The sequence below is a fragment of the Ooceraea biroi genome, chromosome 9, assembly GCF_003672135.1.
Source record: "Ooceraea biroi isolate clonal line C1 chromosome 9, Obir_v5.4, whole genome shotgun sequence".
In the NCBI taxonomy this organism is placed as follows: Eukaryota; Metazoa; Arthropoda; class Insecta; order Hymenoptera; family Formicidae; genus Ooceraea; species Ooceraea biroi.
Genome location: NC_039514.1, coordinates 7,121,452 through 7,192,771, shown reverse-complemented (window position 1 = coordinate 7,192,771; position 71,320 = coordinate 7,121,452). Strand labels below are relative to the sequence as shown.

At 48.2% G+C, this 71,320-nt stretch overlaps 4 protein-coding genes across 5 annotated transcripts; 2 read left to right on the top strand and 2 right to left on the bottom strand.

Moving 5' to 3' along the window:
- Window positions 1–12,307: 12,307 nt before the first annotated feature.
- On the bottom strand, window positions 12,308–20,812 carry LOC105279050 (pituitary homeobox homolog Ptx1). The gene is made up of 2 exons (XM_011338588.3): window positions 19,427–20,812; window positions 12,308–14,550 (listed from the first exon to the last, which is right to left on the bottom strand). Exons 1-2 carry the CDS (start codon window positions 20,328–20,330, stop codon window positions 13,658–13,660), a joined length of 1,797 nt encoding a protein of 598 aa, XP_011336890.1. The 5' UTR covers window positions 20,331–20,812; the 3' UTR covers window positions 12,308–13,657.
- A 27,729-nt stretch (window positions 20,813–48,541) lies between these two features.
- On the top strand, window positions 48,542–49,671 carry LOC105279052 (39S ribosomal protein L2, mitochondrial). The gene is made up of 2 exons (XM_011338590.3): window positions 48,542–48,797; window positions 48,885–49,671. Exons 1-2 carry the CDS (start codon window positions 48,569–48,571, stop codon window positions 49,562–49,564), a joined length of 909 nt encoding a protein of 302 aa, XP_011336892.1. The 5' UTR covers window positions 48,542–48,568; the 3' UTR covers window positions 49,565–49,671.
- Window positions 49,666–56,390, bottom strand: LOC105279051 (sideroflexin-1). Its single transcript, XM_011338589.3, has 4 exons — window positions 55,792–56,390; window positions 55,181–55,357; window positions 54,610–54,998; window positions 49,666–53,307 (listed from the first exon to the last, which is right to left on the bottom strand). Exons 1-4 carry the CDS (start codon window positions 55,977–55,979, stop codon window positions 53,063–53,065), a joined length of 999 nt encoding a protein of 332 aa, XP_011336891.1. The 5' UTR covers window positions 55,980–56,390; the 3' UTR covers window positions 49,666–53,062.
- Window positions 56,391–59,731: 3,341 nt separating this feature from the next.
- On the top strand, window positions 59,732–70,152 carry LOC105279053. 2 transcript variants are annotated; one of them, XM_011338592.3, is made up of 6 exons: window positions 59,732–61,084; window positions 64,023–64,315; window positions 64,753–65,666; window positions 66,067–66,331; window positions 66,955–67,218; window positions 68,063–70,152. In XM_011338592.3, the coding sequence occupies exons 3-6, from the start codon at window positions 65,421–65,423 to the stop codon at window positions 68,149–68,151; spliced, it is 864 nt and encodes a 287-aa protein (XP_011336894.1). In that variant the 5' UTR covers window positions 59,732–61,084; window positions 64,023–64,315; window positions 64,753–65,420; the 3' UTR covers window positions 68,152–70,152. The 2 variants fall into 2 exon arrangements, with proteins under 2 accessions (XP_011336894.1, XP_026828191.1); XM_026972390.1 differs by having other exon boundaries at window positions 59,732–63,003.
- The last annotated feature ends 1,168 nt before the right edge of the window (window positions 70,153–71,320 follow it).

Below are 71,320 nucleotides of genomic sequence, written 5' to 3'. Positions count from 1 at the left end.
CCCACTATATTCGGCATAAAATCCGGGAGGTGCGGCGCGAGGAAATCGACGTGAGGGTAGCCGTACGTGGTCGATACCTTGAAGAAACACCTGATGAAAATATCGTACGTCTGCGCAACTGTATGGAATTACAGTAGGAACGATAGATTTCAATGGTATCCGTATTTATGTTGGATTTACATCGAAATCGTTCGGATTAGTTTCAGTGCCGAATATCGCGTTACATAATTATCACGAAAATAGTTTTAGACAATTAGTGCGGGCAGAGGAATGCGCGTTAACACGGAATTCCACTAATTTTGCGCGAAGTGATCGAATATCGGCGCTTATCTGAATTTTTTAACTTTTTGTGTATTCCAGACCCGATTCGCCAAGATGTGTTTCATTCTAAAAAACGGAGATTGTAACGGAGTATCAACCTGACACAAAGCTTGATAAAAGAATATTTTAAATTTACTTTCGGTTGAAGCAAAATAATTAATGTCGAATATCGCAAAATGTCGTTCTCCACCATCTTGTACTATTAATAACAAAAAAGATCTAATTTCAACGAAATGACTTATCACTGCCATTTCGTGGTCATCCTGTCGCTCGCAATAACACCGGAGGGTGATAATGGTTAATTTCACGAACAAGAGCATTTTCTAGTTACCAGCGGCTATCGCATCATCCCCGTGGTGATGCTGCGCACACAACAACCCTATTCCAACGCGGGGTGTCTACTTGTCAGGCCGCGACAACGTATGTTCAAGAGGAATCGCTTGAAAAATGCTCTTTTCCTCGGAGGAGGTAGAGTCACGGTGTCGGATCGGCCGGACGGATCTACGCAGAGAGGCGCAGCGGTAGAGGGTGAGGAAGAGGAGGAGGAAGAGCAGAAAAGAGGACAACGAGGTGGAGGCGGAGGAACGCGGTCCGCAGTCACATTGGCAGCGACACTAGCAACCCAGAAGCCACCCCACAGATACCGCCGAGCTGTTGGACAAGCTGTAGCCTTCACAACCGAATTAGAATGAATCGACCCTCGCCCACCCGCCCTCGCTCGTCCGCTTCTCCCTCTCGTCAGTGTCCTCCTCCTCCTCCAACCTGCCTCCTTGTTTATATTCTTCTCGCGCCTCGTACTCCCTATTCCTCCCCCGTCGCGCCACCTTCCTCCGTTTCCCTCTTTTCTTCGACACCCTTCTCACACCCTTCTTCAGCTCCTTCTCTTCCTCGGAACGTTCCTCTCGATTTTTCCTAGTCGCTGAAACCCTTCGCACAAACCCCTCTGCGTTTTCTTCGAGAGACCGTGCCTCTACTCTCGCTTCTCTGCTTCAGCTCGTTCGGGCTCCGTCGTTTCACCGCCCTTCATTGAATCTCACCGGTGTTAACCCTCCCCCTTCCGCCAACCGTCGGCACGGCTGGCGCTTCAGCCCTGCTGTCCCCCTCGGCCGCTCTCCCGTCGTCCAGGTGCCCTGAATATCTTCCTTCTCAGCCGAGTTATATAAAGTTTTTACGATTTTCCGAGCTCTGCCTCTCGAGAGTCACCCCCTCTCGCGCTCCCGCTCGCTCCGTCTCCCTTTCCGTCCCTCGCGACCCGCGGCAGAGCGAGCGCGCGCGACTCGGGGGATAATCCCGTGTATCTTTCGGATAAGAGACCTATAAATTTGTTTGCCCTGTCACCCACCCCGTTGCCCCCAAACCCTCAACCCCCGCCGCCCCCTGCCAAGCGCGCATTAAGGCGGCAAGCTCCAATCTGTCGGTTTACCGCCGATATGGCTCCCGCGACGGATTCGCTCCAGGAAGACTCCTATTCCCGTTACCGCGCCTCGTGATGGCGAGGGTGGCACGGGGAGCGGAGTGGAGTGCGCCCGCGAGAGAAGGGGACAGGGATGAAAGACGAAGAGAGAAACCGCGCGACGTGGTTTCGTCTACGCTCCGTGGGTGTATCCCCCGGCTTACCGGGATTCTTATGAATTTCGCCGGGTCCCCGCGCCATCTTGTCGGGATCACCCTCGCCGCCACCGACGCCGCCGCGTCTTTTTATTGAACTTTGAAATAACGCCGGCGCCCGCGCGCGCACATCAGCATTTACATTGAGTTCCCAGGCAGGAAATAGTTGTCGCATTACCCGGCGTCGCTCGCTGACGGCCCGCTGACTGTATCTCCGTAATAATTCATAAATATTCTATATCGCCCGGCGACGAATGCTATTTCCTCTTTCGATGGCATCCCCATGTTTTGTTTGTTAACTTCATAATTTAGCAGGAACGGCGAGCGTGTTTCGTGACCATGAAACGCGTTCGCAATAATTTCTGTCTGAATGAAAGAAGATAAAAACATTTGCAAAAGTCATCATCATCGTTGTTAAGAGTAAAGTCATCTTAAAAACTTTGAAACGTGCGAAGACATAAAACGTTATATACAAAAATTGCAGACTGCAGTAAATTAAAGCAGGAAGAGCCGCAAGTTATTTTCACAATTCCATCGATAACTCGATAAAAAGGTAATAGCGTTTGCAGCACTGCAGAATTAAAATTTGCCGTCTTTGAAACAAAACGGGAATCACAGTCTGCTAATGTTCAATCGAGTAAACCGCGTATGCAGGCGCTGCGTACCATCGCGCTCTTTTTCCACATTGGCTGATACCAAAAGGAAGCGATGAAAAATCGTTTCCCTTTTCGCGTACGCGTATCAATTTGTCATCGATACGTCGGCTAATTGTACGCCCAGACATCGAAGCCTCAATGCACAGCCGCTTTACCGCGTTGCACTGTTAGCAGCAGCACGCTGCACCAATTCCAGCTCCGATTCATTAACGCGGATCTCCAGAGACTCGTGAGGAGGCCGCGCTAAACGATCTCATTAGGAGGCGCGGCGGATGCGTTTACCACCCCATTCGCGATTTTCCATGATGGTGAGCCCTTGTTACCCTGCAACTCCTGCACGGGACACCCCATTGCCCTTTTTCATCGGCGAAGGCAACGACGTCGCTTCTCAAGATCCGTCTCGCGCGACAGATGTAATTCCTCTTTGCATTAATAAACGCAAAGAGCGACGCTGGGTGGAATTATCCGATCGGGGATCGAAAATCTTCTCCATCATTCGCGAGGGTACGACGTCGCCGCGCCGGCAGGAGGAAATTAGAGACGCGAACTCGCAGATTTGAGCTCTCCGCGAAAAAAGGAAGCGTTTCTGCGCTGCCGGTAGGTTCCATTTTCGTTTGCGCTATTTGGAAATATTGAGGATAGATAGAAAACATTGTCCAATCAACAGTACGAAAACCTATTTCGCGTTTATAACAATAGTTCGTGCGAGTATGTAATGTTCCTTTGATTCTCCTGATGCGTGGCCTGCTTTTTATTTGCCGATGATGAAAAAGCGTTAAAAGGGAATATATTTCAGGATCCACGGGTGTATAACGTTCAATCATCCTATTCATAAATGGGATATTTTCAATTTTCCATCCCGCTTTTTGGCTACGTTCTATGTCAGAAGTTTCTAACGTAGAAATCGATGCATATTTATTTACAGATGTTCCATAAAATTGATAGACATGTTTTCCGATAGAACTTTATACGCATGTATCATCTGGAGTAGTTTTTCATTAAATGGATAATTTTTAACAAAAATTTCACGGTTACCCTTACGAAGTTTCATTCTTCTCAGCAGTGCACTAAATATTGTAAAAAAAAATATGTCGAGATGCGCAAAAGTTCGTACTGTTATTACATATAAAAGCAGATAATAAAGCAAGTGTCGCGTTTCGTAAATTTTTAATATCTACTTGAACAAATAAATTCTCTTTATCGCGTAAGCTCAGTAACTTGCCGACCAATGAAAAATACCGAGATTACCCTGAGGGTGGTGGTTTGCTCACGAGGGATGATACCCTCGGAGAGTGGAGGCAGCACCGGCCACAGCGTCGCTTTTTGACGAGCGAGAGACCACAGATGGTAACCGGAAGTTTGCCTTACCATCTTCAAATACAGCAGCTCTGGGCAACCGCACACTTGCGAGCAACGTTATCCCTCTCAGAAAATATTGTTTTCTTTAACGGTGCTACCAATTGTAAATAGATGCATTTTCTGCCATATTCATTATAAATACAATTCCTGTCGCTGCTGCTGCTGCTACTTACGATACCTGTTATGTCGAGATTGCGCCGCAGTCGAGTTATGTAATGATACAGAAAGCTGAATTTATCATGCGATAAGTAGTAGCATCCACAAGCTTATATTTTTAACATACCCCTGATGCGTTTATATCGATTTGACGTTGCCATTGCAAATAAACGCTATTTGAAATGATTGATCTGATATTAATAAAATATATTAACTTAATTGTGCGACACGCGAGATATGATGAAATGTTATAATTTATTTTAAAGTTGCTAATTTCAAAATTATTGATTGGCGCGTGCATTATTCGCTAAAAAGCAATTATTCCACCTGTATGTGTAACAATAAAAAAGGATATATCATTACAAAAACAAAGAATTTTCATCCGACGTTGAATTGAATTTTCATTCACAATGAAAATTATTCTCGGGCAAGGACGTACAATCGTTTTGCCAACGATTTTGTTAAGCTCATCTACATTTTTATTTAATCTCTTTCACGCTAATTCTGGTATTATTAAATAGAAATCGATACATTTAAAATAGAAATATTTCTGCTGGGGAATATATTAAGGAAAATACTTGTAAAAAACATAAAAGACTATTTATTATTTTACTTTACACATAGACGCGTTAACGTTTAAGAATTATCACTCGACATCGCAATTAGCGTTCATTGCGCTTGTTCGACGGTCCTCCCAGCGCAGAGTGTCCAGACATAATTTCCCAAGTTGAACAGACGCCGAGGAAGGAGGAGAAAGGATTCCAGACTCTCCAGACCGGATGAAGAATTCGGGGAAGTTTGCGTACACCCTCAACCGACGTGGCCACCCTCTCTCGTATCCGTCGCGGTCGCGTGCGCGGGATCCTCCTCTTGAAAGGGTTCCTCTTGGTGCAAAGCCGAGAATCCCCGATATAAATGTCAAGTTCGCCTTTCGGCTTTCCACCCCGTGGAACCCTCCTCCGTCCTCCTCTCGCCCCTTTCGTCATCGGGGATGAAATTGTCTCTTTCGCCATCCTTCGACGAGTCGCTTTCTCGCTCGCTGTTTCCTGCTCGCCGCCACCCTCATTCCTCTCTTGTCGCCCGTTTTCGAATCTCCTCTTGTCTGTTGGCCACCCCCTTTCATCCTCCCCCGAGTCGCCACGAAATTTCGACTGCTCTCGGTCTCTTTCGAGCGCACCTATATCCGTTTCCGTCGTTCTAACGTCGTCCACCCCCTTGATCTTTCTCTCGCCCGTGTCGTTGTCCATCCCCCTCGATCTTCCTCCCACCCTTCTCCCTCCAGTGCGAAGCAACAAACGAAGTACAAGAGGAGAAACAACGCCCCGACTCGGGCGTAATCGCGCCGATCTTCGCCCAGGAAGTGAGAAGGCAATTTGGGCGAACCGCACACCACCGGCCGGGGGAAGGTCCGGCGGATAACGAACGGCCCTGCGGGAGGTAATTAACGGTGTTTTCCATCCCCCGGAGTAATGTTCCTCGTTACGACGGTTCCCGCTCGTAGAGCACGCGGGACGGTCAGAAAGAGAAGAGAACTTTGCAGCCAGGAAGCCGGCTTTCTTCGACCGCGCGTTGGATAAATCCAGCAACGACGATCGAGAAGGAATATCATTGTGCAAATTGATGTTGCTTAATTACGCGTACCTTTATTTAATTAACAAAAAGCTCAAGTCTCTCTTTTCGTAATTTGAGAAAAATAAAATCTTCTCAACCGATAACGGAGCACTTAGCGAACGAGACATTTGATTGCAGCGTTAATTTCTAATCTTGCCGGAGAACGAAGGAAACAATTGAGCATTCGTGCGTATTAAGTACTTAACGAGATTCCGGAATAATTTACAAATAGCAATGGAGTGCGAGAACAACTTCGTTCGCGTAAAGCGCGCCTAATTTTTAACGTAATTTCGCTCGCGAGCGTATCTACGGTCGAGGGGACACGGTATTACCGCACTTTCACACTTTCCAGTGCTTTGATACGACTCTAAAGATATCGTTGGCAGCGCCATTATTATAGGAGCACCGCGCCCTTCGTTCTTTTGTCCGCGAGTGTACCTTATCTAAAGTATGCCTTAGTGGATAAAGGTTTATTCACGCGCAGGGCTCGGTTCCCAGCGCCCGATCGCGACGGGGAAGGCATTCGCGGATCTCGAGCGCGTTTTAAGAAGATCTTATTGTTGTCAGGGCGCTCTCGCGTCTCCAGGATCTCCCTGCTCGCGCCCAAGACTCCTGCTCGATCCAGACGACGACGACAACGATGAAGATCGCTGTAAGGGTGAGTCGGCGGAAGGGTGAGCGGTGGTTACACGCGCGAGCGTGCCGCTGCTCCCTCGCGCGTGTGTGTACGTGCATACACGCATATATACATATATATATACACACACACACGCGGCACGTCTATGTGTAGAACGCGGACGACTGCGGCGGAACGCGGCCAGAGAGTTGCCTCGCACCGGTAAATAATGCAGGCCGGGGTAATGGCGCTATCTCTGCGCATCTTTTATTAAACGTTCGCTTCGCCGCCCTTCCACCCTCCGCGGGTCCTCCCTCTGCCCCCGCGGACCCACCTTCACCCTTCGCGCAACTCCTCTCGACACCCGTCCCCGCTTCTACCCTCCGCGTGCCACCCACCTATCCCGCCCTGAGTCCGCTCCCTGCTACGGCCCGGGTTGCTGCCACCCTGACTGCTCTCTTCTTGGCGGACTCGGGGCGGTCGCGGGGGTTGGCCGACCGTGCGATCTGCGCCATACCTCATTGTTCCACGGGGCGAGCCTCGTCGACGAGACCGTCGACGTGTTCTTTTTGGAGACCATGAGTATTCCGGGTCGGTTACGCGCTCAGCCGGATACCATCCCGTTTTGAGGCGGTCGTCGGGGTGCGAGACCACCCTTGGCGCTCAATTAGTCGGCTCTATTAGGTCATTATCTACTAGGAAACACGTTGATAGAATCTTCAATCAAACTCGAGAATACATCAGCGGGCAAAGGACGCGAGATGTCACCAGCGCTGACCTGGACGAGCGAACTGGAGCATATTTCTTCAGCATTTACATATCGAGTGTGGTCTGCGTTGTCGAACGACGCCGGCTTTGTATGAAACGTGGAATTAGAAATAAGGATGTTACAGGATTGTTAGTTTCCACAAATGCGCCTCGTGGAATTAATAATTCCGGTTTGCGAGGAAAGCGAAGAGAGCAATGTATACATTCATGTATATCCTGTTCTTTTTTTTAAATAAAATGGTTTCACAGAGAAAGAACTTTATTATCTGTCACAACGAAATTTAAATTCCGTGATTCCTCATCCGCATTTCCCATCGAAGCACGTTTTTTCGCGCAGGTTGCGTGATTCGAACTCGCGCTTAATCGAGCGGCGCCGAGAGAGAGAAAGAAAAGAAGCGCATTCAACGTAAAGTTTAATAATTATTACATTGATAGAAATAGCATTTTGCATTTTAACCGTCGCGCTAGTCGTTGAAATTTAATCGCTCGTGGAGATGAGCGAACGTGTCTATCCGATTTGGAGCACAACTTACTCAAGCGTGCCAGCTCGGAGGGTTGCGCTACCGATTTTCGTGGCGGTGCTGATTTCAATTAGCATTATTATTAGGACCGCGTCGTCGACAAGGAACTCTGGCTGTTGTCGACGTCCTCATCGTCGTCCTCGTTCTTGTCGACCTCCTCGTCTATACAGCCATCGCAAGTTCGTCTGAACGCGCAGGTCTCCCTTCCGCGCGCGCACACACGTACGCGCGCAGGGGCCACCCCGAGCGACTGACGCTTTGCTAGGGGGTGTTTGAAAGCGGTGAAATCAATGCCTCTGTTTGCACTGTTGAGGTCGAACCGAATTCCGTTCCTGCCTGCACCTATACACTTACGCATCAGCGTCGCACGTGCTGACGAGTACGAGTGCAATTCTCTCTCTTTCTCTCTCCCTCTCGTCTAGCCTCGGCCGAATCGCCGAATAAAACGGACCAATATGTGTCCATGACGGCGTAGCCGAACGTACATAATCTTAATTATCTTAATCACTTGTCGGCTTTGTAGTTCGTTAAGCGCAGACCGATGCTCGAGTGATTCTCGATGGCGATTTTTGGTTTCCCTCGAGATTAGACTACGTTATTCTAGGTACATGCAGGTGGAGGAAAATTTGTGATGAGTGATGATTAAGTAATGTCTAGATAATTAGAGTCATTGTTAGAATCATCGTTCTCAGCCATAGATTGTTTTTGGTATCAATGCTTTTTAATAAAAATTTCGTCAAATTTGAGATTTTTCCAGAGTTTTTCCATTGTCAGTGTTAAATAGTCTGGAACGAATGTCGGGCTGAAATTCGAATGAAGAATTGGTCCAAATTTAGTTGTTTAGCTTCCATTTAGCTACAGCAACCATGACGAGCCGCCGATGTCGATCATGAAAGACTAACGACGCGCGAAAAAGCGAATTGTCGTGCCCCATAATCGTCGATCTAACCCATACGTATATACGTACGTTGTAACCGTAATGCCTAGGACAATCGAGACGTTCCGATGGCGACAGTAGAAAACAGAGTGACAGAGGCTGAACAAGGAAAGAGAGAAGCGCGGACGTGAAAGATAACGGCTCACGGCCGATCGATCGATCCGCCGAGGCTTTTGTTCGTCTCTACGGGGTTTGCTATCCGATTTAACTACGGATACTTGGTGGAAGGAGGCGTATCGAGGCGTTCCGGGTAAGAAGTGGCTTTTATCTCCCGGTTAAGCTAAAGTGCATGAACGCGCCGCGCGCCAAAGTGGTGAGGGAGGTCTTAAGCGTGCATAAGCAGATGTACGTGCATGTAAGGGTGTTAAATAAAAATTATGACTGAAGCCCCAAAAATTCGCATTAAGAATAAATCTATTCGAGCTGCTCGAGAAAAGCGTAACTGAAAGATGCAAATAGTCAAAACGTAAATTAAGAAGAGAAGGAGCATAACCAAGATATTTTAGAAAATTTTAGCAAGACGAACCGTTGAAATATAAAAAATGTTAAAAGCGGAAATGCAAATTGACGGGAGGATCCGATCACGATGACGTTGCTCGGTTTTAATTTACTGAAAATATCCCGGCGAGAGCATTTTTGTCGCCGCACGTAATCGCGAGTGTCGGCGATTCGGCCTCGGCAAAAAAGGAATCGGAATTAATCCCGGCGCGATGAGATACTCCTCGCTTTGACGAGGAGGCGCGACGAGGGGGAGACCGAGGGATGTATGGAGTAGTACCGCGGGGCTGTAATGCGCGATTAAACGCTCGTATAAATACGCGTTTATACGGGGCACGCAGTAGCGAGAGCCGGCGTGTTCGCATACACGGGGATACGACGGATCCACTGAACTATTACACGCTTAACTGGAACGAACTGACTGCAGTGGCGTGCCTTGCTGCTCTCGATGCGTGCTTCACGACCTCGAGCGGGTAATCCCCATACGAATCCGAGAACACGGCGCGTACAACTCTGTTTAACCCGTCAATGTTCGCGCTGCGAGATCAGAGTTGCTTCTGCAACGCGCGACGATTCTACGAATTGGCAAATTTTTATTTTGTTCGATTTAATGATAATTAAAGTACATACGCTGCAAAATTAATTAATAAAAAAACGATGAAATCTTATTCCGCATTTTTAATACCGATTTTTAATACCGAGATTAGAGTTAAGGGTTGCTATTTTCTCGATCAGAAAAGAAAAGTCTCCATGGGACACCATGAAAGTGTTTTGCGCTCTCGCAACAGCCCCTGTGTATCGCGATAATAAGAATTGAATGAGAATCTGTAGACTTTAACACGTGATATATTTGAGATAAATTATTAACGGCGCTGTGCGCGCGACGTGCAGCAAATCTTCAGACAAATTGCAGCAATAATTAAGAGATCCGCGAAGATCCGAAGACACAGAGAACGAAATGAGAACAAGAGAGAGAAGAGCTGGGTTAATTAATAGCTAGATTAGGACCGATTAAGATAATTTCCGCGACGACGTTTGAAGCGGAGGGAATAAATTCGCCAGACGCAGGCCGCTTTAGAAGCATAACGCTCGGCGACGTAATGAGCGCGGTGTTTATCATTAATTAAGTACTCCTTACGTTGGCTGCGACTGCAGAGCTAAGGGGGTTGGCGGGCGGTGGACGAAAGAAGCTCGCAGGAAAAGAGAGTCGTCTCTCTCGCAGCACGCCGGAAGCCTATAACGAAGTTACGCCACTGTCGATGCTCGAAACGCGGGGGGGCACGACGGTGTCGCGCGGGGTTGGTTATTTCACGGTCCACTCGTTCCACTCACACCCCTCCGAGGCGGCGGCAGCAGCAGCAGCCCCTTTCCCAAATCTACCCCTAAGAATTAATTCGAGAGAATCGTCCGGCGACCGACCGACCGACAGCCACTCCTACCTTTTCAAGCGCCCTCGGATCATCTTCTTCTCCCTCCTCGGATCCCTCCGCTCTTCATCCCCGTCGCTACTCCCGTTCGCGTCGATTTAACTTTCTCCTGACTTCTGCTTCGATAACACCGACCTTGCCGAGACCGACGGAAGAGTCAAGATAAGAAGAACGAACGAATGATAGACAGAACGGGTTCCTCCGAGTTACGCCAAATTGGTCCTTTGTTCCCCTGAATGAGCTCTATTTTCTTGAGAGGCGCGATCAACGTTCCTTGTGCTAGGATTCTTTATCGAATTTACGTCAGCAACTGCAATCTCATTTCACCCCGACTGCTATTTAATCGATCAGACGTTTAAGTAGAGCTTTTTATGCGAGCAATTGGCTCCGCGGAAGGTTCACGTCTCGAGCAGTTAGCAAACGAGCACTTACCTTCTCTCACGTGCGCGGCGGCAATAAACAAGCTCACCCCTTGCTTATTCATCCCTTGATCGCGTGGATCGGCTACAAAAACCCCACGGCGATTGGCGAGGCTGCGGGCACGGGAGTTGCTTTGTCCCGGGAATACGCAGGGACACTTTTACCTCCAATTCATAATTAAGACGCGCGGTCAGATCGGCGCCGACGACGCGCGGAAGCGCGCGCGTCGCGGGTAGCGTCTAATTTCGGCATCAAAGCAAGTCGCGAGCAATTTTCCGTCAATTGAACGTGGCTGCCTCTGCAAGTCGGGAACAAGGCGATACTATGCGCTCGGAATTACGCGTGGAAGAGCGTGGCGCGGCGTTTTGTGGAGGCTGCATCGTGCTCAAAGAGCGGCTGCAGGAACTACCCATCCGGCCGTCTAATGACTCAGTTCACTTAGCGCTTCTTCTTGCTCCTCCTGCTCCTCCTGCTCCTCCTCTGCCTGCTGCATCTCCTCTTCGTGGCACGACTCTCCCCCTTGTCCGCCGCAAAAACAACGGCCGCTTCTCCCCCGTGCCCGAAATCAGACGGGCCGCGTTATCGGGGACGACAGACGAGCGATCGTCGCTCGTTAAGGGTTGATAAAGAAAAAACGTAATCGGCGAGCTGCCGGGGGTGAAACGGGTGGTAAGGAAAAAGCAATTACGGCACTCGATTCTGAGATTCTGTGATACGGGAGCGCGCCGTCGGCTTTCAGCGTCGCCTTAATTGAACTTATGGCGCTCTTTACGTAAGAACGTCGCGTTCTTAACCAGCTGCAACAGTTGAGAGAAATAGAGAGAGAGAGAGAGAGAGAGAGCATTGAGGAGCTAAAAATTGTCGAGTGACGCATAGAATGACAGCTCGATTCTGATTCGACGTGCTGGTGAACGCGCCGGTGAACGCGGAGCGTGACGCCTCGAACGGGAATTGACAGGGGCAGGGGGTGAGTTCGATTTTCGATTTTGCAACTTGCCGCGGAAATGGGAAAAAATCCGAGCGTTCTCCTCTCTTCTTGTTCCCTCGTGCGTTCTCACGCAGAATTCAGCGAGAATTGGCGCTCTGTTGTGTTCGTCGCGCAATTGAACCCGCGCCGATATTTCAACGGCTGAATGACGCACCGTACCGCGTCGCGACGGTATTACAGCATTAGACGACGCGGACGAGAGATGAAATTTGTAATTTCACCCGCGGCAGCGGAATTAACATTCCGCGACAAACGCGGGACGCGCGAACAATACGGCGCATTGTTGCCGCGAAACGCGACATTTTACCGAGAGCGGCAAGCAAAATCGATCTTTATTCTTGTCGCGCCGTGCACGGCGGGGGATCGAGCTCTCGCATCTGTACACACACTGGTTGCAGGTTTTTTTTGGTGCTTTTTTCCCTTTTTTTACGAGCGTAACGTATGATTTTTATTTTACACAGGAACGATCACTATGTTCCGGACGTGCGATCATCGCTCTCGCGATCAGCACGCAACATTGCTCACTAAATTTCTCGCACAATCACAGAATCGCACGCATAAATATGCATACCCATCATACCCTCGCACACGCACACGCACACGTCATCTTACTGCTAAGAGCGTTTTCTGATAAAATCTACTTCTTCTCGAGACGAGCTTCCGGCGTCGCTTAACGTCGCGACGACAAACGGAATATGTTACAAAGGTGAGAAAACGACAAGGACTCGGGTATTCGTGCCATTTTACTTTACAACTCGGAGGAAAGTACCGCGAAGTTCCTTTTCTCTTTTATTAGGCAAAGCATGGCTCGCCGATTCCGGGCAATATTACTACAGTTTATGGCTCTGTTCAATCGTCGCGATGCGGAGCTCGCAAACGAGGAGCGATGAGTGCAAATTGGAGAAGCTCCGAAGTAATCAAAACTTTTTAATGGGACTCTCTGCCTTCTACTCTATTACCATCTCGCTTTCCTGTTAAACGTCCGGTTATCTATCAAGAGGGACGAGTGCGTTTTCTCGTTACAAAGGAACGTCCTTCTCCTCACCATTGTCCAAGAATCGACGCCGGGAGGGAAATACGTTGCGTGGAGTTCCAATGTTTGGCCAATGTCGGGCCGGAACGAGATACGCTCGTTTTTTGAACGTCACCCTACGTAAACCGATTATGCTATCGAGTCGTCCCATGTACGCAACGGGAAGGCAAAATATAACATCGCGACTCGATCCGACGAGAAACGAAAGCACTACACATTCGCCGTGCGATAGACGACGCTTAATTAAAGTTCAATATTTTTCCTCTAAATGTCGAACAGAAGTCGCAATCCCGACACACCAAAATCGCATAATACTTGCATGCAGAAAATACCACAAGTCCAAGAATGAAAGTTCAAATAACAATCGCACTGGCGAGTCTTGGACAAAGGACTAGGATGGACTCGTGCTATTTTCGAAAAATTCATTCCCGATCCGCTCGTCAGCGCGAACTAACTTCCCCTATCAATTCGAAAAAAATAACTGCAATCGCCGTGAAGAAACAACCAACCGAGAAACGAAGAGCGTCGTCGAGCTGCCAGCTTCGAACGAGTCGACATCCGACGAGTGCACGGAGTAGTCCAACGAACCTATGTGCGCCTCCTTTCGTCCGCTCGTTCCCTTCTTCCGGGTACTTTTCTCTACGGGGCGTGAAGCGTGCTCGCACGAGTACCCGTCGAGTTCCTTGCCGAGGACTACGAAGGCGAGGACGTTGACGCGAGCTGTCGTCGTCGAGTTCGCTACGCGTGCGGGTGCGTGTGCGGGAGCGGATGAGACGAGAGGGCCAGGCCGGTGGAGGAAGGCGTCGAGGTCGGCGGCGGTCCCGACGCAGTCGCAGCAGGAGTCGCCGACAGATGATGGCCGAAGAAGGTCGGTCCGGTCGGCGGGTAAGGTGGGGCTGCTGGATGGTAGTAGCCGGGCGGCGGCACCGGGGGTGGCGGGTGATGTACGTGGGCGTGTGGATGAGGGTGCGCGTGCGAGTGCGGCAGCGGGTGCTGGTGTGGGTGCGCGGCGAAGAGGAAAGCCGGTGCGTACGGCGACGGGTGCGGCGGCGCCGACGGCACCGTGGGACTGTTCACGTCCAGGCCCGGGTTCTGCTTCTTCCACTTGGTGCGCCGGTTCTGGAACCAGATCTTCACCTGGGTCTCGGTCAGCTGGAGCTCGAGCGCCAGGTTCAGGCGCTCGCACACCGACAGGTACCGGGTGGTCTTGAACTTGTTCTCCAGTCGGACCAGCTGCTCGTACGTGAAGGCCGTTCGCGCTCTTCTGGGTTTGCCACCGGCGTTGCTGTTACCCCCGCCACCACCGCTGCCGCCGCCACCGCCGCCGCTGGTACCGTTCTGCCCGTTCTGACCCTGACCCTGACAGTTTTGCACCTGGACGCTACTGGACGACGTGGACGACGACGACGAGGACTGCCGTTTCTTGCAGTTGGCCGTGGCCGTGGTGGTGCCGCCGCTCGTATTTTCCCGGCCGACACTGCCGGCGTCCTGATCCACCACCCGCATCTCAATCTCCTCGTCGTCGTCCTCCTCCTCGGCGTCTTCTTCCATCTCCTCAATGACGGTGTCCGGTGTACCTTCCTCATCTTCCTGGCCGCTGCCGCAGGCGAACTCGCCCCGCGAGTCGCCGTCTGGAAATAATAATCACTTGGGATCACTTTTGCGTCATGCGATGGAAGGTAACCGCGAAGGGCGAGGTGGTGATACGGTGGGATCGGTGTCGGGTGACGAGGATTGATTATACGAGGGGTAAAATTGCGCCGCGGATGTCGCGTTTCCCATCACACGAGGCGAGTCCGACGCCGTGTTGTACTTCCAGATTTACCGGATATTCGTTTCATTCACCGCGAAGTCGAGGATTTTCTAATTCTAATAACTTAATAGTTCACTCGTCCTCATTTCCTAAAATTCAATTTATGCCGAGAAAGGTAAGATCGACTCCAAATGCGCCCAAGACGTGTCCGAGAAAGTCATTCAATGCTGAAGTACATAAGATATCTTCTCCAGACTATTAATTAGCAAATCAAATAATCGTTACTACCAATTATCTCCCAACTACCCGAATAAACTTTGGTCTTGAGAGATCAAATTGAAATTCGTGCGCCCGACGGTCGCGCAAATTCGCGCGCCGTTCAGCGAGCTGCGCTTGATTCCTCCAAGGAGGTATCATCCCTCATGAAAGAGGTGCAGGCCGATCGTGCGACCGAGCCGAGTCACTGATCGAGCCTGCGAACGAAACAATCCGTGCGCGAATCACGGAGGAAGCGAGAGAACTGCGCGCACGGGGACAGAGAGAAAGAACGGCCAATCGTTCGCTCAATGAGAGAGGAGATTGGAGATTCAATCAGCACGCAGATGTCCCGGGGACAGATATTCCCTGGCTCTGGCCCGTGGGGGTTGGGGTGCCCCTGGGATGCCGCGGGTGGGGACGGCCTGCCGAATAAAACCGGAGGGATAGAGAGGAAGAGACAGACACGGAGAGGACGGAAAGCGACGGGGATGTTGTCGGCGTTGAAGGCAGCAAGAGACAGAGAAGGATAAAGAGAGGGAGAAAGAGGGAAAAGGGGAGAGAGACCGAGAGTATAAGCAAGACGGATAGAGAAACGGACAGAGAGAGGGAGACAGTGGGACTTTATCCGAATTGGCGTGACTCGTGGCCCATAGCCTGCAGCCTAGCACAGTGCCTGGGGGTTGGAAGTCCGTAGGGGGCGACGGATCGAGAAGGTTTACGCCGTAATGGGATTTGTATCTCGTTAACGCGCGATCGTTCTTGCCCCGTCGTACAGGCCGCCAAGCGGCTACCTTTTCCTCCCTCTGTCTCCCGAGCGCTCCCTTTTTGGCCTTCTTCCGCCAAGTATACACTGCCCCGTTCGTTCTCATATAACGTGGTCCCCCACATCGAGATATACCTGGCTGGCGCCGATTGATTGCGTCTAATTGAATTTCGTAATTTATATTGTTTCTCCTTCGCCCCGCACATCCGCGCGCGCTTTACCGAGGATTGCGGCGTTCCCGTTTCGTCGCCCGAAACACCCCGCAGTCTTTGATGATATATACGTCGAACGTTGTCCCTTGCCGAAATCCGTTTCGTCTCCGATGTCTCCAATGATACGTCCAATGTACCTAATGCGACGTGTGGGGTCTCGTTTATTTATTAAAATTTTCCCTAAGCTCACATGCAATGTCTTAAGTATAACGTAATGAAATTAAAGAATCAAACGGTGCAGGGATTAATTGATTAATTGTTTACAAAGAAACATCCATGTCTCAGAATGAGTTTCGTCTGCAAAAAACGTACGATGTATCCTTGACAGCGTGGATCCAGAAGAATAATGGAATCGTTTCCTCAAGAGGAGCATTATCAACGCCATTTCGCCGGTTGGCATGACAGCTGCGACAACATGAGATTAATCGACCTTATCAAGAAATTAACGACCGCATATCGCGTTTCCGTCATTGCGCTCTGTGGGGGGTAGCGTCGCCGCGAGCGCAGGATCATTCGTATCGTTTAGATCTTCTTCATTAACCACGATCAAGCGAGTTACGTGCGAGCGGAGCGATCGGGGATGTGTGCGTCGAGTCCCTGAGGGGCACGTTAAGGGTACACGAGGGGGTCCGCTCGCAATGTGCCGCGACAAAGGAGCAGACATGGGAATACTTATCTCATTTCGGTTTTCCTCATTAAACACAATGACAGTGTTTAACGACAAGTGGCACGATCGGGATACACGCAATAAACAAAATCCCTAAGCGTTTCCGCTCGCGGCGATGGCTCGCGCTTCCACAATCTATCTCGGTGAGTATCTTCTATCTCTCTCTCCCTCTCCTTCTCATTCTCTCTTCAGTTGATGCATTTAACAATTTGACATAATTGAAGTCGCAGTGCTGTATAATAAGTAGCGCGATTTAAAATCAAATATAATTTAACGTCTTGCAAAATAAAATTTTTCTAAGATCCATAAGTAGACTAATTAAAATTATATCGAGGGAGAAAGAGAAAAATAAAAAGAGTTGTCGTCGTACGACCAATTATAAGCGCACGAGGATTTCTTCATTTCCCATAACGAACGTAACAGCTGCGGAAAGCGATATAGGGATATCGGCATCATCGGATCTCCCGGATTTTTCCGCACGGCGTCCGTAAGATAATTATAAATTTCGCCGAAATCTAGCGGAAGATCCTGGATCACGAACGCAACGCTCGGAGGGGTGAGTTTCGTGGGTACTGCGACAACGGGGCGGCACAGGCGGGAGGATTGGAGAAAGAGAGAACGTACAGAAGCGCGAAAAAGAGGAAGGGAAAGAGAGAGAGAGAGAGAGAGGGGGGGGGATAGAAGTCATTGTGATGCAGAAGAGCCAATTTTCTGGGCGGCTTGGCGCGATGCGGTGCGATACGGCGCGATGCTGCGCGATTATCATAACAACCGGCGATATTATTCCGTCGGTGGATCCGAATGGCGGGGGTGGCGGGGAGAGGAGACCCCGCTGGCGGCGGCGATGGCAGTGGAAACGGATTGGCTCGGGTCTGATGCACTTTTAATGGGAAGCGGCGACCATCCCCGTAAGATGGATGAGCCGACAATCGTGTAATCTCGATTTCGACGGCTGCGATCGATCCATCGCTCGCGCGCATCCTTTTCTCACCCTCGGCCTCCTCGTTCTTCTTTCTAGCTCGCTCCTCTCCTACGTGGAGAACGTCTTCAGCTATCACCACCCTCGCTGAGGGTGGCCGACGTTGGAGAACGTCGGTCGGACCGTCCGTCGTCGCCGCTGATTTCGCAAGCACCCGGTGTCCCGTACCGGGATAAAGGGACGACGATGACGGGGTTCAAGGACTGGTTAACGCAGATTAGCGGAGCAATTTGTCACGCTCCGACAGGCCGCCGCCGCCGCTTCCCCTGCCCGCCACCACCGCCGTCGCCGTCGTGCTATCCGCTTCTGCCTTGCTTCACCCCTTCTTCGGGATGCTTCTTCCGTCCCTTATCGGTCCGCAGGACCACTTCTCTTGTCGCTGCCCCCCCCCCCCGCCAGACTCCATTAAATTCGAAAGTCAACTGTGAAATTGGGATCCTCCGCGCGCGGCGAACGGTCACCGAACTCGCGCGCGATCCACCACCGATAAATTTCCCTCGGCCTTCGAACGTGCCGAGGGCACGCTCGGAGGGGCTACACAAAATTCCCCCGCAACGAGATTGGCCGCCAGAGTTTTAATTGTTTGCGCATATCGGTAACACGATGATCCGCGGAATTCTCCGTTGGAACGGAGAATTCCGCCAGCGATTGGCGTGTAATAATTATAATAATTCTGCTAGGAAAACAGAGAGACGAAGTGCGTTCTATTAAAGTCAGATAAACTAAGGTACGCCATTAGTTGGGAAGCTGTTAATTCCAGTTGAATGAAGTTACAATTTAATTCGCGAATAAAATTAATAACCTGCCTTCTTTTTAATACAAAATCTGCACTGCATGAATACTAATTACCTCGCCACCCGCAAAGTTGAATAATAATAATAGTCGTTAGTATATAATCTTGAGGGTGCCTTTTAATAATGTCTCTATCTCCGCACTTGGTTGACCGTATTTATGCTCCTCGAGCAATTTCCTCGCGCGTAAATTAGCGTCGCGGAGTCTCGTTGCACGCGCGTATTGCAATCGCTCCGCGCTGATATTATCGAGAGCGACGCTAATGAGACACTGGAGGAGCTTCATTCTCACGTTCCTGCATGAAGCATCTCGACGTCGTCACTTTTGTCGGTATCTCCGCGTGTATCGTCGTACACGTAAATAGCCCCGCAGCTCCCGAAATTGCGCGATCGTCGGAGAAGAGGTCCTCCTTTATGCGTCTAAAGTTAGAACGAGGAAGAAGCGAGAGAGCACTAGCGAGACGATCAAGAGGGCTAAGACGGCGAACGCGCGGAAAAATATCTCGCGATCGTTGCGATTGAAAACTTGAACTTGAAAGCGGTTACGCGCGAATGTGGGATGATATTGTTCAATACAAATAGTTGGAAAAATTTTCCTTTCAAAGCAACAAATTAATACAAAATTTTAATCGTTATTGTAAACGTTTAATTTATGCGGCGTTTAGTGAAAGTCTTTTTTATTGTTACTCTGTGCAATATCGTGTTATGCAAATTTTGTATTAATTTCTATCATGTTGAAAATGTAAAAAATGTTCGCGACTTTAAGATCCTCTCTTCAAGTAACACGCCCACGTTCAACGGTAAACTTTTTGTCAAAGCCAAGGAGATCAAGTTTAATCTAAAACGAATGACTCGGAGTCTACCGGTCGACTTGCTCTTTCTGCTTCAACCAATTAAAATCTGACTGAAACGGCCACTTAAGACATCACGCGGCCGGTTATTCTTAGATCATCTGCCAGTGTGTGTAGCTGCGAAACGCTTCAGTGACAGCTACAGTCGTGTCTGCCTAATTGAAAACGTCAATTGACCGATCTAAGGGGATGCGCCGAGAAATGTGACGAAATACGAGAAATTTGTTATTCACCTTCGTGCACGCTGCCGGCTCGTCGGTGTCGGCGATGATGCACGCGATTGTGGACGACGCGGCCACCGGTAAACTTATTCGGGTCCAGGATATTCTCGACGGAGAATGCGAGGCACCGCTTGTTGTTCGTCTGCACCGTGCCGGTGGCGGTCGTGGTGATGCTACCTGTCGACGTGCCGGTGGTGGTGCGTGTCACGCCACCGGAAGTGCACACCGTCATCACGGTCGAGCCGGTAGCGCCCGCGTGCCCCGTTATATACACTGGCGTCCCGTGGCCGACGGGGCCACCACTTTGCACACAGGTAAAAGGATGCACCCCGCGGTTGGCGAACGGATGTACGAACTGCTCGCTCGCGACCACCCTCGACGAGGGTGCCGTCAGGTCCACCGGGCTGCTGGGGTTGCTCTCGTCGGCGTCCTCACGACACACGTCGACCTCGACGTCCCCGTCCTCGTGGTGGTAGCCGCCGTTCCGGTGCCTCTCCGATTGACCCTCCTCCTCCTCTTCCTCCTCCGGTTCCTCGTCGTCCTCCTCGTCGACGACGACGTTCCTCCTGGCCGACGCGTTCCGCTCGTCCTCGGCCTCGTCCTCCTCCTCCTCGTCCTGCTCTTCCTCCTCTTCGTCGTTCGGCCTCTTCTCCCTGACCTGCGGGTCCAGCTCGTGGTACTGATCCTTCTCGACGACCGTGACGGATCGCAGGATCGGCGAGTGCGACGGCGACTGTTGCTGCTGCTGCTGCCGCACGCTGTCGTACCTCGGGAAGGACTCGCCGGTGCGCACCAGCAACACGGGCCTCCTCTCCTGAGGCGGTAGCGACAGACCCGCACGCATGTCAGCCTCCTCCCGCGGTAGGACGACCGGTCCTAGAGGCGACACGGTCCTGCCTTCCTGCATCCTCCACATTACCCGCTAGTGAGAAGGCGATCACCCTTTTTACCTGATCTCGCGACCCTTCATCCTCGCGAGTCACTACGCTCGCACGCGGGACCGTTCGTATACCGCTCCAATCGGGGAGGTCCACTCTCCGAGCAACCCGATCCGGTGATCAGCCGCGTGAATGCGATTCCATCGCACGCGGAACACCCTTTCTTCTTGAACGTCTCACTGATCCCGGCACTGCTCGATGTTGGCACTGGTAGTTCGATACGTCGCGGGTTTCTCGGGACACCGATGAGACGGTAACGTGGCGGAAATGCACCCACCACTTGCGACTACCCGCGACTGCGACGGGGGTGCGGATCGTGGATTTGGGATATCCCTCGCGGCATGGGCGCGCGATTAGCAATGTCTTTGGTCGGGCGACGCGGCGCGCGTACCGCGGCAGTTACTCTCGGGAGTCCCGTGTAGAGCCATGGTGGCAGAATCGGTGGTATATCGGCGTATTATTAGCGCCCCCGAGGAGAGAGCTGTCGTGAGCGGAGGCGCCGTGGGTCCGAGTGGAACGGCGAAAGCGGGGGTTCGTTCCGCCTCGGCTGGGCGTGGTTAACCCCGCTCGCGCTGCTCAAAAAGCTCCCGTCCGCCGCCAATGGGCGTGCCGGCCGACTCTCCGTCGGGGGTTGCGCGCACACACGTGCTTTAACACGCTCGTAACCGAGAACCGCACCGCGAGAACGCGGCGTGCCTCTGTGTGGGTCGCGTGCGCATCGCTGCACACACACTTACACGCGTACACGTGCGCGCATACGCATACACATGCGTACACGTACACAGCCGAGGGGGTGAACTCACACGAGCGTACCCAGGCCTGAATGGACGAGGCACGAACACGCGGACGAGCCGCGTGCAGACGTTTCGCGGCGAGCTTTCACCAGATACCCGGGTGTGTACACACAGGTACCGCGTCTCCACCCTGCCCCGCTTCTCTCCGCCCTTGTCCGGTCCCCCGCGTCACCCCGCCCCGTTCCGCTATCGGACCGGCTAAAGTGGTTTGTCTTTGATTTAACCACCACAACGATTGCACGGCGAGCACGGCGTCGATGGAGGAACACTTTTCCCTCCGGATCCACGCGGCGGCGTCGGCATCATTCGTCGCGCTCGGGAAGGAAGGAAGGAAGGAAGGATAGAAAGGAAGCTTGGAGGTGGAGGAGGAGGAGGAGGAAGTGTGTGGAGGAATTGCATGCTCTCGCCGCATGTATACGCGATCGCGAAACGCTCGGTGGGTTTGGCGATGATCGTCGGCGGGTGTGGGGGCGGCGCATCGCGGCCTCTCCAACGATCCTGTATAGCGATCTCTCGCGTCTGGGATGAAGAGTATAATCGTGGTAGGTACACAGAGATAACTTCTCTCTCATGACTCGTGCTGAGCGGGGAGCGATGACGACGACAACGACAACGACGACGTCGATGGTGCTGGTGGTGGTGGTAGTAGTCGTGATGGTGGTGGTGGCTGGTGGTGGTAGTGGTAATGTTGGCGATCAAATCAGGACCAACACAACGATCAACCCAAACGACCGGTCGACCGATCGGCGGGTGGACGGACCGGCTGATGCGAAAGCTGCTGCCTGCTACCGCTCGGCTCTTAACTCGGTGCACGGATATTGTTTACCCGACCATTTAGGTAATTGCTGGCCTACCGCCCTGCCAGCCAATCGAACGTAACCAGCGGATGCGTCCGCAATACCGATCTCCCTCTCTCGCGTCGTCAGCAGCGCGCGTTTCTCCCTCGTTCGGCTGATCTTCGACTCTCCTTGTTCTTCTTTGGGATTCGTCTCACCCGGTCTTTCTTCTCCGCCACCTCTATCGCCCGCTCTTCAACGCCAACCCCGCCTATCGACTCTCCGATCACCATCGAATTAGTTCGGGGCCAATTGTTCGGCGGGACTGACGCCGCTTTTGTCGCGGTGATCGATTCTTTCCAGGAAATTGGCGAGATTGGAAAGATACATACGCTTTGCCGGAAGATCATCGCGTTGGCGTTCGACAGCGTTTTTAATGATCGCCCCGTTGTGCATTGTCCCGCCGCTGCATTTAGAGATAAATGGCCGACCGACGCAATGCACCGTGTGCACCGAGCGTTTCGCGGGCGCGATCGGACTTTGTTGCTGCCATTGAAAGGGCGATTGAGCTTGGAATAGTTTTATAAATGATCAGCAATCGCTCGGTCGCTCGCGCGCGTCAAGCACCGTTCGGCCTGCGCGGACGCGCGGATAATTCGCCCTGCAGAGTCACGACGATCACGACGACGAGGACGACGATGATCGCGTTAGATGACAAATTGGATTAAGCGTGGCTCGACTAATCCTCAATTGTACCACCTCATTATTTGGGTTAGCAGCCGAGCGAGGTAACCGCGCGAGCGGTAGCTGAGAAGGTATCGCGTGTTATCGTGTTTCGCGAAAACTAATTATCGCGGGCGCCGTAGTTAATGCGATAATAGACCTTTTATTCATCAAGTCTAACCGTTTTGTTGGCCGCATATTATATAGGTACATGCCGCAGCTTGTCTCGCGTGCACGAAACCTACTAAAACTGTCACTGCGCTTTCATTTATGTACTCCCGCATTACAGGCGAGGCGAGTCTTCTTCAAAGAACAGTTCGCGTGACTATTCTTCCTTTCATCTTTCCGTTTTACACATTTTCATAATTTCTCAGCGGGAACTAAAATTTCTTTTCGAACAGAACTTAAATTTAAACAAAACAAAAACAGAATTTAATTTTTATTTAAATATTATTATTTGCCACAGAACCGATTGTCCTCGTCATAATTCTCCTTCCTTCTTGACGGACTGAGAGATTAATGAAATTGGAAATCGGGCTCCAGCCGAGTAAGCCGAAGAATATGCGACTGAGGAAGCTGGAGACACTTTTGGAACGCACCCCTCGCAGTCGCGGGCGAAAGTACTCGTAGGCATACGCGCCTCTCATTCCGTCTTGTCACGTGAACGAACGAACGTAATAATTCACAGTCCGCGTCTACCAAAATATCGCTTCCACGATGTCCGCCCTTCGAAACGTCATTCTAAACTTGATGTCAATTATCCGTGGACAAATGAGCGCGGTTTCACTCGCGTCACTTAGAGTCGATTTGCTGCCCGATGTCGGCCGACTCGTGTTCGTCACATGCTCTCTGTCCTCGAGTTGCAGCCAATTATTGTCATCACGAAGGAAGAGGCGGTTTAGCGAAGCAGCGCAGCAGTTATCGTTAATCGCCGCAATTTTCATCACGATGGCGAAAAATTGGTGCACCGTCGGAAATTATAATAAACGATTTGACGCGAAGCCTTCGCTGCAAATCAATATTTTACCTGCCGCGCGAGAGATAAAGAATTAACGTGCTCGGTAAGTGTCGTTAACGTACGATGGATCGGGGTCATTTGCGGGTGCATTCCGTATACATACGCTGTTTGCCACTCGATTTGTAGTACGCCAAAACTTGATTAATAATTCGGACCGCTAATGTAACAACGCGTAACGGTGCCGCGCACCGGGGCGCACCAGGTGCCCTTAAATGCGTCGCTCGTCTCCGAGGTGATAACGACACGTAACTCGGGGGGGGAGGGGTAGGGGGAGGAAGCAGGCGCGCAAAACCACCCCCTTGGATATCGACTACGCGCCCCCGACGAGAATCACGGCGCGTCCCATTGTCGATCATCGCACTGCCGGAAAACACCGTGAATCCCCCCGTGTCATTACGGCGCAGGTGAGCACCGAGATTACTCCACCTGCTACAGTGACGGGGGTTCGGGCGATGGTCCCTAATAGTTCCAAAACAGTACACCCCCGACCCACCCCCCAACTCGCCGAGTCGGTAGGTTAGCTAGTTGGCGCGACGTAGACGTAGAGAACGGCGGACGACCGCGGCGACGAGAGGGGGTTGATAGAGCGATCGAACGCGGGCGAGGGGGTGTGCGGCGTGGGACGAGGGGGGTGCCGTTGAGAAGGTGGGGCGCACGGGGGCGATCGGACAGACCAGCCGTGACCAATTTGCGCCCGTTCGTGTTCCCGATTCTGATCCCGATTCTACCCGTCCGCTGCACATGGATAGGCGCACGTATAGGGGGTACGACGGTGGTGTGGGTATACGGTGTGCACGCCGTTCGCGCAACACACCGAGCACCCCGTCGATCTTCCCTTCTCGATATACCCGCGCACCCTCGTCGCTCTCCTCTCGCACGTCCACGTTTCCGTGGTCCCCCTCGCCGACCCCCGCACGTGCCCCGCCGAGCGACCGCGCGCGCGTCGGCACCCTCCTGCCAAGAGATATTCGTCACAGAAAGTCGCGTTGTGTCGCTCGGTGAGCAGGCCACCCCAAAAGTTTCACGCCTATCTGGACCGGCGGCAGCATCTATTCGCGCCACGATAATTGGCCAATTAAAACCGGGCGAGAGCGTTCGAGTTACCTGCCATCCGATAATTATACGGTGTCCTCGCGGCGGTTCGACCACGTATCCACGCGACCGGGCGTGGGTGGCGGTGGCGACGAATAGCGTTGAAGAGGGACAGAGAGAAAGAGAGAGAGGGTGAGTGAGAGGAAGAGAGCCGGGCGAGAAGAGCGGGCGGAGGGTTGATTGGAGAACAGGGGAGTGGGAGTCGGATCGCGCGCGGGAGGAAAGGCACCTCTCCGGAGGGTCGAAAGGCGGTGGATGGAATCGACTATTTCGATCACGTGGTTTCGGATTCTACGACTACGCGGACCGGGTCCCTGGCCCTCCCTCCCCCCCGGAACTTCCTCGGCATCCCCTGCGCGTATTCACCCTCTCATCCCCCTCATCCGGCAGCCCACCCTCTCCCGCAGCCTCGCGGCTCTCCTCTCGTTCTCTCGCTTACCATCCTCCTCCGCGTAAATCAATGCGGACAGCACGCCCTTTCCTTAACCCCGTGACGCATGGCTGGAATGCTCCTTGATGCTGCGTTTAGTCGCGACGCGGACGACATTTACCCCAGCCGCTCTGATCTGCTTCAGTGCCCGATAATGGCAGGCTCGCATTAGCGACTTTGATATCGACCCGCGTAATGAGCAGCAAATCGAGATTCCCCGTGAACACCGTCCAACGATGAGCAACGATCGTTCCATTGTGGCATCGCAACGCGGCGGCACGTCAATTAAATGCTAAAATCGTCTGACCATCGGCGAGGACGATCATGCGTCTCTCGCTTGCGAGAGCAACTGTGCTGTCCAAATTATTAGTACGAGAGAAAGTAGCTGGGGCAGGATTTACGTGACGCAGGACTGTCACGTCGTCTCTTATTAGTGAAACAGAATCGCGCGAGAATGGAGGTAACGGTAATGCCTGAGAGCCTGATTTAACGGCAACGCTTAAGCGCCGGGAAATAAGTTCCGGGTCTATGATACGCGTCTCATTAAGAGGCTCCGCCTTTGATTTACTCCGCGGCCGAGTGATTGATCGTTTACCCCTAATTAGAGATCGGGGTGTTCTTGAAAAAGTAGACGAAATTACGCGTGACACGAGCGGAAATTAGGTTCATGGAGAACAGAATGATATATGACTGTTATACTTCAGTAACGCTACCGACGACGACGACGACGGTAGCGTCGAGATAGCTATATCCAGTGACGGCTCCATTTCAGAAAATCTTAATGCCCCAATCCCGCGGTAATAACGTTAATTACGACGGCAATTGGCATTGCCGCGTTATCGCCTCCGATCTATATTTCATCATGAAAAATATAGCGGCGACGAAAACGCGCCGCTAACGAGCTCCTTACTGCCGGCATTAAATGGATCGGGCGGATTTAAATGCGCGCAGGGTGTCCCGCAAACTTGCGCTTCATTTTGTGACAACGAGTTTCCGTGATGGTCTCGCGGAGACATCAAATTACCAACTACAAGCTATCCAATTACAAGCGCGATCGGGAATGAAAGATCCTTCGCAAACTCTCCCAAGTGCAATTAAAAAACAAACTTGCCGTCCACCCGCGCTCAACTTCGCTTAATTGCTAACTTAAATTTCCCCGAATATCAATTTGATATATAATTATCGCGAAGTTTGGATGTCAGAAAATTGGATGAAAATTGGCGGAAGACGCTCGCGGCGGTCAAATTCAATATTTGCGGAAACAAAAAAAAAACAAAAAAATAGGAAAAGGAAGAAAGCGCGAGGACTTTCATTAAGGGTGAGATTCGCGGGCGACACCCCGCGCACGAGCGCACGCGAGCGGGAAACTGGCGGATCCATTTACGTAAGTGCATCTCACGGATTTTCCAGGCGCTCGCAGACACGCCGTGCGATTTGCCGCTGCGGCCGTTTCGTATGCTTCGCGAAACCGCCGCGCGCACTACGATGTGTGTTTCTGTTTGTTCGGCCGAATACGTTACTAATTCCCATTTATACGTCGCAGTTTTCCTCCTGGCTGCCACCACCGCCGCCGCCGCCCGAGTGTACGCACGGCGCGGCACACAATGACGCCGGCTGTGTAATCGCGTGAACGTTAATTGTTAGCGATTACCCGCCCGCAATTAGCATTTCCTATAGGCTATTGAGCATCGATTAATGTAAATTATTAAGTGCAATTTCGTTTAAACCGCCGAGCAAGTTTCCAACAGTTAGTGCATTAACGGCCGCCGCGCCGCGGAGCGCACGGACGTGCGAGCGCGTGTTGTTACCCTCCAGCGCGCGGGCGAAATGTAAAATGCAGGTATACGTTATTTCTACGAGTCCGGGGCGAGCAGAGGGAGAGCGGGAGGAACGGAAACGAACGTACAATGGCCCGAAAAAATATATACATTATACACGCCGGTCGGGAAAAATTGTCGCATTATGCATTCGCTCCGCAGCGCACAAAGGATATTTGCTCAACGCCGCTGCCGAACGTAGCGCATTTATTACAAAAGTTGCATTACAAAAAAGAGAAAGAAAAAAAAGAGAGAGAACGCGTGGAAAGAGGAAACTGCTCAGGGGTGGTTGCCCCGTACTCCGAAAATTCGGTCAGCGAGCGCGATCCGCGAGAGCGTCTCGCCGCGGATCGCGTAATGGGGATGTAATGGGGGTTACTTTCCGGATTATCGGAACGCGCGGGGGTGGGACGATCTCCGAACGGCTATGCGGAGGCATGTCGGACACGCGGGGGCGCGCGCGAAAGAGCGAATGGGGCCCAAAGGAGGTGATTATACGGCTATACCCCGAGCTCCGATACGCGATTACGTGTATGCGGGGGTATATAAGGGGTATCCTACGCGCCGCCATCCCCCCGTGCGCGCGTACAGCTCCTTGGTGCAATTCGCCGCGTACATAGGAGCGAATACATACGGACGCGGCGTATGTATGTGTGTATGTACGCACTATATGCGCGCGTACATGCATTATACACGGCGAACGGCGAAGGGGTGGCCGCGCATACATGCATACATATATTATGTCGCATTAGGCGCGGGGGATCGCAGTCCGGGTATCGCTTACGCGTTATTATTGCAGCGATACGACACGCCACGGTGTCAGCCGTGACCTCCCATGGGGGTGTCCCGCGCGCCCGCGCACGATATCATATACAATGGTAGGTACCAACTGTCACACCATCGGCGAAATCGGGGATCCCATGGAAACCGGCTAGGCGTGCTTTATGGTGCGTCAAATTAAAAGATTCCCTCCTTTGCGTTCCCTAACTGCGATCTGATCCACTTGGGCAACGTATATATATACGTGTGTATGTGTGCGTTCCGCGCGTATGGATCTCCATCTCGCCATCCCGGCACACGCGCGTCCTCACGGTGTCCCATGACGCCGACCTAATACCGACGTGCGATGCCATAACGCCGCGCGCGTGCTGCAGGAGCTCCGGCTTTAATTCGCGACTAATGGCACATTTAATGGCGACCATGAAATCTGGCGCGCGACGTCCGCGACAAATGGGCCGGATCGCCTACTTTTTCGTAAACGCGACAGCCGGAACAGGGACACCGTTGTCCGTGCGCGATCTTCCAAAGGCCACCGGCTTCTTATTTGAAATCCCTTTAGTGCCTCAAATTAGATCCGACGTCACCGCCATCAGGAAGACTTTTAGAGGATCGAAGTGTCTTCATTCAGACGATCGCATGCGTTCATCCGCTCCTTCGGATAAACGAATAAAGAAACTTGCAAAATTATAGCTGATTGTTAGTCTTGGAATTCCTGGCGAATTCCGGAATTTAATTTCCATTTTAATTCCAGAGATTATTTAATTTGCTTCCCACCACATATTATTTTTTATTGCATTTTTGCATAATTCTCAGTTATCTCTTGCGCCTCGTGGCGTACCTCTAAAAATTGTCGCGCGCGTGACATATATCCCGCGGCGCGCGTTTGCAGTTTAATACGCGATTAATAGCACGTCTAATAGCAAATACGAATGAGACGCGTCGCACTGAAATTCACGGCTGTCCGTATACTTAACGACATCGTATATATACCGGCCGCTCGCGCGAAGAACTCGCACGTGAAATGTATATGGCTCTGCCAAACGTTGCGTCGTGCCAGAGACGTCTTTCTGGCGGAAACGCCGCAAAGTGGCTGAGCTCGACTGTGAAATACACGCTACGCTGCGGGATAGACAACTAATAGTTCAAGCTATTGCGAAATTTGTTGAAGAGAAGTTCCGCCCACTAGACGAGTATACATGATGATACTAATTCATGCTTTACATTCGTCATACCTTTGCACTGAATAACGACGCTCCGAAATTCTGGCGCGACTCCCGAGGTGCGTTCACCCTTTCCTACGAACCACCTGATATTTTTTCAAGATTGATATTGAAAATTCAGTCGCCGAATAACGCAAGAGCATTTACATTACGCAGCAATATTCGCAAAAAGCGCACCGAAACGTTAAGACACTGCAAGTGCATTCTAGGAGGCAATCATAGGTTCTAAGAATAAGAAGAATTATAATATAGAAATAAAATTCTATATTATAATTTGAACGTTATGTCATTTTTTTTATGTATTGGATCCATGCATGCACACACAATGCAATATATACACACTTTGTCTGTACAGATCGCTGGATCTTGAACTCAGCTTCCGCCTGCATCTGCCGCGGCGAGAGATTAATTGCGCCAGTCGAGGTCACGATTTTTCAATTTCTAAACTTAATTGTCCCGGTGATTAAACTGCGGTTCCGGGGGCACGGGACACCGTGAAATCGACCGAAAAATAAGATTTCGTTATTCCACTTACGCTCTCCAGCTGGCAGCTGGTCGTCGGAAAAATGCCGTCGCGACGCCGACGTCGGCCATCGCGGGAGAGCGTCTCCCCTTCGCTGCGACATCGTGCAGCTCATAATTCGCGATTCCGCTCGCGATTTCGCGTCGCGACGCGCCTCCCAGACGAGCGACGGACGCTCGGCGTCTGAATTCTTAACGACCGCGCGCGTATTAACGGCGCGGTCGGTCGCAATTTCGCGCGGAACTTACGGCCGTGTCCCATCGCGGCTCGTTAGTAAAAATAATTTCCGCGACGCCGCGACGCTGGAGGACCGGGGGGACCGGGGAGGTCGTACAGATGGCTCGTTGCGTTCAGGGATGGATGCTGAATTTTCGGAGCGGAGGCGAGTCTCTCTCGTAAAGACCCTCGAAAGAAACATAACGCGACATGGGGATGTTCACCCTTACGTTTTACAGCCACGTCCACGTCGTGGAAAAGCAGAAGCCACGTCAATGACAGGAAGAGCGGTCATTTTTCACAGCATCAGGAAACATGGACCAAGGTCTTCCCTGTTCTCCATGTTTCAGGCGATTTTGCAAAATGGGGATGAATACTTTGCGACGGAGCTGCTGCGCGAGGGCAGCTGGACGGCCGGAAGTTGAAATTCCATCGATTTTTCACGTGGCGGTCTGTCCCTGGCGGTCTGTTCCTCTCGAGGCGTGCACACGCCTCGTACGATCGCTCGTTGCGACGCAACGCGACGCGTCTTGACGAGGAGCAACGACGGGAGCACGCGGGGCGCAATGTAAACGAACGAGTCTATAAGTCCGCGTCTCGGTTCCGCGCGGCGCGAATAAACCCGGACGTTTCTGGCACACGATCACCCGCTGATCTCTCTCTCTCTCTCTTTCTCTCTATATTTCGCTCTTTCGGGTCTCTTCTTCCCGCCCGCCTCCCCCGTCTCACCACTCCCCTCGGCCCCATCCGCCTCCCCTTTTTCTCGCGCTTCTTGGACGTTCGCCTCTTCAAAGTGTCAAGTGACAAACGGTCCCGCTACCGAGTAGGCGTAGTCGTCGGGGTGGATATAATTTGTCAGGAAATCACCCAATTAGCCTCCCAGTTATGCGGCCCAACAGATTTAACCAATTAGTTTAGCTATGCGAGCCCTAATACATTTCCATGCCGCCGGCGACTACCAGCCGCAGGCGTTTCTCCCTCGATCCGCCTGTCAACCCTCCTCTCTCTCTCTCTTTCTCGCTCTCCTCCTTTCTTCTCTGTCTCATCTTCTCTCTCTCTCTCTTTCTCTCTTTGCTCCTCTCTTTCGATGCTCGTCCGCTTCTGCCTCCATCCTACCTTCGTTCAATCGCCGCGTTTCCGTCTCTCTCTTATTTTCTCCCTTCCCCTGCTCGATATCATAGGCGGTTATAGTGGCGACGCGGTCTGGATGCGGTATAAAGGACTCCACCGACGTCGACGACGGCGAGCGCGGTGATTGCGGCCGCGCTCAAATTGCGCCTTTGCGCTTCACGCACACGCGAAAACGCGCGCGTCACGATGAGCACACGTGCAAGTAGCGAGGGAGGCGTTTGCGCGGGGGCGGGAGGAGGGGTGGTTGGTGGTTTGACGTCTCTACCTCTACGTGGAGCCCGCCGACATACGCGCGCGATGGGGTGGCGGAAGGACGATGGTCGAAGGGTGGACGGACGCGGGGGGAGACGCATAGAGTCGAGAGGTGAAGCAATTTGTTTCCCTAATGAGATGTCACCCCGTCCGTACGCGTCGTGATGCGGCCAGTAAGGAGGCGAACGATCATCCCTGAAACCGATCGACCAGGAATCGCTCGTCCCCATGAGCGCGCTCGTGTTCCACCGTCCTTCCCCTCTCTTTATGGGAATTTATGCGGATATATTATCGTTTTGGCGGATCGCGTCTCCCGAGAATTCAGTTCACTGTGACAGGGCACGTTTCCGAAGGAACTTCCACTCTGGATCCCCTAGTGTTCGCGATAAAGTGGCACGAAATGATACGAGAGGAATCTCCAAGTGACACGAAATAATTAATTGTGAATAATTACGTGTGACGGAGGTAGCTGTCGCGAGAGAGCTGTCTTGCCTGAATAAAGATTGACTTTCAATGAAAATAAGAGAAACGAAGGTACTCGAGTCGAGCAAAGGGCCATCGTGCGAATGTTTGCCGAAGAAAAAGGTCAATTCCGCGCGCACGTTAGGGAATTGAACATCAAAATTCGACGCGATGGAGATAAAAATAAAACACACACCATGGCCGCGCGAGGTAAATGTTCCGGGCAAAGGATCGACGGTGGATGATATATGTATAACGCGATCGCGCGCTGTTTTACACGCGCAATTTATCATACGCATAACAAAGACCGTGTACTTATTTTCTAATCAGAGCCGCGAGCCGCGGCTTTCAAAACATTCGTCGGTGTAAAATATAAAAACGCCCATGAAATATTCAAGTAATGAGCAATGAACGAAAGAGCACAAATTGTTCGCGCGAATGAAAGCATAAATATGCTTGAAAAATTCACCGGGCCGAGCATTATTGCGGCACAAAAGAACGGTCTCTCTCACTTTTTCTCTCCCTCTCTCGCTCTGTTTACGTCATATTTTTTATCTACCATTATGGCCAATGGTCAATTCGCCGTTATTACCACCGTGATTATTAGCGGGGGCGCGTGAATTTTTCGTGGACCGCAAACGTTACGCGTTCGATCAAATTTAGCACAGAATTCTCGTGGAAAGGGGCAGTGGCGGGAAGGGGGTCACTGGAGGAGGAGGAGGAGGCGGCGGCACTTTCGGGGCTCTCTCTCGCAGGAACAAACTTGGGGACACGGCTTTAATCGTAGGAGGAGATTCCGTCAGATCGATCGGGCACAGTTACGCGGTATGGGTCGAGAGGATGGTCAATGGGACCGGTTGAAGTACAGGATTGCTCTGGTTGATTCTAATTGAATCGTCCTTTGGCCTCTAAGCGATCGCAGTCCCGTCCGCCCACTGTTCGCTGACGAGCGAGACACTTTACCCTCCCGGACTCCTATTGCGCGCCGCCCGCTCGAGAGATTCCACCCCGAGCGGATGACTAGTCTTATTTTAAACGCAATCGACTCGATCCTCCTCCTCCTACCTATCCGTACCGAAAGTGGGATTCGCGACTGCGTCCCGAATCTTTTAACAGCTGCGCCGTCCTCTGCCAAATCGCACAGATTTCCGAGCGCAGCCCGCGCTTTCAACGCTTCTCGGCTTCGGGATTGCGCGATTCGAAGATCAGTCGCGTGTGAATTATTCCAACAATTTTCAGATTTGTCGTTCGACTACTCCGAGCTAGAATTCGTGCGGTTTTCGCGGCGGTATAAGTCTTAGGATTTCGTTTCTTCCGCGCTGCATCTGTTGGGGAGGCGTCTCCGTTCCTCGAATGTTGTGTGCAAATTACGTGTAAATTTCCTGAAAAGTACACATAATTATTCGTGTTTGTTTGAGAAATGAGCTTCAGGCAACCGTACAAAATCGCTATTTTTTCATTCTAGTGGATGAATGTGCGCAATGTGTACCCTCACAGATGCATTCGATAAACGCGCCTGCACCAAGTAGCAGAATTACCTCGTCTCGCGGCGCGGAAACGCACCGCAAAGAAGCCAGCTGCATCCAGCAAATGCTGTTTTGGCCGGCGAGGCGGCACCGTGAAACAATATTTCCGTGGAAATTACGTGTGTTCATCGTGTAAATCTCGATCGGCGTCTCTCTCGAGAGACGGGGGTAGCGAAGAATTCCCCGGCGAATTCCGATTTAAGTAGCTACCGCGCGCGGTCCGCTCGTAAAAGGTATTCCGTCCAGGTATTTGCACCTCGGCGCCCGCTCGCTGATCGTAAGACGGCAGGCAGTTCACCCTTTCCCGAAGCCACCCCCTTGCAGAATCGAGCGGCGCGCACGCGTGGGTATTAAATTAATGTAGTCGACTCCGTAGCGCCGGCGATTAAACAAAGGGTGAAAATTGAGCACCCTCTCGCCCACCCCCCGCGGCTCAGCGCCGACGGTGAACTCGGGCTACACACACGTCCGAGATCGGCTATGTGGACCCGCATACACGTATGTGTACACGTGTGTAACACATGCACACACATTTCGTGCCTCGGTACGCATCCCGCGCGACACAATCGACCGTGTCTGCGTGAAACGCCGATTTGCGCGTGCATATACATGTATGTGCACGGCGGTTCTCGCACACCGACGCACGCGGTGGTCTCACGCTCGAGTAACCACTGTGTGCATGTAAGTATGAGAGAAGGTGCAGAGAGAGCGTACGGAGCATGTCTGCATGTGGTATACCAGGTATCCGGATGTCGCTTCCTTAAGCCAATCCGGGGGTTGATCGTAAGAAAAATTGTGCAAAAGCGCTTACTCGCTCCTCGGTAATTTCTAAATTATAATTTTAGAGGCAAACTATGGATAACGAAATTTTCTCTTATTTTACGCAATTTTTTAGTAAACTGCACTCTAACAGAATTTCAATTATTTATTGTTAACAGTCGATTGATGACTGCTACGGACGTAGATTCGAATTTTCGCTAAGAAAAATCGCCACCGCGAACCCGTAGACGCGAGGAGGAGCGGGACACCCGGTATACGGCGCGCTCGCGCGCCTCTATACCTATGTACACATCGAGCGGCCGCCGTGGGGTGGCCGGGCGCGGGCTTCGTTCGTTGAATGCGGTTTAATATTAATGGGAACTGATGATAAGCAGCGCAAACAAGCGTCGAGTCTCCCGGGAGAGATCTGCCTTCTGTTAGCCGGAGTGCAGCGGGGGCCCGATACCCGCGCGCGCGCATCGCACACCAACGCGGGGTACGTCGACGAGGACTCACCACCAAGGGCTACCCCCGTCGCACGGTGGTCGTAGCACGGCAAACCCGGGCGGCGTAGGGCGCGCAACTCCCGAAAGGGCAAGAAGACGGTGAGGGGGAGATCGGGAACGGGGGGCCTCTACGACGGTCGTTTACGCGCGTATACGCACGTGCCCCGGGGTACGTCCTCGTCGCGCCGGTGTAACGCGTGTAAATCAGCGAGAAAGGGGAATGCGGTTCGCGATGGGGGATGACGGAAGGATGATCGTTTGCCGGTACTTACTTGGGGCACACTTAGCCCCCTGACGCGGGTAACCCGCTGCGGATTGCGCTCCGTCAACGTATTCGCTACTCGGTGCTCGCCATAAAGCGAGTGTTTGCACGCCAAATTAGAAAACCATCGACGAGCGACTCGCCGAGGGGGATGTAAGCGCTCGAGCCGAGGGCCCCGAATCGGGCAAGTGGTCGTGGAGTCAGTCGATGGTTCCGGTTACTGTTCTGCTTGAAATAACACGGGGGAATGCCCGGCAGCAGCCTGCGGAGACAAATGTCTAGTATAGCTCCTTACTAGCGGGATGTTGCTTATAACTACCCTTAAACTGAACAATGCGTCTTGTAATGTACTATATCATGACGTTGCGTCGTTCCTCATTCTATCGTATCTTGATTCTTAATTTGCAAATAAAAATATCTTCAAGTACTTGCAGTCTGTTTGTAATTATATTCAGAAAAACGTAAAATAATATTTAAAGAAAATCTGAGTCCGAAATTTGCAAACTTGCGTTTCGCTATTTACTGAAATTCATCCCATTTCTTTAGTTTGTTGCTTTTTGACAATCCTGCCCTCTGCAGACACGGAATAACCGGTATGACATCCGAGAGCGAAGTCGCAATGGCATCAAAGATTTCATATCCGGTGGCGTCGGTTTAACGCGCGCGGAACTACGAATCCGCGCGATGCATCGTGTCAAAATTCCGCACAAAAAGAGAGCGAGAGAGAAAGAGAAAGGAAAAAGAAACAAACAACCCTAAAAAAGCCAAAAAAATCGAGCGACACCGAGGCTGGCCGGGAAACGAGGGTGCGATGCGGTGGCGTGCGCGCGGAGGCGCGCCCGTAGAGCGCGGTGCTCATATCGTATTAATAGGCAATCCGGACAGCCGAGGGGTGTCATAAACTCAACCCCCTAATACTCGCCTAAACTACCTCGGTTAAATAATGGAATCCCTATTCCCACCTCTTGCCACCGCACCGCCGCGGCCGTCGACGCCGCCGCCGCCTCCGCCACACATTTCTCTCCGCGCCGGTTCCTTGTTCGCCAGCATCCAACCACGAGCACGAATCGTCGTCGTGCTCTTCCCTTGTTCTCCGCGGGGTTTCCACGCGAGAAGATTACGTACGTATGTAGTGGCGCTCCTCCACCCCGCAGGAGCCTCTCCACCCGAACCGAGCGGGGGGGGGGGTGGATCACCAGCGGTGGTAACACGCGCGTGAATTAGCTATCGCCCGCTCGTTAATTCATATCACGGGGAACGTATTACGTTCCGCCGGCGCGTTCTCTCTACCTGTCGCGCGTTCAGTTAATTATAAGCGTATGCGTCATTTAAATTACAATCGAGTGTTTTGCGATAGTTCGACCGGGGTGATAGCGGCGGGTGGTTGCAGCAGGACGGTCGGGGGGGGGGGTGGCGATGGCGTGAAGGGGAGGGACGGGAGGGTTGTGAAACCCGGCTCGCCCGTATTGTCGGCGGATCAAATTACAGACACACGTCGGCCCCGATGCGCCGCGCCGCGCACCAAAAAGTGGCAATTGCGTAAATTGGCTCCTGCCATGAATCGCGTCGCGCTTAATTAATCGGCTACGAGTAGGGCAATGCGCGGGGTTATCCCACTTTCATCCGTGCAGCTTAATTCGCCGGAGCCCTGTAATCCAAAATTGCTTACCTGTGAATTGCTGCAATTCGCTCGAAATTATTGCCGCCTGCGTCGATGATTGTCGCTGCCAGTTCTCGATACTGTCGTTCGATTCTTCCTGGCAGCGTGATTTGTCTGAAGCAAACGGTATGATACGTTACGCGAGGTAGAATAACGTCGTTCCATCAGTTTTCAGTTAAGACACACGGTTGCACGAGTCCCCGTCTCGATCTCGCTTCTGCGATCTGCATTTCGATTATTAACGTCGCGCGTTAATGATCTTCTTCTCAGAGCGCGGCATCCGCCTGCCGCTGATATTGTTTCGGATAGTTACTCTGAGATTGCGCTTTGCGGACAGAGGTAAAGGGGAGAATGGTGCCTCTGTTGATGAACGGAGCGCTCGCGACGATCCGCGTTGAGGATCGCGGCCAGGATGCCAAGTTTGCGTAAACGTTTCGAATAGCGCAGCGAGAAGTTTGCACGCCGGGCTTACACGCCGGCTGCATGAATTACCTTTCGTTTAAGGACTAATTAGGAGACGATGGCATTCAGCGACTCGTCCGGGAGCAATTCTGCCGGAAACAAAATGCCACCGACCTAGCAACCTATCCGGAGACCCTCCAGGACCTGAGACGCGAGTATGGCAAACCCTCCGTCGTCCTGCAATCTCTTTCCCTCTCTCTCTATTTCTATATATATACACACATATATACTCAAGACCAAGCTCGAGTAATCGTTACGACGTACCGTAGACAGATAAGAGCATCGGCCGCTTTCGCCTCGATTCCCTCTTCCTTCTCCGCGCCATCGTGTTTCTTCGTTCCTTTATCCGCAACTCCGAAAAGCATACAGCCCTCCCCGGATTCCCCGGAGTCGACTTAGACATCCAGAGTGGATTCCTAAAGTGGCGGACGATCCTCGATGAACCGTGACCGCTCAGAATCCGGCGGATCTTCGTATCGCACGGTGGAGAGATAGCGGTGAGCTCGAATCGCCGAATGTACGCGTGGCGTTTACCCTGATTTCACTCCCACACAGTTGCGTCCGGCGGAAATATGCAATCCCGCTTCGCTGAAAATACCTTTCCTGTGAGCGTCATCTGATGTGGCAATTTTCGATGATGCGACTCTTGAATAAAATCGAAAATTATTTAAATTAGGACTCTTAATTATTTAGATATTTGGATAAATCAACGTCGCAAAGCACAAGTTATCTTAAAAGTGACAGTAGCTTCGTTGACATCTTTACTAAAAATTACGCGAGTTCCGTTCAAATAAAGTACAACGCTGTTTGTGAAAGACTCCTCTGTGCGAGAATATTTTACAACAACACAGAATGCAGGAATCGATACCTACCTACTTGAAACATCATCATCGATGAGCCACCCGGCCGGCTATTTCTCGTTTGTTTTGCCTCTCGAGGGATGAGGGGAGAAGAGGCACCGTCCGCTTCGCGGTGCACGAAGGAAACGAAACGGCATGGAAAAGTAGTCGGAAATCGTAAAGTGCTCGACACCTCGGTCCTCCTGGACAAATAAGACCGCGCGCAAGAGGATGAGGCGACGACGACGATGACGACGACGACGACGACGACGAGAACGAGCGTTACGGCGCGTCGTCGGACGTGCGACATATCGGAGTCGACGAGGGCTCCGAGATTCGGTCGTTTTCCATTCAGCTTGGGGGAACAAGAGAGATGAGGACAAGCGAATCAGGCAACTGCAACGGAGAAAGGGGCAGTGCGCGGGACGGAGACACGACGATGTCGGTTGGGGACACCGGGGGGCCGAGGGTGGCAGCTAAATAATAATTCTCACTTAACTAACTCGGTTAACTAGCTTCGCCGCGGCTAATAATAAAGGAGTCGTCGTACGTTCAGCATCGCCCGGCGGTGGGTCGGAGTCTCCGGGAAGGAAGGGAAGGGTAGGGGGGCGAGAGGAGAGGAGAGGAGAGGATCGTTTTCGGGTGGATGACGGTGGGAGCAGGGGGACGAGGGTGGACGGCCGCGGAGCGCGTCGAGGTCTGAAGTCAATTTGTCGGGGAATGCGTTGGCAACACGTGTGGCACTTGCGAGAGACAGAGAGAAAAAGAGACTGCTTGTTCCTCTTGCCTCTCTGTCCTCGTGCGTCGTGTCCCATGACGACGAGTATGCTGAAAAAGCCCACGAGATCTAGCCGGAACGCTGGAGGACCGTCGTGAGGTACCAGAGGCAGGCAATTAACTGTCCGGCGATTTCGGAAGAACGATCGAGCTCTCCTCATAAGGGAAAGGGCTCGTCTTTCGATCGCGCGGTGAAGTGACCCGTGCACGTTTCCCGGTGGCACGTACGACGTTTCGACCCTCGTCAAGGGATCCGCGCGTCTCTCGCAAGAGAGCACGCTTGGACGGAACGGTGACGTGTAGGTCATCCCCTTGCGCCTTTCGTGGGAAAAGGGAGGAAATTTTTCAGGGAAATGGAAGATCTTTACGCAAAAAATCAGACTTGGAGATGCGTTCGTTGAGTCCAATTTTGCAGAAGATTCTGCTACGTACCACTCGATCTTTAGTTGCCAATTCGGGGATGAATTCCTCGTAATGCATGCGCGAATAGAAAAAGGTCTCATTCTGGAAATCTTGCTTCGAAGAACAAACAATTAGCCAGAGTAGTCAAGACTCTAGTCGGGGAACCGAGCCAGCCTCGCAGTCTGCTTCGGGAGACGGGGCGCCCGCAAGAAAGACGAGTATTCCCGTATTCGTAGAAACTCTCGGTCTCAACCACGACCTATCCGCTGCTGTGTTTTTTTTACAAGGGTCGACATCCGTGCATCAACGTAGCGATAAATCAGGCAATCCCTCGTTGCGAGCGCAGCTAAATAAAGCAGTCCCCAGAAAACAAATCCGCGCGGGATATTTGTGAATCATTATCTCACATTACGGTATTTCTCCACGCTGCGCGGTTCATTATGTCCAGCCATTACACGCACGATGCGCTTGTATGTGTATGCAATATATTAAATGTAAGAATCTTCCTCTATTTTCTCTCCCTCTTGTCTTTGGAGATATTAAATACACACCAGTGGAACACTGCGCGAGTGTCTTCCGCTTCGACGCATTTTAAATCCATGATACCGGGTACACACACGCACACACACACACCTACACAGGAGGCAACCTGACACGGATAGACATTCTTCACGGATCAACGAGCTGTGTTCGTCCCGCCATACATCCCCGTTCCAGGAGGAATCCCGATTCACCTGGATCGACACTCTCGCAGAATCTGGTTGCTGCTTCGAGAGCTACAGACGCGATTATCCTCGCATCATTAGACTATAATATACTAGTACCAGTTTATCAATTTACAGATGATACCTATTAATATATCCCACAGAACGGGAGTGGGTAAAATCTCTCGCTCATTCCCTCTCCTCCTCTCATCATGATCGAATGAGAAATTCCCTAATAAAAATTATAGAAATCTTTCGAAACATCTCTGTGCTTCGCGATTTCGAATAAACTGCCAATTTAATTAAATTAACGATGTCAATAATATAATAACGATGTCAATCAAGTCTCTCGGCAAAGTAGAACGCGCAGAGCGCACCTAAACCGGAGACCCAAGCGTTCTCTACAGTACTATCCCTCGCTCATTGTCGGTTCTCTAGGCGGTGACAGATGAGGAGACAATTAGACGGATCTGGAGCCGGACGATCTGGTCCAGCGAGCTGTACGCGCGAGTCGCATCTCCGGTTTCCTTTTTTTCTCCCGGTGGTCCTGGTGGAGATTCGAGGATCCGATCGACCTCTCGGTCGGCGGGGGTCGCGTCCGCAGCCGGCCACTACGTCGGTATCCACTTATAAACACGACCCTACTTACTCTTTCCGTAGTCCTGGCCTCGTAGGACTCGCGTCAGAGCGGTAAAAGGGTAGATAGATACACGGCACGGTATTAGTAGGTATTAGGTGTTGGCCTGGGAACGACTGCACGTGCTGGCGAGGAATCCCATCCCTCCTGCGAGTTCGGATAATTCTTTAAGTGCTTCCTTTCGCCCCCCGTCCCTCACCCCCGGCCTGGGCCCCTGCACCTCCCCCCGCGCGCCACCACTGACGACTCCGCCGCTCTTACCCGGGGGCCGATCCTCGGTCTCGACCTACCCCCGGCTACCCATCAGACCGACTCGGTGCTCGCGGTGCCACTTCAGGAACTATATACGCGGGGAGAGAGCCCGGCTCTCTTTTCCTCTTTCCTTTGTCGTGTCCCGACGCCGGGATACCGGCGGGGTAGCTTTTAGCAATTTTCCGTATGCACCTACTAATCTCCGATTTTACCGGGGGGCGGGACGGACGGGGATGGAGATTGAGATGGAGAGAGAAACGACTGAGGGTAATGCCGTTAATCTCCTTAGCGATGCGAAAGTTAAGTGGCTTCAGATTGAATGCGCTGTAATGAGCGCGCGAGAGCTGTGTCCCGATATCAAGAAGGAATTACGCCGTGCTGTGTACGTCGGGCGTCGGCTGCAATCCTCAGGAGGATTGTTAGTTAAACAAAAAATGGCAGCTCGAGGCGAGTGACAAATAATACCCACGCGCTGAGAAAAAGTATTGTAATATACTTTTACTATCCGTTTACGTTCATTTCCTGACACTATTGCAAATTCTCGTAAATGATACTATATTTAGCGACTTTAACATTGTCGTTCTTGAAGCGCGCTTCAGGATCTTGTTTGGAGAATTGGCAAATATTCAGAGCGAGAGGTCCGCAGAATTTTGCAATGTTTCATCTTGAATCTGCCGGTGTTTGATTGTGTTTGCTCGCGACAACGACCATTGGGACGTTGTACATGCAGTATTTAATCAGCATATTGCAAGGAGCAAACGCACATTCAGCCCCTCGCAGCTCGATAATGAGGAGAGGCAACGGCACCGCGACGCAACGTTTGACTCGATTTTCGCTCGAATTTTCCCGGCATCCGAGGCGTTTTCGTTAATTTGTCGATCCCTGTGCACCGCATCGCGCTCGCGTTGCGCCATAAATAGAGCATTACCACCGCAAATTTGAAACGTTGAGTTTCATAATTGCAACGGTATTACTACCACGCGAGACTCGTAACTTCCGCAACTGGTCGTAGTCGCGCGCGGCTTACTCGCCCGCTCGTGTTTCCGGTAAATGACATAATTATCCCTGAATGAGTACGCGCGCGCGTGTGCAATCCCGCGCGCGGATGAGTAAAATTACTTGCACGGCGCGGCGGCAGCCAGTTTTCCCGGCATCTGGCCGCCTCTTGCCCGCGCGGCGAACAAAATAATCCCGCCAAGTACCCTATTTACATGCCGGAATTGTGTTCGCGCGTGCACCCGATATAGCGCCAAGTTTGTCGGCGAGGACATCCCGGCGAGCCATTAAAAGGGGTGACTGCCGGCAGCGCTGCGCCGCGCCGCGCCGCTGCCGCAGAAAAGTCAACGAACCGCGGGTTCGAAGGTGCCCGAGAACATCTGGATGAAATTAAGTCGAGCGGCTCTCTTCCGCAGACACGCTGTCTCCGGTGCGTTTCGACAGTTTCGTATTTCTTTGTACCGGCTGCTATTTATTTAAAATCCGCGCCGGGGTTTCCTGCCCCGCGATCGGAGAAGACGGCGAAGACGCCACGGCGAGGGGTTGCGATTCCTTGACTGGGTTGAAATGAAAGCGTGTTTCGTTTCGAAGGTGTAATATTTTCAACTGTGATTAAAAGTATGAAAATAGATAATTAATCTTTGTTTAAAATGACTACTTTAAAATATTGTAAATTATAAAAAGATCTAGGAATTAAATTATATAGACGCGCTCTCTGGGTTTCAATGTTTTGAGCAGGTTAATGAGCGTTATTCTGCGGAGCGATTAGGAACTCGCGCAAGCGCCCGGAACATATAATGAAATTTATAGCACAGTGGTTTTCAATCGTGCTGAATAACGTAGCACACTTCATTGACAATCCCATTGGCATACCGCGGATCGCACTTCCTGCGCCTGCCAACGAATTGCACGTGAAAATGATCGCGCGCACCGGGATACATGATTTCGTAATTTCTTAATAAAATTGGGATTACGAGTACGCGCGCGGCATTTTTTTCCCCGCGGCGCGTAAGCTTCAGCGCGGCGCGGCATTAAAATTCCATCGAGTTATCCGCAGTTTTGGTATTCTCGGTCGTTTGCCGGGTCCGCGTTGCGGCGGGCATTTCCAGCGGGATTTTTTCTGCGATTCGACCGTACGTGGCGTGCACACGTGCAATTAAAACAAAAGCGAGCGCGAGCGCCGGACAAATACGCTCGGCGCCAGGAAAGCGCGGCGACGCCGGCGACGAGCATATTCGAGGCGCTTCGACATATCCGCTCGCAAAAAAATCCGCAGCCGTTAACGGTGCCGTGGCCGAAGACAATTGTCGGGGGAGAGAAGTTTCGTCGTTTCGCGTGCGGGTATTATGTCGATGGTGAACAATGCGCCGGAAGCGAGCGTGGAAAAAAAATGAATAAAACAAGATCAAGTGAGAAAGAGAGATTGAGGGGGTGCGCAAAGGGGAGTGAGCGGGTGGAGACGCGCGGACGTTCGAAAGCGTCGACCTCCGCTGCCATAGAATTTATAGGTAATTATTTTTCTCGAACGTGCGGCCCGTTTACTGGTATCGAGGGGAGGGGGCGGGGGGTGCGACGACGACGGAGTGAACGACGCCGGTGGAGGATCGCCCGGAACGGCAGGGTGAGGAGAGGGTACCGCAATGGGAGCTGCGAATGAGCCTCGTCAAGCGAGAATCCGCGTCGAACGGCGACTGCCATTGGGCGTGGAAACTAAAGCCAGATCGTGTCGCGGATACGGGCGTACATTTTCTACGGGATCGTATATACGGAGAACGGCGGAGGCCGAGATAGAGTGCGAGGGAGAAGGACGAGGAAGAGCCACTAGCGGTAGGATCGCGGATGGAGAACGAGGTGGAGGCGGCGGTGGCGGCGGCAGCGACGGCGGTGGAGGAGGTAGAGGAGGGAAGAAGAGGAAGAGAGAGAGAGAGAGTGAGAGGGGGATAAAGGGGCGAGGGGTTGGGATATATAACGCGACAATTGCCGGATGCGACCGTTCGTGCGAATTGCGCGTGGGGAACTTAGGTACCGTGTACGCGAATCTCCGTGAGGGCTGCTGTGGGCGAGGGGGTGGCATGATGCGAGAGCGAGGAGGACAGGTACAGGAGAGACGAGCGCGTGGAGGGCTTGAACGCGCGAGCGTGAGGGTGAGGGGTTGTATAGATACGTCCCTGCGGCGGTGGTTTGTAATATTATGATAACCCTCCCTGCTTGCGCGCCTGGCGCTGCCTCCCTCCTTCACCCTGTTTACTCTCTCTCTCTCTCTCTCTCTCGCTTTCTCTCCTTCTCTCTCTCCTTCTCTCGGTCCATCTCCCTTCCTCCCTCTTTCACCCTCTCGCTTCCCTCCTACGCGTACACCAGGCTGCCAGGCGGCCACCCTCTTTCAGCGGCCATGTTGCCGGGAAATATGATTATTGTTATTATTTGCACCCTCCTTCGGTCGTATCCTCCTGACTCCTCACCTCTTCGTAACAGCCCCGTCATCCTACCGGTGTGGCTGCTGCCTCGGTTCGCTCTCTCCGCATCCCCCTCCTTTTCTCTCTTCCTCTCTCGCCCAGTCTCTCACCCCCGCAGTCGTGCCATCCTGCGTAATGCTTCGCAGCTCTCTTTCCCGTGCCCCCCGTTCGCGTCACGCGGATCCCTCTCTCACCCTCCGTCTCTCGCCGCTCTCTCGCGTCATCCTGCGACTCCATTCTCCCGCATTCACCCCCGTCCTCCATCCTGTAGGTCTCTCTTCACCGCCGCCGCCGCTGGCCGACGAATTGAGAGGAAACGAACGAGAACAGGGCCGAAGCAACCGCCCGTCAACCGAGACCGCTTTCCTCTCTCGCTATGTTCCCCCTTTCGTCTTTCGTCGTGCATCCACGTTCCTGTTCTCTTTGTCGTCCTTTCTGTCACTCTTCATCTTCCTCTTCCTGTCTCCCCTTTTCCATTCCGCTCTCTTTGGCCGCTCGGAAAACTTCGCAACGCGAAATATCCATCCCCGCATCACATTCTTCGGCTCACTTCTGTCTTTTTATTTTTTTATCTTGTTACCACTGTTTCTCTCTTTATCCTCCTTGGGGCCCACTCTTTTATCCGCTCCATTCTCGCTCGCTCTTTCTCTTATTGCTCCTCTCCCGTCTCGGGGTTTTCCGCGCGCGGTTCATTCCAACTCGTCCCTGCGGAAACGTTTCATCGACCGAGACCGCCATTCTCGGCTCTTTTTTTCCTTCGGGCTCTTTTTTCGCCTCCTCGAACTTTCCTCGCGTGTCTAATATCGGGGGTTATTTTTCACAGCGGGCGAAAATCCCGCGTGAAAACCGCCGAGGCGTACGCATTAAATACCGTTGCTCGCGATCAATATATAGAATAACGCTGCGTGATAATCTCGCAGGAGAGACCGCGCTACGTTCGCGCGCTATTTAAAGACCGCAATTTTGCAGAATGACAATTGTCAAAAATGCATTATGTTTCCGGCTTAATTTCAAATTTCACCGCTCGCTCCCATTAGCATTTCCGTAAAAAAAATTTATTTTCTCCCTTACGTGGCAATTACGCGAAATATTATTTTATATAATTAAGCCGCTGCAATTTTTAATCTGGCGAAGTGCACGCGCGCGCGCGCGTGTACAATTTAGTATTACAATTTAAAGTGTAAAAGAGCGAGTACATCGCTCACGCGAACAATGGTGCGACTCTTCGCACTTATGCACGTGTACACCCTCAAGTTAATTACCCCATAGTTAAAAAATAAATACGCGGACTTTTGTTGCCCGCAGAAATATGCAGCGCACTTGAATTTTCAACGCATATTTAGCGCTAAATGTGCCCGTCTAATTTGCGCCGCGCTGTCTTGTTTCGCGTCCCGCTCCGATTTTCGCATTCCGCATCTCAGGTTCGAGGATTAGACGTATTTATAATGCTAAATACGCGACGAAAACGAGAATCGTCGTTTTCGCGAGAGATACCGGTATCGCGACGCGTCGTCCTCCGCACGTAATCCCCGCAGCCTCACTTTGTAACATCCCGAAGAACAGCTCGATCGTTCTCTTAACGATGGTAAGCAGCAGTGCGTTTCAAATAGACGTAACTCTGCTGCGCGTAATTCGCCGTAAACTCGCTTAATCGTGTTATTCGAGCCTCTCGCCGTAAACCGCGAGGTTAGATACGGTAATAATGGCAGCGTTAAAGGTAATAAGGACGTTACGGTGTGCGTATGCGTGCGCGGGACCAGAAGTATGGAACAAAGGAGTGGATGTTGGATGATAGACTCCCTCTCTCTCTCGCGCGAGGCAACGAAACGGAAATAAATGCTGGAAAATGAAAAAAGAATGAAGAAAGAATTATTTAACAGTGATAATCTCTTCAGATTTGTATCAAGAAAATGAATAAATGAATGAACAGTACACGAAGCTTAACAAACAAATACCCGTTTCCGTTATAGAAAATTATAGATTTTTTTTGTCATCCCGAACGAGCGGAGAACAATCGAAAGCGCACAATCGTCCCCTTCGTAATTCTCTGCAAACTCGATTAATATTACTCGAGATCCAGGGGGTGGCGAACAGCGAAACGCCGCTGCATACAAACACGCCCCGCGGTGGTATTACGAGATGAAGGAAAAAGAACGAGAGAAAGATGGAACGCAGGCGTATCGAAATGTGATGGCTGGAAACGGTAAATGGAGAACAAAGACGAGATCTCGACGAAGGCAAAGCAAAATTAAGGGATGGATCAACAGCAAAGGGGGTGCAAACACGGACCCGCCATTCGGCATCATCGCGGATAAACGCGCGAACAATATAAGCGTTTGTTAACTAATTGTCGCTCGCGTTTCGGAAACTGTTCGATCGCCGTTAAATCTAGGCGGATAGAGGGATGAGAGAGAGAGAGAGAGAGAAAGGGAGAGAGAGGACGGCGGCGGCGCAGGGAGAGCGAGGGGCCATAGTTTCTAGCGCGCGTAATTCTCTGTAAACTCGACTAATCGTGTTATTCTAGCCTCTCGGAGTCGGGAAGCGGGCACGCGCGCAGCAGTTATGTAATGGTAGCGTTAAAGCGTTAATAAGGATCGCGGTGCGGCGCTCTCGCAAGGAAACGAGAGGAAACGAAGGAAATGTCGCGGGTGGTACGTGTCGAAGAACGCTCGGGCGCAAGGAAAGCGGCCTTGCGGGGGGTGGAGGGGGGGGGAGGAGTGAACGGTGCACGGCGGAGAACGAAGGATGAAAAGGAAGCGCGGGATGGAGCGGAGGAGGAAGTGGGGGCGGTTGGTCTTTCGGTCGTGGTAGTCGTGGTAATAAATGGGCAACACGAGCGCTTATAAGGGGTAGGTAATCTAAAGCTTTCGCGGCGGTGGTACGGCGGGGGCCGTCGAGAGAAAGGGCGGACGAGGGGGGGGGGAGGTTGGGCGGCGGGAGGTGAAGAGGTACAGAATGACGACGAAGGGAGGAGGTGAGGTGGGTAAGGGGGGGCCACAGGGGGGGCGAGGGAAATGGCATGTAGGGTGAGAGGGTCTGGTTGGAGGAAAGCGTATAGCGGAGGAGGAAGGGGTGGGTGGATAAGGGTGGTTACGGGCGAGGGTGTGAGATAAGGTATAAGGTGGGTAAGATGGCGGACAATTTGCCGCTCGACTACTCTTGCCCGCACCCCTCCCTGGACGATTCCAACCTCCACCTCCGCCTCCGCCTCGTCCTCCTCTTCCGGCCTATGTACCGAGTAATAGATGTTCCTCCTTCACGACCGACGCGGAGACGCTGAACGCGCGCGCAAAAGCGCACACCATCTCGCGGCTGTTCCTCCGCCCGTCGCCGCCACCGCCTTTCTCTCTCGCGGTAAGACAGAGGGATGAGGAGGGTGAAGGGTCCACGGGGGGGTAGCGGCCGGGCACATGGACGTGCGTGCATGACGGTGAGAATTGCGCGTACACGTGAGACACGTGCATACACGAGCGGAAGTTGCGGCCGCGTTCACCTACACGGGAATAAACTGCCCCTCCGCGCGGAATACAGTTGTCCGTGGGTACGTAGGTATTTAAACGTTCTCCACACAGAGTCACCTGCCGCCGTGCCGTCGCCGTCGCCGTCGCGCCCTTCATTCCGCCGGCACCCTCACTTTTACCCCCTTCTACGCTCCCGCCGCGCCGTCTCCCCCGTCGGCACCCCCTAGTCGGCAGACCGCACCAGCATGCTCTCTCTTAGCATTCCATCCGCCATCTTCTCACTTAATAAAATAATTACCCCGGGCCAATTAAGCGTTCCCCTCCGTGCCGCGCCCGTCCGCCCTCCTCTCCCGTGCGGGACGCTGAGCGCGTAGTCGCGCGCGCTTTTCCGCGGGCGACGCGCGGCTGCGGCCGTAATAACTGGCCACGAAACTGGCACGTAACGTTTATTCGTTATCGCGGGATTTACGCGCCGAAATCTTAAGGAACGTCGACTAATTGGCGCGTCGCGTTTATACGCGCCGCGATTAAACCTGAGCTTCTATTATAACGAGCGCCTCGCGTGATCCTTGATCGCGCGGCTTTGCGTAATTTGTCGTGAGACAACGCGAGCTCCGAAGACACCGCGATGAGGTGAATTTTAGGCAAATTAAATTGCGTATTCAGCTAAATGTGAAAATTAGCAAGTTAATTTGTAGGAACCTACGTGGCAAGTAGAAAGTGTGAATAAATGTAGTAACGTTTATCCTCCTTATTTTGCATAATATTAAAGAGTCCTGGATGCATATTAATTTTTTGTAATTGAAAACTGTTTAACAAAATTTGTCTATCTCGATTGGTAATATCTCGCATGAAGTCAGCATTGTTCAGCGTAATAACGAAATACATGTTTAATAAGTATTTTACCTGTTACGCTAAATACTTGATTTTATAAATTTTGTTTCGCGCAGTTTAACATGTAAAATTCATGTTAATTCGTTTTTAAATCAAAATCTGTAGAAAACCATATATCTTGTATTACGAGCATCATTTAATCATCACTTAATTATTATATTTAATTTTGAATAAATCAAAATTAAATATTAATTTTGTAAAAATATTTTCAAATATATTAAATTAAATTACGTACATACAACAAATGTACGTAAGCCCAAAACGAGCGGTGAGATCTCTCGAACGATCTTGAAGCTTCTCCATCTTCCTACCTTATTCTCCATCGGTGAAGAGAAGCGGCACCGAGCAAAGGGGGCACCGCTGTCCACCCAGCTGTTATTATCGGATGCAAGATGTCTACCGCGGGGCTGGCACGCCAGCTTTTCAGTCAACAAATATCGAATCTCGCTGGTTTGTCGCGCTCGGTGCTGTCTCAAGTGCCGCGAAGGAACAGATGGAAGCTCGTGCAGCTACCGGAAATAGGCAACGGCAAATCGTTTCGGAGGGTTGTTCATTACGAGGATAAATACACGGTGAAGCCGTTGAAGGTTACAAACCTAGCGGGCAGAGATCCCGTCACCGGTGCGTAACATTATTACATTTTATTACTATATTTATATTAATTAATAATTATTACCGCCACTAAGAAGCTGCATCGTTCTGTTGCAGGCAGGGTGGTGGTAAAGGGCCTCGGGGGTGGGATAAAGCACAAGTTCCACTGGATCAGTTGGATCAGGGATGGGCCGAAGGATATCGACGAGCCGCCCAAGGAGGAGAGGATCCTCGACGTCTTCAAGGACGGCTGCAGGACCAGCTACGTCGCGCTGGTCGGCAGCGGCCGCGAGCTCAAGTACATCCTCGCTACGGAGAACATGAAGCCCGGAGACGTAATACGCACTCACCAGGGGATACCGCGTAACCTCGTGAGGCCCTCGGAGGGAGACGCGTACCCGCTCGGCGCCCTGCCTGTGGGCACCAGGGTGAACTGCGTGGAGAAATACCCGGGGCTGGGTGGCTTCCTGATCCACGCAGCCGGTACCTTCGGCACGGTGGTCGTGCGAGAGAAGGATCGCGTGGTGGTGCAAGTGCCCAGCAAGAAGAAGTTCAGCCTGCACGAGACGTGTATGGCGACGGTCGGTCGATTGTCGAACGTCGAGCACGACTCCACGCCACTCGGCAGCCCGCAGAAGAATCGCGAGCTGGGAAACCGACCGAGAAGCGGCCTCTGGCAACGTAAGACCGGCAGATTCGGCCGCAAGATCAGGCCGCCTCCTCGTGTGAAGAGAATAGGCGACGCAAAGCCGCCAGAACCCACGGTCGTTACCTTCAATAGCCTGCTAAACGACTAGGCTGTCTTGTTCTTCCTAAGGAGTAGAAATATAATAAAATATATTCGGGTCTATGATAAGGGTGTATGATGATAAAGGTGTACAGTAAAAGTCCATTCGGAACATTCTGAACTTTGGATTTTATTGTCTTCGTTACCTTTTCTCACTCACAACTCGCATCATCAGGAGAATCGTAGACGTACAGATCGAAAACGTGGAAGTTGATAAAGATATGTATTTATATTTGTTGGACGTATATTAAAATGGTTAGCGAGAGATTTTTCTCCAGCTCGAACACGTTGACTCTTACTCGACGGGAATGTAGAGTATATTAAAATTTATTTATTACGTCAGGAATAAGTTCTTGTCGTCGAGATAGTCTGTAGAATAAAATAATTCCTAGAAGAATATTTGGTAAGAGAACCTTGTATATTCTTAATTTATAAATTAATTTCAATTTTAAGAATGAAGAGCTAAACTTGAATACTCGTAAAATGCGATAAAAGTACGCAGAGTATTTGCAATTCTGTTCGCAGTAATTATTTATGCATTGGCACAATGAAAAAGGTACGATTGCACTATAGTACTGCATGGGTCGCTCCTTGGAACATGAAAATATGCACGTTTTGTCATTAAAATTCAACAATCTTGATTTTGAGAATATAACATCAAACCTAAAGAATCATAAACTGCCGTAAAAGTGCATAAAATATTTATAATTTCATTAATTTTTATAATTAATTAACGTAATAGTGAAACGAAAACAGCGACGTATCGCTCACATAAAGTGACAGAATATACACGTTTTTCCAACAAAAATTAACAATTTTAATGTTAAAAGTATAGAATTAAATTTAAAAACTCGAAAATCATCATAAAAGTGCACAGAATATTCCTACTTTTGTTTACCTTAATTATTAATTAACGTACAATTAAGCAGAATTGAATAAGGTTACGTTCGTACTGTGCGAGTCGTGCACGCTGAGCCGTCGAAAATCTCGAAAATGGAAGTATTAGGAGCAGGGTAGCAGGATAAGCGAGGAGCTCGCACAGAATCTCCGAATCTGTCGGTAACGTTACCAACTGCTACGTCGGTAATATCACCGTCGGTAAGGTTACCGACAGTACTCAGGGATTCTGTGCGACCTCCTTGCTTATCCTGCTACCTTGCTCCTAATACTTCATTTTCGAGATTTTAGACAGCTCAGCATGCATGATTCGCACACGACAACATAACCTTTCTAATTCTACGTAAGTGCACGCTACATTGATAATTAAAATAAACGTAAGTAGAAATATTTAATGCACTTTTATGATGTTTTGTGATTCTTTACGGTTACTACTACATTCTTAAAATTAAAATTGCTAGAGTTTAGCAATAAAATACGGCTATTTTTATCATCTTAGGTGAGCATGCATAGTACGACCGTCACGTGTCGTTCTATCACAATATTAATAATTAATACAACGTAATTATAAATATTTTGTGTACTCTTATTACGTTTTGTGATTCTTTAGATGTGATATCATATTCCTCAAATAAAAATTATTAAAGTTTGTCCAAGTACATTTTGATCGTCTCAGGCAAGTGACCTATACATATAACATAATTGACATATGTACATCTATTATTTTATCAACAGAAATTAATCATTAATGAAAACATGATTATTGAGTTTCTCAAATGTTTATAGATTGTTTCTTAGTGCATTAAGTTAATATTTTTCTCACTTTTCTCATACTTGATAAATTCAAGTATTAATTATTTGTATAATAAAACTTACGTATTTTATACACGTATTCCTTATAAAATTCTATAATTCTGATTTTTCTGATATAGTGTTAAATGTGATTATTTATAAAACGCGATAAAAGTGTACACAAAATGCTTATAATTACATTTATATGAATTAATTTATGGAAACAGCACGAAAGAGATGTAACGATGCAAGCCGTTTGTACTATGCAAGCCATTTGTCTAAAGTGACAAAAATATGCTTGTTTTTCCAACAGAAACTAACAATTTCCATTTCAAGTGCCTAAAATGAGACCTTACGAATAATAAAATATCAAAAAAGAGTGCACAGAATATCCTTAATTAATTAACGTATTAATTAGGTGAAAGAAGAAAGGCTGGATTTGTCATGCCAATCGCGCAGCCTAGTCGTCGAAAATTTCGAAAATTGACGTGTTTGGAACAGAGTGGCAGCAACAGCTGGAGCTATTTTAAAGTAAGTAAGTCACCGATTACTCCTACCTCCTCTAATCACGCTGCCCTGTTACATGGCCCAATCGCGCAAACTGAGCGTCGAAAATCTCGAAAATCGACGGATTTGTAACGGGGTAGCAGCAGCAGGGGAGGCTGTTTTAGAATAAGTAAGTCGCCGATTACCTCCTCCACTCATGCTGCTCTGTTACATGGCTGGCCCGAGTACAGAGAAGCACGAGTGGAGCAGGTAAGCCTAAAATAAGTAAGTCGCAGGCCACTTCCTCCAGCACTGTTATCCCATTACCTGCTCAGCTAGATTACAAAAGAGCAGGACTAAAACGGGTAGAATAAAATAAGTAAGTCACTCTCTTCCGTTCCTGTCGTCCTGCTAGAAATTCGTCAATTTTCGTGTCCTCAGCGTCGCAAGTGTAGTATCTACGTAGTACGACCTAGCCTTCCTTATTTCACTTAATTGCGCGCAATTAATAATTAATATAAAGGTAGTTAAAAATATTTTGTGCACTTTTACAGCATCTTATGATTCCTGAGAGTTAAAGCTGCATTATTAAAACGAAAATTGCCAGATTTTCTCGAGAGAATGTGCATATTTTCGTTGTTTCAGGTGAGCAATTCGCACAGTATGATCATCACATATTGCTCATTTCGTTGTCAGATTAATAATTAATAATACAGACGCAATGATAAATATTTTGTGCACTTTTATACCGTCTTATGATTCTTTTGGTTTAACGCTACGTTCTTAAATTGAAAATTATTACATTTTCAAGTCAGCAGAACGTGTGTATTGTCATCGTTCCAAGCGAGCGACTTGCATGGTATTGTATTACGATCGTCATTCTCGCTTCTCTATCAATATGTTAATTATGAATGAATATGAAACATCTTTCGTGCAGTTTATTAATTTATTTACGTTTTAGAAACTTCTCAATTAATTACTATATTTTCAAAATAAAAATTACAAGATTAATTTTGGCAGGAAAATATGCACATTTTTGATCGCTTCGTCCGACCGCCGCGCATAACGTTGGACTGAAATCCGCATTCGCTCTCAGTTTTGATTCTCATTTCTTTTCTTGCTTCTCCGAAAATATAAAAATTACCCAACAACGAAAACGGAACGATCCGGTGAGATCACCGGAAGTCTTCGTATAATGATAATCGTATTCGTGCTTTCGAATTCGTGTTTTCCAGAATGTCTCGCGTGGAATCCTGAGTTTCAGCAGCACGTATATCGTGTCTTTGAACCAGTAAAGATATTTAAGTTTCACGTGGGCGCCCGGTCTCTCCGCTTAAAGGCCCTTGTTGTAGTACACGGTCTCCAGACTGGAATCGTGCGAGCGTACTTGCTTTTGCACGTCGGCTTCCAGGTGATTTACCGGGATAGGAACACGCTGTGCGAAAAGAGCGCAGCAGAGCGGCGTCGCGAAGGTGAGGCAGACTCCGCAGATCAAAACCTGAATCGGTCCAGCGGCCCATTTCGCGTTACGCAGCAGCTGCCTTCGGTCTAGGTAATTCATCACTATCGGCGCCAGTACTGCAACGAGATAACAAAAATCATTAAATAATCTCGATCGTGAATAGTATAAATTTTAATTAATTAATTAATCAATCAATCATTAATCGCTAATTAATCGGTCTTGACGACTTTGAGGCAGGAACGAAGCCTCTCTGAGACTAAAATAAAAATATAACGCGAACGAAATTGTACGATCGCATGACAATTATCTTTACAATAATTTACGATAATCGTTTACGAGTCTAATTAATTAGCGTGAATCAAATGCGTTGATCGCACATAAGTGGCAGCGAAGAAAGAAGCTTATCAGACGTTTGTTATATAAACGAACTAGGGCATGGCGGTAATTATTTAGATTAACGGAGCAACCTCGAATGACCTTGACCTTGACCTTGACATATGTTGTCACGGTCACCCTCCTGAGTGACCTTCAAAAGGTTTTAGCCGTCGCTCATTGTTCATTAAAAAGTTATTAACAAAAGAAGTTTTGAAAATATAGTAGTTATTTTGAATATTGAAAGACATAAACGACGAATATGAACGAAGGAAGGAAAGTGATTTAACCTAACCTAATCTAATCTAGCCTGGTTTGGTTAGGTTAAGTTATATTTTCCGAAACTGGAGCCCGGACACATATACGCTCGTTTTTCAGCCCGCTTCGCGGGAGGGCGGAAGAGGCTTCGTCCCTCCCCCCCGCCAGAATCCGTGCCGTGTACCAGGTGATCAAAATCTGTACGGTGAAATCTGTAACACCGGCTCCGGCGGGGGGAGGGGCAAAGCCCCTCCCTCCCCGCCCTCCCGCGAAGCGAGCTGAAAACGAGCGTATGTGTCCGGGGCTCCAGTTTCGGAAAATATAACCTAACCCAAACCTATTTCTGATTTAAAGGTAAAATTCCATCAAATGTACTCTTTCGTAAACGTATATGATATCGTAAAATTATGCTCTATTCATTAAACGTTTTTGTTAATAACTTTTTAACAAACAACGAGCGACGGGTGAAACCTAGTGCGGGTTATTCGGGAAGGTGACTTTTGTAATATATGTCAAACTCAAGTCCTTGCTTCGCGTGGACAGTTGAAAATTCGTGCAAAATCATTAAACTTCTTTTGTTAATAATTTTTTAATAAACAATGAGCGACGGCTAAAATCTTTTGAAGGTCACTCAGGAGGGTGGTGACCTCTATAATATATGTCAAGGTCAAGGTCATCCGAGGTTGCTCCGTTAAACTAAATAATTACCGGCACGGCTAAGTGCCTAGAGTTTATCAAGTTGCAAATTTGATTGACGAGGGCGAGAACGCAGTGAAAAAAAAACCTACTCATGCTCGGAGAGGCCATAAGTATACGCGATAGTGTCACGGTCATGATCGCCTGCTTCGCCGCTCGTTTGCTGTGGCCGACCATTGTGCCGTCCTCGGTCTGTAATTCGATGCCATTTTGGAGTTCGGTGATCCTCATGAGGGGGATGTTGACGCAGTTAGCTGCTGCAACCGCCGCTAATGGCACGAGTCGGCCTGCCAATGGTGGTCCACGTTCAGCGAGACGGTTTAAGGTCAACGCCGTTATTACAGCACCGCCTGTAGCTCCGACATAACTCCGCATTAACGTCTCCGTTGGAATTGGGCTGGAGCCGCTGCGATTCGTGTAATTTACGATGGCGTTGAACGACTGGTTGACCCATTGCCAGAATATCACAGCCGGCGTCGATCTGCGATGATAAAATATTTATTAAATATTTATTAATTATTAAATGCGTTAACGCCGCCTAAGTATGAGTCTTGACGGACTTCTGTTAGGAAAGACTTGAGGTCAAGGTACTCAAGTGCTCTTATCGCGCTGTTGCGATAACTTTATAACGCAAGCCCATCGGCATTCCGCGATTATACGTACTTGTAAAACGTCATCATACAGCCGGTTATCGTCATGTTCATGGGCACTTGGGCGCTCATGCGTCCTATGGACAGCATCTTCTCGCCCGTGTCGGGGTGGTAGGCGCTGTCGTAAAGGTATTTGCACTTCCATAGCTCGTTTTCGGTGATCCCCTGTTTCTGCAGTGTCTCGCCCTGCCTGTATCGACATTAAATTCACGCAGATTATTATTGCGCAAATATCGTACTACGTCAATTTATTTAAAAAAACAGAAAAATTAAAAATTAAACGAAATAAAAATTAAAAATCGAACGAAAAGGGTTGAATGAAATGAAACAACAGCGAACGGCGAGAATACACGCTTCGCGTTAACAAATTTAGCTGCGACTTCCGCTAAACGCTTGTTAAATCAGCAGAACAACACGTCTCCGACACACACATATACACACACGCGCGCGCGAAATATAGCTGTGTGTACCTACCATGCGCGTGTAACTTAACGTAACACATCAGATACAACCTCACGCACGCAGTTTCTTCACGCGTGACGCAATACGTGACACGAGCGCACTGATTATCGACAGAAAATCCAAGACAAACAGAGAGAGAGAGAGAGAGAGAGAACTTGCTACCTGTGCCTGCTGACGACGTCGCGCGCGTGCTCGAGCTGCTGCTTCGTGGCGAAGACATTCAGCGGATTCGTCACCGTCAGGAAGTGGAGAGCCCTTCCCCGATACGTGCTCTGATCCCAGTAGGGCCTGTCGATGTCTATCCGGTCGGACGGCGCGCTCGCCAGGGTCTGCTCTCGTGTCTTCGACATCTCGCGTGTCCCAGCGCGGGATCCACCCGTGGTGCCCACCTCGGTGGTTCACCTTCCACTTCCTCGTCCTCTTCGTCCCCACCACTTGACCTTCACGTGGACGACGTTAGCGGAGTCGTCGCCCTTACGTCGCACCTGGACAACTGCTGGCAGTCCGTCAGCATCCAGACAGGCGGCATGCGCGTTGTCCTGTACCAGTAGACAGGCTGTTCACTCAGCTCCCAGCCGACTGACCTGTTCCAGAGTCCAGTCGCCGTGGCTTGGCTCTTTGTCTCTCTTCAGCTGCCTGCCGGTTTCTCTCTCTCTCTTTATTTCTTCTCTCTCTTTCTCTCCGTCTCCGGCACGATCTCCGTCCCTGTCTTTCGCTTTGCCACTCTCCGCTTCTACATGCTCGATACCGGCTCTCTTCCCTTCGTGCCCCTCGTTCGACCCACCAGCTGTTGATTCGCTTTGCCTCTGCCGCGCTGAACTCTCATCGATAAGACTGATGCGCGCGCACGAACCACCCACGTATCTATGTTTGAAGGATTTTCCACGAGACGGTGTGACACGAGAAAAATTTCGTCAGTTACTTGGGTCTGGAAAATAATTTATTTATCAGTTTGCAATAAGAGGAAAATATTAATTTTAAAACAATTGGCTGGAAATATGATTTTTTGATCAATAGTGGAGTGTACAGAGTAAAAGAAAAAAATTTTTAAAGTGAATATTTTTAAAATAATTTTGAAATTATAACATTAATGTTTAATGTTGGAGTTATTTTCATCTTTATTATATCTCCAAAAGAGTGTTGAAACAAATTTGAGTGTCAAGTGGAATTTTACTGGAAGAAAGAAGAACTCGAATTGCAAAAATACAAAAGAATTTTGCATTTCTAATTTATGGATTTAATTCGCGAGCGTGCATAATGCATTTGTCGAACCTCAAACAACGTTATCGCGTGCACACAGGGAAATTAATATCGGAGCATTGAGTATTTATAGCTTATCTCGGTATTTGCATAATTTAAACACTCGCACATGTCCAAGTGTCTTATTATTCAATCTTAATGCAATCTTAACGTACATTAAATTACTTAGTTTGACTTTTAGATACAACGCTTAAAAACAATTTAGTATTTAGCAAAAGTTAATTATTTTTCTCACGTTAGAAACATGCTTTTCGCGATTTCTAACAGATTTATTTATAATTATTATGACGCGTGTTTCTCTCTCATGCGCCCGAATTTTTAAGTAACACAGATCTCGTTTGCAAAGGAGCTTTCTGGGACGAGAAGTTCACCTTCAAGCTGCTAATATCGCTAATCGATTGCGGAAGAGACTCTTTGGACATTTCCCAACGGATATTTTCTTAAAATGTTAGGATCGTATACTAAGATTATAGTTTTGTTTGCACACGTTCGCGTGTTGCAAGATTATTCATGTCACTTTCTTCTAAGTGACATCCAAAGATTGGTAATGTAAATTATTATAATCAAGCTACTATATGTAGCATTACATATAATGAGAATCATAAGGAATAATTGTTTATCCTTTATGATTATTGTGCATCTTGTATAATAATCTTAAAAGTCGATCAATACTCTCTCTTTCTTTCTCTTTGATATTTACTTGAATTATATAGCAAGACTTTCTGATGATATGTAATTTTAATAAAATTTAATATGTTAATTAAAATTTGTATCGAAATATTAACAACGCGATTGCATTAAACAAAATCAGTAATTTAAAATAAATTAATATTTATTTTCACTCTTTTGCATGTACGCACATATATTTTAAAATTATTAAAAATGAAAAAGGCACGTCAAGTCGATTCGATCTTTTACCCATGTGTGTAACCGCTGATAAGTGCTATATTTTGTCTATATTCAAAGGATGTCAAGTTACAATAGGACATTTACTCCAAAATGGAAAATAAATGTTACCGCTGTAACTGTTAAGGATCAGTTATTGTCTATGCAAATCTGGCACCGATCTAGAAATCAATATTTCGCATTACGGAACAAGAAAGGAGAATCTATGTCAAGTGTAATTGAAACCAGTGAAAAGGTTAAACAAAGAACGCTATGCATAACCTTTTAAATTATATAAAATTACTCCTAACTATTGCATACATGTACACCTACATTATGTGTGTGTATGCAAATCCGGCATTGACATAAGTATGACTCTTCCCTTGTTAGAAAGGCTACCATGTCAATCACCGAAACGACCTAAATTATGCGACATTATTACTGTCTGATTACTATCCGACTTTTATTTTTGGTGCTACATAGTTGAGCGAATAGCCAATCGATCACCCTGACGTTTCTAGACCGACCATTAAATGCCATGTGACCTGACTCGATTCTTTTGTATTTAGATTTATGGTTCTATTGCTAATTAAAGATTTTATTTGTTCTATTTAATCGAGACTACATGCGCTGAGAGAACTTGAAACGCGGTTGTCGGTGCATATATTTAAATTACTTTATTATAATAGTACAATATTTGTTGTATTATTTCGATTCTGTTTAGTTTAAAAACGAAAGATATGTCAAATATAAGTCTTGTATAGTTTTCTAAACTCTTTTGAGATAAATATGCTATTTTTTAAAAATTGAAATTCATTTTAATTTCGAGTGTTTCAAAAGTGATTTGTAGAACGGATAATTGTATAACGAGATAAGCAATTTTAATTAACAGTTTTCCGCAAACTTGCTTGATTCGGTGTAATTTGTTCGAATCTATGCACAATGCGATTTTTAATGTTAATACTTTATTGTTGCAATCTGATAATTAAAAAATAACTCTCTAATTCGGCGACGCTGATTTCACGGTATTTATTTTTTGCAGCGCGCCGATCTGCGAGGTGCGAATTTTATACGCTGCGCCTATATAATCCTACCAGCACTACTTAAAAACGCGATGACCGCGATCGAATCGCAATCTCAATGGTCAAAATGCCAGGGAAATTTTTTGACAAAATTCACGTGTTCTATTTTTAGCCACGAGCAATATTTATCTATACCGCGTTTTCTGATGCATGCTCAAAGAAATTATAAATTTTTATAATACAAAATTATACATGGCAAGCAAAAGCGGAAACGCGATTATCGGTGCGTACATTTCAACCGCTTAGTTTGCAGTAACGTACAACATTCGTATAAATAATGAATGTTAATATAATTTTTCCTAATTGTGCAAGATACGTATCAAAATGTGTCATAAAATGGCATGGACCTTGGCATCCTAAACCAGAAGTCCACTTCTCCAGAACAAAACATGGTTTAACATCCATAGGACACTAATTAATTTAATGTATGTGTGCCGCGAGGCTTTTCACTGTATAATGCGGAATGCAGGACGTCGTCAATATTTCGCGAGTGTCTCTTAGATTTTACGATAGGCATAAATATTGTGCGTTAGGTGGTAGGTGGCAGATCCTACAAAAACTGTTACACGATTGTGTGTCAATAAATGCGCATCTGGCGGAATGAACGACTCGTTAATTGCACAGAAATGTCGCGCACATTGATCTTCGTCATCAAAACGTCGCGCTTAGTATTTTACAGAATTTACATAAATTTAAATGCAAAACGGTGCCAAGTCTTTTTACCTGTTTCCTATATTTCTAATGTCTATGCCGGATGTAATAGTTGGAGTTATTTTTATTATAATGGATCCCCTATATCAAATTAATAATTATGATAGATATAATAAAAATAAAATAGAGAAATGTGGATAATTTTAGCATTCGAATTTTTAATTTAATTTCTTGTTTGGCACTACGAGAAAATTGTCCTCGGGGACGCAATCGTTCTCTTGTCAATGTTCATTCTTCCTGCGTGTATCGCACGTTTAGCGTCACCGTGATAATGGCAGAGATGCACCACTAGCCTACTTACATGCCTGCGTTCGAGCATGAAGCCGGGACCGAAAACGAAAGGCACGAAGACAGAATGGGAATATGGAGATTCCGGGAGATCATGCAGGTGCACATGTTACCGTACTGTAAAATACCTGTCTGTGAACGCGAATGGGCGTGCATCACCGGTTGTGATCCCGAATCTTCAGGCAAGAATCTCATCTCATGCGAGACCCAACAGGTTTCTTTGTACGCTGTCCAAGATGCTCGACGTCGCCTCGAAACATTAACGGTAACGATACTGCCGGATACAGGCATACATTGTATCCAGGTTATTTTATTTATGGTGAAAAGCGAAAATCCAGCGCTACTATTTCAGAATCCGATCCCGAGCGATTAATTGATTCCGTTCGACAGCTGCGGCGCCGATTGATTCCACCGGAGCGAATGGAGAAAGGTATTGACGTGCAAATACTCCATCTGCATATTCATAAGCGTTTAATAGATGATAGATATGGGAGTCGAGATGATAAATCTGTAAAAAATAAATTTGATAAATATGTATAAACTATTTTTCAGAACACGATATGGGGATTCGCGTTTTCATTTTCCCTGCGTCGCTGAGACAGAGCTCCGTTTTGTATCAATGTGTGATTGCGTCATAAGTGTCACAATTATTTATTCGTCATTAAATCTTTGCTATCGATGTATGCATGAGATAGACAGTATTGCATTAGAAAGCGAACGCATTTATGAACGGCTTAACGATGTTAACGTAATGTTATAGCACGCTCCGGGAAAGTGATCGTCCGCAGGTGCAACGTTTTGCTGGAAGCGCGCAGCGGATTAAGTGTTAAAAATGAGGAAACGGGGGATTTGCACCCTTTTCCTTCGATTCATCATCGTTTTCTGCGATGTGTGATGTGTTCTGCTCGGTAGAACTCGCTTGAAAACCAGAATCAACCGTGAGAACCAGATCAAAGAAAAAGCCGTCTCCTGCTCGTGATGCGCGCGATTGCCGCGCGACTATTTGTAATTTACAATCCCAGAATATTGACGATGACAGTCAAAGACCTCAATCGATGCACTTCCGGGCAGAGCTCCAGTCATTTCTTCAGTCTTCAGTCGAACCGGTCACCGTGACTGTCGTCAAACCCGTCTGCGTTATTAAGTGCTGTGTGTGACGAATGTGTAATATCTATCTCTCTGTCTCTGAAACAAAAGAGAAATATTAAAACATTAATGTGCAATTTCGCGTAAGCGAATTTCGCTTATTCTTGGAATACATTAATTCAGTGATTTAATTCAAGAAATATGGATTTCCCGCTGTGAAATAATTTATAATTAAATGATCAATAATCTAAATAATTCATTATTTGGAAAAATTATTTTTCCATGAAAACAGAATCGCTTCTAAATGATTAGTAAATTATTTCGCTGTGATGTTAATTAATTTAGTTCACCTTAATCTTTTGACATGTTCTTGCGGTTCTTTTTGCATTCGTTCTTATCAGTTTCGGGATAACACGTTTTGTTTGCACGAGCATGGCTACTTAGCGACATCATACCTTCACCATGTGTCTTTTTGTCCATTCGTCACCGTTTAAATGCGTATATAATAAGCTCTTTATGAACTAGGTCGTAAACGCTATAAAATGACCGTAACGAAGCAAGATGATTCTCATGACGCCAGGGTGGATATTACCGATCGGCTCCGGCTCTTAACGTACCGCAAAGTAAACTTACGTACCGCGCGTCCAACATTGTACGATCGTTGGCTTGAAGGCCGGTAGCAGAATGTAATCTCGTTAACATTGGACTTATTTTTTATTCATTTTATACGTCAGAATTGTATTGCAAGCATTATCATTCAGACGATTTGATAACAGCGCTGAGATAAGTAACGTTCTATCGCGCAATTTCCATTCGCAAGCAGACGAGGATATTGAATATCGCACTTGAAGGAGAACTTCATTAATCAGAAGATTTGATCGATCTGATATATATGTTTTTAATAAAACCGTGCTAAATTTTTCAAGAATAGCGGATTCCATTTTACCGAGGCGTTTTATCGGAATTTCAAGTAACACAATTGAGCATTAATCGATTAAAGCAATCGATTCTCCAAGATGTACTTAATAACAGGACACGCATCAACATTTAGCTATTAAGTAGCCGCAAATTAATAGCACCTTTCGGCGACTCGCCTAATACTCTCATACAATTAAGAGATTAATATCTCCCAGCGGAATAAACGACGAATAAAATCCAAATCCATATTTCGCACCATGATCCTCGATCGATCGAGCTCCGATCGCACTTACAGTTAATTAATTAATAGCACTGACTTAAGGAGGATAATGATCGTCCGGCGAACGATTTCTCGCGCGATAATCTATTTTTCTGTCAAGAATGTGTGATAAGCTGAATAGAGACCGGCAGATCTCCAGCAAAGATTATCATTTTGTATCCTGTCGATGTCCCGTACTCTCTGGGTTAACCGGGCAAAGGGGTAAGCAGGGCACTCTGTGCGAGCGACTGGAAGCGTGCGCTTCCAGTATGTCCCACCTTGCTCGTCCGACGTCTCCTTTTTGCTTGGGCTGATACGTCGTCGTGCAGTAGGCTCCCGATGCAGAAGTCGATGAACGGCGCCCGTCTCTTTTAGTTCTCTTGCGCGTGTCCTTTTTCCGCTTCGCAACCGCGACCGCGAGTGAAAGCTCGTACGCGCGCTCGTACATACGTGCTCGGCATGTCTGAAGCGGGCGCGTTATTCCGCTCACTGGTCCTGTTTCGTTCCTCGCCATTGCAACCCCGCCGGTGCGTGTCGCGTCGTCGCGAGGAAAACGATCTTTTGGCGAGGTTCCTTATGGAAACGGTATTGAATTAAATTTTCAGGCCAGTGGAGTAAGGCATACTCCACTGTTGTCGCGACTGCATTCCGCGAAAATTATTATCTTGAATTTGATGGATCAGACTCAAGCGTAACATGTTTCCTTTGACGTGAGAGATCAGCCTGATAGATGTACGCGATCTTGCAGTTATGTCGAAAAGTTGCGTACATTGTAAATAAAAACAATTAAGTACGTTTCGTTCCTGATGCGTACAGGATTTTCAAGTTGTATCATTTGCATGAAATAAGTACTTCTGCGATGATAACGTTAATAGAAATTGTAAGGTAGGTAGCTGAGATTAATTATAATAATTGCAAATTATTAAGCAAGCGTGAAATAAGAAAATGTATAGAAAAGTATTAATAGAAATGTACACAAATTATATATTAATCTAATTATAACTGCAAAAATTGATGGTACCATAAAAATGGTAAAATTTCAAGAAGACAAATTTTGGATTTGATAAGGCAATGCCAGATGATCAATCGAGAGTTCATCAATCGAGATCTCGAGAGGTCGAGAGTTAAGCTTTCTTATTATTCGATTTTATCAATTCAATTATCCGTTTACATACAATCACTTTGACAATACTGTTCGTTTGCGACGCCTTTAACGTACCTTAAAGTAAGTCAAGCATTACGAGAGCAGATAGCGATTGTCAAGGAAGAAAGTGGTTTTCAAAAATCGCGTTTGAAATAAACAAATTCAAAGCCAAAGGGAAGTGCACGACTATTTTATATAAAGGTGCAAACCGGTTGGAAAAGAGGATGTAAACCATGTGTGCGTGTGATATTCTGATACCTCACTCAGATACTGCGGTGGATTTAATAGGTCGATCAATCGTTTCTTATCCGCTTCTCGTTGTCCTGCATGGCGCTCTGCTAGCTGTTACATAACTTGCTTCATTTAAATATACCTGAGGACTTACTATCGATCGTTTATTGTAACATTTCATCAAATTTTCCTTTATATTTAAATTCTTTAATTTAAATTTCTTCATATTTAAATATTTTTCAGATTAACTTTCAAATTTAATTATTAAGCCATCTACTTTTAAAATTAAATCAAGCATATTTTGAACATTATCTCAATTCTAGTTTCCCAAAATTAAAGCTTTATAATCCTATTTATAATTATGATATTATTATTTTAATAAATTTCTTATTTATTGAAAAGAATTGGAGAAAGAATTGACCCCAAAATCCGTAACATTAAGGCCACATGGGCCTTAATTTCATTACTCTCGATACTACTACTACCCGAGAATCCTTCCGCAAGGAACAAATTGTATTTCCAATTTCAGCGCTTATTCGCTGCCTGTGAAAGGGCAATTCACGAATCGTAACATTACCTGTGATTATGTGTGATCAAAAATTGAGCGGCCGTTGCGGGTGGGTACGTCGGAAAATGTAGCACTACCACAGATGCCGAAGGATATTTCATTTGCAATTACGTGGAAGAGACCAAAGCTGGAGAACCATCACCATCATAGGTGGAAATCCTTTTCTGGATCTTTGAAACGGATGATGGAAGGGCAATTGTCGTCTCACCGGCGTTACGGCATGCGTCGCCCTCATTCCGCAGGTTCGATATCAGGTAAGATATCCTACTTAGCGATCTTGTAGTATGGAACGAAAATGGAGTATACAGCGTTTAGCAATTATCGTGCGGTTCACCGCCACTTCTCCGGGTGCGCTCGATGTCTTCGTGAAAACTCTTGATTGTCTGGAAGCTATTAGGTTGACAACTTGACCACGTGTACCGTTAGGACCATTTTTCTGTCTAATCAAAAAAATAGAAGGCTACATGCTCTATCGGAAACGTCCTGATTTAAATTCTCTATCAAGTCGGTCGAGACTCTGATTTAAAAATTGAAAAATCCACTTTTGTTGAAAAATCCACGTTTGATGTGCTGCTTTACATAAATTGATTGCTTAATTTGACATATATATTTATAAATTTAATTCGATATAAACTTCATAAAAATTTATTTATTAAGAGAGAAGTAACAGAGATATTTTTCTTTTCCACAGATATAATATAGCGGAAACAATTAGCGAGGAATGCGAGCATCTGCCTCAGGAAGCGCTCAAAACTTTCCCATGACATTATTTTTAATAATCTTCTAATTGGAAGTCCATTTCTGAAGATTTTTTTTCAGATTTAACCGTCTCTCTGTGACAGGATAAGTTCGCTTTGCATTGTCGCAAAGTATTGCGTTTGCTTTACATTTCGGAATCCCACGTCCAGTTCTTCAAGAGCGTCAGCGGTCTCCAACGTGTCCTGCAAGACGTCGCATCGTGCGGAGTGCAGCCGGCAATCTCCACGCTGCATTATCTAAGCCATGGACCGTTACCCCCACCGACCTAAATGCACGCCGTATAAATGGTCAGGACACCATCTAAGCACTGTCAGTGAGCTTGTGCACGTAATCTCGTCTTGTGCGAAAACGGTGTGTGCTTATCACGCCGCCACAACATCACCTTGACACCTTGACCAACGTCGCTGATGATTTCCCGCCATTAATTCCATGCGGATGCCGCATCTCGATGATCCGTACCGTAATGCGTTCCCGCAATTAATCATGGAGACACGAAGAGCGGAAACGAGACAGGTGGCCGCCTCCGACTTCCACAATGAGATGTAAGCCAGTCGTCACTCGAAATTGAAAGATCAGTGCAGAATCAAAATCGTCTGAATTATGAAGTGCGGAAATCCTGAAGATACCGAACGGCCGCGCGAAACCGGATGTCCGAAAGTGGCGCAAGTATCGTGTCGGGTGTTTCTTCTGTTGATTATTTGTTGCCGGACTGGCTCGTTAGCGTTTGATAACACGACGGATCTATTTCTTCAAAGATGTGAGATGGAATGCAGTTTGCGAGGAGATTTTACAACCTGCGGGAAATATAGAGTTGTGAGATGGCTGAATACGGTAGTAAGAGAGAAGGTGAGTATTTAGTATGCATGAAATTAAATGACACTTGAGCCAATTTTCAAAAAAGTCTCAAAATTAATAGCTCGCGTTGCACAATGCCAATTGTAATGAGAGAATAATTAGACAAATATATTATAAATTTTCTATTTTCACAAATTAATAAAACTCTTATTTAACTTTGACATTATTTAATTCAACTTTTAATTTAGCTTGTATGCATGATTTTTATTTTACTTTTTCGTAAATATCATTATTCTGATGATGGATTTAAAATAAAAAATTCGTGGGGAATTAATTTAAATATTAACAATCAAAATTCACCTCTCGGTTATCAATGGCTAATGTCAATTACAAAAATGTGTCATTTGTTATTAGTTGACAGTTATAATTAATTTAGCAAAATGTAATTTAGGAATTCAGTTACGGGCCATTTCGGATAATAAGGATACCATCGATGGAGAAGCAAACCTTCTTGCCCCACTTGCCACAGTCTCGGGCATTTAACAGCAGCATAACCGAAACCTTAAATTTTATTAGAAATAGTGTAGAAGATTTATTGACAAAGCGTGCCATTGTGTATACAGTAGACAACTCGGCAACTGCAAGAGATTTCTCAAGTTTAATGTTCGTGGACGATGATGAACTTAAGCGATTACAGGAGAAGAAAGAACCGGAAGGTAAATTTGCCAATGACACTTATTAAACAATAAAACCCATGTGCATGTGTATGTGCATGCGCACGAGTGTGAATAAAATAAAATAGCTATCTAATAAAATTTTATTTTCTACTTTAGAGCCTTACGTTCATATTTTTAAGAAATAATATTGCATTTAATAAAATTATATGTACCTAACATGACATCGATGAATATGACAATTGGTGCTTTGTATCAATTTATTCTTGAAATCCTTGAAATTTTCATGATGATACGTCGATTGCCTGGCAATAAGAGAAGATACCTTTTACTGTGTTTTGTGCAACGGGGCATTAAAATTCCGATGCATCCGACGACGACGCAATCGTGGCTTCTATTACATTTTGTTTCGGGTAACGGCAAACGTTACGCGAAACAAGTACTATCGCCATGTAAACACCATGCAATCTGCGTTAAAATGTTCTACGTAGCCGAGAAAAGCGATGAACGGCAAAAAATGACGGTGTTCACAACCTTGTACTTCCCGTAACGGCAACGATATTTCGTCGATGCTAACAGTATTGCAGTCCCTGTAATAGCGCGCGATAGTGTATCTAATAATAAGAAAGATAAAAGCTTAATTAAAAAAATTGTTTGCTTCACAGGCGACTGGCGAATTTTCAAGAAGAAGAAATCCCTAATCTTACCAATTCTCATATTGATAAATTTAATAAAACTGAAACTCCTGCTGCTGCCAATTTTCCTAGGAGTGCACTTCATCAAAAAGCTCCTCGTCCTTGGATCGATTATCTTGCCGTCGATACTGGCGCATTTAAAAGTATGCAAAGTGCAGCAGGTGCACACACACCACTCGCATCCTTTCCATCTGTGGTCCACCGCAGCGGATGCAACAGCCGATTATCCATCAGGTAAAAACGTCTTGACACTTAGATTGCTCAGGTAGAGAGAGAAAGACAGAGAGTTTGGAGCGTGATGTTAATTTTTTTCTTATAATAATATACTTATATATTATACAAATGGTAAAAATTTTTATTTGATTTTCATTCAATACTTTTATAAATACACAGACGAGCGAGCACGTAGTTAATTAAATTTTCATTCTATTCAAAACCTAATCAAGTTATTAAACTCGTCATTCATGTATGGACACGCGAAAATAATAAAGTACTCCCAAGTTATCGCGATTTTTTGTTGTGCTTTCAATTTACATGTATCGAAAATTTATTTTACGGTAAACATCGTACATTTAATTACGTATCGTTCAGCTACGCGTTAAAAAGAGCAAGTTTCCTTATCCAATGAAATAATCCACGTGAAGATATACGTGACACGTACGACAGTTTTATAAATTAAATAGATTATATATAGGCTAAATGAAGTCCAAGCTGTGCACTGCTTATTCAGCTGTGGCTACGATCTGGCTGATATATCTTTACGGGCTAACACGTGCGATCGGTGTATGAGTGTCGGCATGAACGTATCTTGATCTTAGCCGGCAGCGACAAGTCGCAATTAGATTAAAACAGCTGTCAGAATCCGTTCTGATAGCATTATATTTCACGTTTCATATATTATTATTTCCTTGAAGATTTCTTGGCGCGCGTGCTTCAAATAAAGAGAAAGTACTTGATATAAAATTTATTATAATATTAAAACCTGTGTTTCTTCTTTGAAAATCACATCACGTCTCTCAAAACATCTCTGCGTTTATTATTGATCTCAGTTTCTAATGTGCAGTTTTTTCCTTTGCAGGATACGCACAGGATGAAAGTACTTGGCACAGGAACGACTACCAGTTGGGGTATCCGAGTTATCAGATACTTCGCAATCCTTACGGGTGAAAATCCGTGCAATTTGTTGCTCCGGACAATTTTCCGGCGCGAGTTAACGATATCCCGCGCACGTGAGACCTTTTATAATCCGACGAGTAGTGCAATCAATCTTTACGCTGTAATTGCCGTCCGTGTAATTCCGGTAATTGCGTAATCTGCCGTAAAATCGCGGTGTGCTCGCGACAATCGCGGTGCGAATTGGTACGTGTCGAATATATTGCAATTAACGTCGTCGCCGAACGTCATCTCGCGGCTTTTCTGGCGGCAAACTCCTTCGCAAAATAACTTTCACATACCTTCCCGTTATTCGGAGACTTACTGATATAGAGACTTTGCGGAGTTTGAGAAAGGGCATGGTGTCAGCGGATGTACACACGGATACGGCTTTTCCTCGGACTGTGCACTAATGGGGATAGAAGATTAAGCGATCCCGCGGCTGTTGTAAATTACAAGAATCACCCGCGATTCATCATTTGTCGGGGTTTATATCGTTTATTGTTAATTTCACATTAAAATGACGTCGGACACATGTACGTCGCAGACACGTCGGCTAATTCCCGCTATTAATCATTATTCTACTCGCAATTCGACGGTACCGATAAAAAGCATCGCGATTATTACGAACTCGTGACTTCTCTCAATCATCATCTGCACGGTTTAGCTTCTTGACAATTATTTCTCGCTTACGATAAGAAAAATCGGCGCCGCTTATCCTGCGAATGTCGCGGATCAACGTTGATCCGCTTGACGACGCGTCTCCCATCTCCGATTGTCCTCGGACCCCAAGATAAGGGTCGACAGATCGCTCCATCAGATCCGGACAGGAGAGGGCGATTCGTGGTCAAGGTCACACGCTTCGTTCGGACACCCGACCGAGTGCGATGGCCCCTCCGCTGACCTACTGACAGATTTGGACGAGTGCCCGGTTTCCGGCTGAAACGCGCGCACAGCCCGTCGCTGTGTGCATCGATACTATACGCACCTTGACCAATGTATGTTTGTATGTCCGTACACATACGCATAATCCACGCACGCAGCTCGATCGTCGAAGACCGTTATCGGCTCGGACGGCGCCGAGTAAGTGCACGGTGAGCGGCTAGCCGATCCTCGTGCCTGTCTGTGTGTTGTCGACACATTTTAGGCTCCTCATGGTCACACCCGCTGAATCCTGTCGTGATCCTTTCCTTTTTTGCCTTCCTCTCCTCGATACGTTTTGGCTGGCCCACATGCTCGGGTCTTCCCCGACGAACTTGATTCGGCTTGGTTCCCCAGAAACGAGACCTGTCGGATTTTCTAGCGCGCCTCTTTGCTAGATCGGTCCCATTCTTTCACGGGAAATGAAGCTCGCGTTGAATTATTATTGGGGTTTCATCAATTTTCTTTCGAGGGAAGAAGCACGTCCTTAGAAAATACATTTTTATAAAAGATTCTTCTTTTTTGAACGTTGCGGAAACGGTGAGAAGGTTCCCGAGAACCTGTCGACGCTTCGTCGTCGAGCGGGACGCCTGTTTGGGCCCCATGACACGGTAGGGAACGCAAATCGGAAGCGAGACATCGCTATACGGATACGCGATCGATACGCGGTGTGCACTCGTCCGCGGCAACTCGACCGTTACGTTCTTACGTTATACGCGAACGAAAAAGTCGTATTAACGTAACGGACCGTCGTCCATGTCACGGCGTCCGACTTGGTATCCGTATCTTACATTGCGGACGTATCGGCCACCACGGCGATTCATACGCGCTCGATTCATGCGAAGCGTCTTCGGCGCACACGGGGTGGCACTGAGCAGCGTGCGTTAACGTCAAGTCCGGAAGTGGTTCCTCGGGATGCGACGAAGACAAGTTTCCTCTCAGTAGACTGAATTTAGTCGATGATCTAGCTTGCTCTAGCTTCAATAGATCTGTCTCACTTCTTAGAGTTAGCATAGGCTGCGATAAGCGATCGATTCTCTCTAGATAAATGTAGACTGTATAAGAGAAATAAAATTGTATAGAGTAATTGATTAATTAATGTGTCTCTCTTTATCCCGCCGCTCTTCCTTCCTCCTGCGATATTCTTGCGAATTTTATAGCTCGCTTTACGTTGCAATATATTAATTAGATTAGCCTTTTGCGAAATGCCCGAAGCCTCGTAGGTCGCAGTGGTCTCAATTTTAAACTCGAGCCAAAAGAGGTGACCCTCTTTTCACGAGGAATTTTTGCCAACGCGCGCGCACGAGAAAAACTAGATCAGAGATTTCGAAACTAAACTACAACAGAAATTATGAAACGTACGTGTACGTCGCACTAAGAAATTTTGAGATTTAATGAGGACGTATCCATCGCGAAATTGATTAAATTAAAGTTAAACTCAGAGTTCCGACGTTCTTGAGCTGTTAGATGAACCTTCGTTGCTTTTGGTACTGTTAAGGATATAATAAAAATTTTATTGTTTTATTTAATAGCGTGTTTGTGAGATTTCTTGCGGGCACAAATGGCGATTTACAAAGTAGCAAAGTGTGTTGGTAATAAATCTTCTTCGAAGCTCCAGAGGATCTAGTTCTGTTTGTACAAGCATCAATAGTCGTTCTACGACTCGCAGTCTCATAAAAGTTTCTTTGGCATTGCGTTATAACGGGTTTCTTCTACGTTAATCTTCATTTGTAAACAGCTCTTATAGATATATCTTATGCATATGAATGTTAAACATAACTATAAAGAAATAATCTCCTTCGGATATTTCCAAGTTGATCGTCTTGTGTAGGAAAGAGCGACGTTTAGTGTTACATCGTGTCGTTACGAACGAAAGTTGGACTCTCGTAAACCAGTTTTTGGGGGGCCAGTTTGAATCAGGCACGCTATTCGACGAAAACGCACCGCCTCCGACATGGGTAAGTTCCCAGTGAGAGAAATCGTTCGAAAAAGTATGCAAACGCGACTATTGAACTCGTGACTAATTCAATCGGACTTGAGCGTGTGATCTTCGCTGACGTCACAACCGCAGAGAATTTCCATACGAAAAGTAGATCGCGCGATGAAGTTTAATTAAGCACCAATGCTTCTCTCACAAATTTTGACGAATATTTGCGTGAAATTTCATTCTAAAAATAAAGAAAAGTGAGCAAGCTGACTAAAGAGAATACAAAAGCTTTCTAATCTTTGTGTTCACTGCGAAGTTAAAATGCGAGTCACTTAA

Coding starts and splice junctions, on each gene's coding strand:
- LOC105279050 (XM_011338588.3), bottom strand. CDS start 20,330: ATGTGGAGGATGCAGGAAGGCAGGACCGTGTCGCCTCTAGGACCGGTC. Junction 14,551..19,426: donor AGCCGGCAGCGTGCACGAAG/GTGAATAACAAA, acceptor TATTATTTCCAG/ACGGCGACTCGCGGGGCGAG.
- LOC105279053 (XM_011338592.3), top strand. CDS start 65,421: ATGAAGTGCGGAAATCCTGAAGATACCGAACGGCCGCGCGAAACCGGA. Junction 65,667..66,066: donor ATACGGTAGTAAGAGAGAAG/GTGAGTATTTAG, acceptor AATGTAATTTAG/GAATTCAGTTACGGGCCATT. Junction 66,332..66,954: donor GGAGAAGAAAGAACCGGAAG/GTAAATTTGCCA, acceptor TTTGCTTCACAG/GCGACTGGCGAATTTTCAAG.
- LOC105279051 (XM_011338589.3), bottom strand. CDS start 55,979: ATGTCGAAGACACGAGAGCAGACCCTGGCGAGCGCGCCGTCCGACCGG. Junction 55,358..55,791: donor GACGTCGTCAGCAGGCACAG/GTAGCAAGTTCT, acceptor ATGTCGATACAG/GCAGGGCGAGACACTGCAGA. Junction 53,308..54,609: donor TATGGCCTCTCCGAGCATGA/GTAGGTTTTTTT, acceptor ATCTCGTTGCAG/TACTGGCGCCGATAGTGATG.
- LOC105279052 (XM_011338590.3), top strand. CDS start 48,569: ATGTCTACCGCGGGGCTGGCACGCCAGCTTTTCAGTCAACAAATATCG. Junction 48,798..48,884: donor GGGCAGAGATCCCGTCACCG/GTGCGTAACATT, acceptor GTTCTGTTGCAG/GCAGGGTGGTGGTAAAGGGC.